We start from the raw sequence: 72,089 nt of genomic DNA on the forward strand, positions 1-72,089 counted from the left end.
TCCTTTAATACATAAGCATGATCAAACCTTTAAGCCTTTGACACAACAAGATTCACAGAAACGAAGGAAAAAGGGAAAAGGAAAGAAAGACTCAACTAGCAAATGAAATAAATCCCTAAAATGTAATGCTGGTGTAAAGACAATATGATACCTTTACAAACAAGGTTGTATGGAAAACAATTTAGATTTCTACTCAATTTCTAAAGGGAAGCCTTTTCAAAAGATTGACTCAAATCCCTTACTAACTAATCTTTAGGCAGAGACCTTCTCATGAGTGCACACAAGATTCAAGCTAGCCTGGGTGGTTTTATCCTCCCTCCCTTTCACCTAGTCATGTTTTGATACTGGAGTAGACAAGACTTGAAGAGCAGCGTCACCCTAATAAACTAATGGGTCATTATTGGTCTAACCCCCTTTTCTCTAACAGCTTTGATTCAGCTCTTTTCTAAACTCATTCCTATTATGGTTCTGTCCTTGATTGATGTTCAAACACTTAACTTAATAATAGTTAGTTATTAAGGCTAGGCTTACTTAATATTTCTTAATTTTAAAGTTTGGTTGTTGGCAACAAGCCAGCTGCCTTCTTTAGTCAAACCCAGTTGAAAGGTCATAGTCAAATAAGAACTTTAAGCATTATGGTCTCCCAACAAAGCATACACAATCTACAAGTCTTATTTTAGCTTGACTTGTTTTAAATATAAGGTAATAAGCTAGACTGAGCTATGAACAGAACATAAGACTCTTATAGAAAGAAAATGCTATATTCTTAATCTGCTTATGTCTTTGATCCTTTTTTTTTTCACCATGTCTACCAAAGTCAAACAGCTATTGCACCCTATAAAGTTTAACAAGCTAATAGGAAATAGGAGCAAATCACAGAGAAGGTCAAGTTATGGTACTTGTACAACAATGCAAAGATCAGTCATGGAGGGCATTAGGAGTGAACATAGCATATTTGCATAAAAGATTCTTTAGACATAGATTTAAGGTGATTTTCACTCAGGAATATTAGGATGGGAGCATGGCAGTATCACTTTTAGAAGAAGAACACTACAGATATTACAGATCAGACTGAAGAGAGTTATAGACATATTCAAAGTTCAAAACAAAGGTCATTATACAACACTTAGAGATATGTTTAAGTCACTAATCCTTTTGAGATAGGTATTGTGACATTAATAGACATGTAATCAAGTAGTGACCCTCTAAACATGTCATGTAGACTTTTAGAACAAAGCAGCCTCATCAATAGATCATACGATCTAAATTACTATTCAAACAGTCCTATAATGCCCTATGTCTTCCCTAATTAAACTAAACAAACCCCTTATTTCAATACATTACTGATAGTGCACTGTTGACCCTTATCAAACCTCAAAACCATTTCAACATAGACCATTTCAAATTTCTAGCAGTCTAAAACATTTTTGTAAAGGATTAGCACTAGTCTAGACCATTAATTTAAACAAATAGCTAAATACTAGACTCGGCACATAACATAAGAGGAATATCATGTTTAGGAGGGATTCATTCCAAGTCCATTTAAACAGTGCCAAGGCAAAATCATACTATAAGACTTTCAATCAGAAACACTTAACCATACAAACCAAATATCATACATTGACAAAAATAACAAAATAGATAAAAGGGTTGAAGTATTACCTTTTTTAAATGCAGCCTTTGGTCATGAAAGGGACTCGAAAGCTCCTTGTGCTTCCAACTCTCGAACTCAACCACAAGAGAAGAACAAAGATAGATAAAAAATTTAACTGAGGGACTCAAACTCGACAGGGGGAGGGGGGGTTTAAGTTTAAAATTATACTTTAAGCTTAAATTTCAAGTTGGACTTAAATTCTAGCTTTTTTAGGCTCTCCCAAAACTTGTTCTTGTGATGAAGGTTGGGGTTCTATTTATAGAACCCTAAAATTGTGAAGGAACCTTAAAATACCGATGTGGGACTAACACATTTTCATTCAATGGCCTCTGTAACCAAGATCTATGGTTGAGATTTTCTAAAATCAAGAATGCATGGCCAGATTCGAGTATCGTTCCACTCGATCTGGCCCATTTGTACTCGACCAATGAAATTCGAGTGAATACAACATAACACAACAATAATCTCTCAAAGAATCGCAGATTTGACTCAAAATCTAAAAGAAAAAGGGTATTACCGTGTTGGGATTAGTTAGAATAGTGTTGAAACATTAATTGTTTCTTGATTTTGGTTGTGCAAAAGCTGCAAAATCCCTGCTAGGGTTAGCCGATAAGGGAAAGGGGGAAGAAGAGAGAGGGGTTAGGGGGCGTTTGGTATTAAAATGGGAATGAAAAAGGGGTGTTACCCCCTTATTCAGATAGGCCTTGGGCCTGGTCAGCCCTATTGGGCTGGACTCGGTCCAACCGAATTTAAATAAAATAAAAAATAAAAGCCTTTTCTCATGTATACACCAAGTGTATACACATATATTTCATATACATATGTGTGTGTGTGTATACTTGGTGTGTATGCTGAGTATATTTAAGTCCTAGCCATTAATAATTAAAAATTAGAGAGAATTTAAATAATGGGGAAAATTGGGCTGCTAAGTATTTTTATAAAAAAAAAAAAAATTTAAAGGTCGGCTAAGTCGTTGATGGGCCTGAAAAGATGGCTTTAATTAACTGACCCAACGTATTTATTTTAATTATGCCCTTTTCATCAAATTTTGAAAATTAGGTTAAACCTATTATTTTAAATTAAATACCAACAGGCCAATTTTGTAAAGTAAACTAATTTCGTTAAATGGAGACTAATTAAATTAATTGTGACCAAGGCAATATCAACAAGGAAAATATATCTATATAAAAGGGCTCAGTTTTGCAATAATTATTGCTTAATTAATTAACTAGCCTAATCAAAACATTAAAGGGCAATTATGCTTATTTTATTAAAAAAATCTGGGTTAAAAAGGTTAAGCAATTTACGTAAATTATTTAGATTATCCAAATTTTCAGAGGTAAAAAAAAAAAAAAAAAAAAGGAAAACAAATGTTTGAAAATAATTTTAAATGATTAAATAATAATTATTCCTCTTTCTCTCTTTTCTCTTTTAAATTTAAGTTTAACAAAATCTCATAAGATATCTTGAAAATATTTATTATTCACTAAATAAAAACATGATGCCTGATTTATTTATTTTTGCTAATTTGAAGGGACGGAATATTGATTTGGGCATTTTATAAAGATCATTTAAGGCTATTAAAAATGCTCAGCTTATTCACTTATTACCTGGGGACTCCGAATGACTAAAATAAATTACGGGAGGTCAAAAATTAGGTGTCAACATTAGGTATGATGAGTTTCGAGACAGATCGGGCAAGAAGTCTCGCAGCTCAGGCAGCTTTGGAGGCACCTCATCTGGAGGTAGTGGTTATAAGGGGAGGGGTTGTCTCCCCCAATTTAGCAGGTCAGTTCAGGCAGTGATTCAGCCTTCTACCGGTGGTTCTTCGGGTCGCAGTGATTATTGTTTTGTGCAGGGTTCCCAAGGTACATATTCCCGACCCGAAGGTCGAGGTGGTTATTCAGGCCCTTCTAGCTGCCCTCAGTAGCCTATGTCCCATCGTGGATGTTCTAAGAGTGTCGATATCGGACATTTCGCCAGAGAGTGTCCCAGGCTTGGATTGGGTGGTTCGCACTCTGGTCCACAGACTTCTGCACCCAGATCAGTAGCTAAAGGCGGTACACAAAGTGGTAGAGGCGGTTCCCAGTCCGGTAGGGGTGGTACTCAAGAAGGCCATGGTGGTGATCACGGAGGTTCTTAGGACGAGGGTGGCCGTGCTCAATTCTATGCTTTCCCAGGTAGACCAGAGGCAGAGGCTTCTTATGCTGTCATTACAAGTACTATTTCGGCTTGTCATAGGCCGGCTATAGCCTTATTTTATCCCAGTTCTACATATTATTATGTTTCTACTTATGTTTCTACAAGTCTGGATATGATGTGTGAGTCACTTGATGTATTCGTTAGAGTTTCTACTCCTGTTGGAGATTCTGTAGTGGCGGATCGGGTGTACCCATCCTGTGTTGTGACCTTGATGGGGTATGACACTTGGGTTGATTTGATGATCCTAGACATAGTAGACGTTGATGTGATCCTAGGTATGAGTCGGTTGTCCCCTTATCATGCAATCTTAGATTGTCATTCCAAGGCTGTTACGTTAGCTATGGCAGGAATTTCTAGGTTGGAATGGAAGGGTACGGTTAGTTCAGCACCAAAAAGTGTAGTATCCTATCTCAAGGCTCGACGCATGGTTGAGAACGGGTGTTCAGCTTATTTAGCCTAGGTTTGAGACACTAGAGCGGATACTCCTTCACTTAAGTTGGTACAGGTGATTAGAGAGTTTCCAGAGGTGTTCCCTAATGATTTACTAGGTGTTCCTCCAGATCGTGATATTGATTTTTGCATTGACTTGGAACCAGGCACTAAGACCATTTCCATTCCTCCTAATCGGATTCCGCCCGATGAGTTGAAAGAATTAAAGGAGCAGTTACAGGACTTACGGAGCAAGGAATTCATTAGACCTAGTGCTTGCTCTGGTGTTGTTTGTGAAGAAAAAAGATGGGTCTATGAGGATGTGTATTATAATGACCCGTTTGACCGTTACTGTGATTTTTTGCGAGTTTTGCGCCCCAAGGCGTCTTTTGATCAGTTTTGCTTAGTCACGCAGAGAAATTATCCTATTAAATTGACCCAGAACCATATGGGAAAGATTTAAAATCATAAAGGACCACTGGGGCCCAGTAAGGTGCCACAGCGGCTAGAAAATAGCCATGGCGCTACCGCCACTGCTGCCTTCCAAACCACTTTAGCGGTACGTCAATTTTTGTATAGGATCGCCACAGCGACCTATGGATCTGCCATAGCGTGACCGCTACGGCGGTCATGCATTACGCTATGGCGGATATTGGAGATTTCTCCTAGTATTTAAACCCCATTTCAGGATTTGACCCCATTTTTCTAAAACCCTAAATTTCAGCCGCCACCTGGAGCATTTGAAAAGCAAATCTCATGCTTTCAAGGAATAGGTAATCTCTCTATCTCATTTACTCCATCTCTCTTCCATTTTAATGTTCTATTTCACTAAGAGTTCATCTTTCAAGCCAATAAAAATGGAGGTTCTCTACTTTCAAGTCTAAGATGAAAAAAAAATGGAATCTCTAAGCTTAAAATATGACATTCTTGAGAGAATCCTTCAATTTCTTAAATTAGGAGGATTGACCCGCCTCTAATTTTTGAGTTTTCCTCTCTTTTTCTGAAGGGGTTTCGACTATATTCTCTAGATTGGAGTTTTATGAAGTAAATGATATATTTTATGACTTAGGTCACTTATTTAGCAATAAAACCAAATTTATTAACCCATGAGAACCTAGAAAATCCTGTTGAGAATAAATTCCAATCGTTCCTTTGCAAACCCAAAATTCGAATAACATTCCTATATTATTGACTCTTGTTCTTTCGAGCTTCCATGACAGTCCAAGGCCTTCCATTGCAGGTCACAGAGCGAAAATGCAAGGTTGAAAATCAGCAGGATGTTTATGGCATCTGTTCGACCTCGAGGTAGGCTACGATTTTTCCTTTCTGGTAGGCTTCGATTAGAGTTCTATATATGTATGTTAGATGAAATGGAGAATGCATGCCTAGGTCCTTTCAAACGGATATCGGTATGGTTATATTAGGTTGGTATTGTTGTATCGAGTTGTCTACTGAAATATTTGTTGTTACGGTAGTATTGATATGGTACCTTTCGGTTAGACTTTGGTTAGCGGATTATAGGTGTAGTTAGTGATTGTTGGAGAAAACATGTAAATCTTCGGGTATGAAGTTGGGATGGAAGATTTAAGTTGGTAGTGTTGTGATTTATGGCTTGTTGCCTTATTGGGTTCCATTGAGTTTTTGGCTCGCTGACAAGTGATTGCTTTTAGATAGAGTTGATGCATAGTAATTACTTGTGTCTCGGAAAACATATTTATCATGAATGAGGTTGTTGGACAGGAAGTAAGGATTATGACTTTTTTATTGCGAGTGAGAATTGTGTCCATATGTGGCACCATTGATTATATATTTTTTTGGCTGGAATTGTTATTATGCATTCACTTATTCACATATATATATATTGGGATCGAGTTGAGCGCCACAACACTTACTGGGATCAGGTTGCACATACCGCAACTCTGACTGGGATCGGGTTGCACGTTTCGCAACACTGACTATTGGATGGAGCTGTGCGATTCACAGTAGGTTCATGGAGTTAGCGGTCCACCATGGTTCATGACTGTCAAGGCAACGCGATATTTAGACCGAAGCGTTTATGTATCATTTCATATGCATTGCACTCATACTATATAAATTTTGCATTGTGTCTTATTATTTCTCATGCCTGATTATGATAAGGATTTGTGACTGAATTTCTCTGAGCCATGGAACAATTGGGTTTAGTTGCTATAACCATAGGCGGTGATTAGTGGTTGATTAATTATTTTACTAGATTGTCCATGATATGCGGTAATGACCTAGTGGGCGTGACAGCGTTCGAGCATTTGAATGGTGAGAAGGTCTGTCATTCCATGTTAGCCCAAATCTACTGAATAGTATGTTGAATTATGAGTGGTTAGCGTATAAGCGTCCTTGAGGGCATTAGCAAAGGGTGTGGGAATTGGGAAGGGTCATCCTTATGGCATACTTGTTGAATGTGGGAAAACACTCAATGATAGGTGTTAGGGAAACTAAATACCTTTGAGCGACTCGTTTCCATTGTGGATCTAATTGAGTTAGTTCGAGATTGTTTGATATACATAGAGTTTGACTTAGCACCTACTACCATGTTTAGTTGTGATATTTAATTGTCGTTATTTTATTCTAACCATTGTTGTCTTATGATGCTTACCAAAGACAAGCATTGTACTGATATTACTCTTGCTACATCCCACTTGAGGTGTAGAGTCTTACAGGTTGATAGCTTGATTTGAGAGTTTCCGGAAGATGCGCTGTGCTATTCTTGAAGACCTCCATCATCTTCATCCCTAGATGGAGGTTGAGTTCTATTTATTTATTTTTGAGTATTGTACCTTAAAATCTTAGTCTCTCTTGTACTAGTCTAGACTAGTTTTTGGGAAGGTTGTTTTGTTTAAGCCACTTTTGTAATTAATTCCGCTTATTTATAAAAGAGTTATTTCTGCTTTCGATTATGTTTATGTCTTAATATTGAATGAATTCTATTTTATGATTGGAAATGACTAATGATTATGGTAAGAGTTTGCCTATCGAGATGTGAATGGTAGGTGCCCGCGCGACCCTAAAATGGGTCGTGACAAGTTGGTATCAGAGTCGTAGGTTACCAGTCTCACAAGTACAAGAGCAGTGTCTAGTAGAGTCTCGTGGAATGGTACGTAGACGTCCGTATCCATAAACGGGAGGCTATGAGGCATTTAGGAAACTTCCCTTCGTTTGTTTTATCATGGCACGTCAGAAGTTTGAATCCCTAAGATGTGTCCATTTTGGTATCTCGATTTCTTATGTTATGAGGTAAGGTCTGTTTGTATACGAGAAGCGATTCGATAAATTTGCAGTGTTGTACAATTTTGCGGGCGTAAGAAAATGCCATTGCTACGGTTTGTAGACGCAGCGAATCAGTTATCCGCCATAGCGGTCTCGTGAGCACCGTAGCGGTCCCATAGTTTAAGGATTAACTGCCATGACTTATGGCACCTTTGCTATAGCGGGTCCGCCATAGTCGCTTCGTGTCCGCTACAATGCTCCTCATAGACTATTTGATGCCACCGTGGCGTACGCCCAATCGCCGTGGCGACGGTACAACCATATCGGATATGTGCCCGCCATGGCGCACTCTCAGATATAGTCCCTATCTGCCACAGCGCACGATGATCAGCCATAGCCCGCTATAATGGTAATTTCATCCGCTGCAGCGGTAACAACACCAGTGAGCCAGTGTACCTGCTATCATTTTACGCCAGTCAAAACTCAACAAAAATTTCAGAAAAATATATTTCAAACACAACCATCTGATAAACATAAAGCCTAACATGGGTAAAAATCATCAGAATATCCAAACCACCAAAAACAAACCAGAAAAAGGAAGAAACCCAAATGTCTAAACATCCAAGAAAGCCAAAAACCACATGAAAAGATCGTTTGAAACATAGCCCTACAAGGGTAGCATCATCATCAAGAAGGGGAAAGCACACCCCTACTCCTCCATTCGGCTGGTCACCTCATCACCATCATCATCCAAGCCACCACCTCGTCCACTATCAGCGTCATCCTCGAAATCGTCCAGGAAAGGGTAGTGCTCAAGGTCATCTATATCCTCAACCGGAAGCCTCGCACCCGGCTGCATCAACTAGAATAAGCCCTTGAATCCACTCCACACTCTAACCCCCAGCATGCCCCACACCATGCCTCTTTCCTTCTCGTTTTCCAGACGCTACTGAAGCTTAGTAAGGCAATCCCCACGGTCCTTCGCCATAGTAGTGTAAGCAGCCTAAAGAGCCACCACCTGGGTCTTTATCTCCCTCGGGTCTTCAAATACTGCACCATATCCTCCCTGGTGAAATAACTAGAGGTAGAGCCAGAAGGGCCAGCCCCGGAACCGCTAGTCAACAACGCCTTCATCTCATCCACCTTGGCGCCCAACATCTGCAATGGCCCCTAAGTTGGAGGTGTTCTAAAATCATCTCCTTGGCTCTCACTAGCCCCAGCTATGGCTGCGCGGTCCCCTCTTCATGAGCTAAACAAGTGTACCATGTCCCCTCACCAATAGCGGATGAAACGGGATATCTGACTCAATCCACTCATCTACCCTCCCCAGGGGAACATCATCCTTCGTGCACAAATCAGTGACAAGTGAAAGGAACACTAAACTCGAACCTCCTCCAGGCTTAGTCACAAAATCCATCCACTCCGCAAAAATATGGTGACCCACGCGCACCGGGACCCTATCCAGAATACCGGCTGTCGTGAGCGCCCATACACATATGACAGCAGAAGTGTTGCCTGAGGGGCACACTCGTCAGGCTATCAGGTTCAGCCACCTCCTAGCCTCAGCAATGGAATAATGGTTAGTGAGTCCAGTTTTCTTATTGATCGTATTCACCTTGCTTATCTTATCCTCTGGCACAAGCTTGGAAACCAACCAAGCCTCATTCCCTACCACATCCCTCGCCTCCATTTCCTCTGCCGGGTGATTATCTAACTCGTACTGAGTATTGATGACTTCGAGCCCAATCTTCACTACTACTCCCATAATCATAATCTCCGAATAATGGGAAGAAAAATCAACCGTATTCAGCATGGCATAGAACTCCCGCACCAGAGTCTCATTCGCCTTCCCAAGATCTTCTACTAGCTTATCCCACCTCATAGCCATCAATCGATTATTGAATTCCGGAGCATGGACATCCACCTTATCCATGTCAAAGCCTCTCTCAGGCAATAAACTCTTAGGAATTTGCTCCAGATAATGCTAATAGCTTCCTTTCGCTGTGAAACAAACACTGTCCGAGACTTGAGAAAATTGATCCACGCTTTAAAAAAGGGATTCATAAAACAAGGACAAATTTTGTCACAAACTCGTCAAGGACAGTCTACAAATTGTTTCATACGAACCAAAGAACCTAGCAAAAAGGATCCCGTATTCCTCTGCGTAAGATCCTACCTAAAATTTAAAATCTAGTCTGGGTTGTGCTGCAGCGGTAGCAGTGAGCACCGCAACGGAACCGCCATAGCGGACGAGCCCGCCATTGCTGAGGACCAGTGCTATAGCGAGCATGCCACAGCGGATAAAGGATCCACCATGGAGCCATGTGCCCTATTCCCCTCCCAGCGCACCCGAGGTGTGCCATGGCGTAATCTCCCCAGCGGTCGCGATGACCACCATAGTGGTTTGTCTTCCCAAAAGGAAAACTCAAAAAAAAAATTGAAATTTCTCTCCAAGATTCTGACCCAAAACCCACCCATTGCTCACAGATCGAGTCTTATATATGCCTGAAAGGCATCTAAACACCACCAAGAATGATTTCTAACAACAAACAACCCCATAATAGTCAACTATCAAAAATCCCAAAAATAGAGAAAACCCACTTCGTATTTTCATGGATACGGTCTCAAAACTCCATTTCATCTAATATATTATGCATTTACAACACCATTTCGATGTTACACAAGTTTAAATTTTAAGTCCTACCCTGTTCACCACCCAACCCGCGCCCTAACCCCCACAAAAGATGAATTTTTTTCACTTAAATTTTTCCAGCTTAGGGCATTTCAACCTAGAAATTTTAGAGATTTACTGTTCTAAGCGTGATTTAGGAGTGATTGCATACCTTGGAATAAAGTTTGGGATAGATTGCACTTTGAATGAAGCGTCCTTGCCAAAGAAAAAAAAATTCCTTACTTGTGTTTGAGTGGTGTTGAAAGTTGTTGTGGGTAAGTTAGTATGCGGGAGAATTGAAGTTTTGAGTAAGTGGGGGAGTGGGAGACATTATTAGAAGAGGAAGCAGAATGTATTTTCGAGTAAGAGGAATAAAAGTGGGAATGGGAAAGGTGGAAAGCCACCTCAATTCTTTTGACTGCCCGACGACTGCCTAGGCGGTAACCTTCGCCACGCGGGCGTGAGCGCTGCGGCTATTTTCTAGCCACCGTGGCGTACTACCCTTCTACACTCCTGACCGCCATAGCACTAACATTGGCCGCGTCGGCACATGCACGGCAGCATACACCCTTACCACCACGAGGGCACTCCCTGATTTCTTACTAAATTATTTTATTTTATTTTACTCATTTTTGGTAAATCACTTTGTTATATCTCGCATTTTGGTACGTCGGAATATTTCAAGTGGTTGCGACGAGTTAAGAACAAGGCTACTTTTTTTCCAACTTTGTGTTAAGGTAGGAGTCACTTATGATTTTATGGGATGGAAATATTAAGGAAGATTTGGGGTGAAAAGTGGAATTATGGAAATTCATGTTTCATGAAATATGGGACTAAAAATGAATTATGGAAGGTTGAACACTTCATGAAAACTTGGGGCCAAAAGTGAAGATTTGGAGACTTAAAAATTCAAAAAAAAAAAAAAAAAAAAAAAAAAGAAAATAGAGGGAGGTGGCCGGCCACATGGTGATGTGGGCCATGGCCATATGTTGTAAATATTTAAGAGGCTAAGATGATGATAAAAATCATTTTCATCACTTGCCTCCTAGAAACTTCAAGAAAGAGAAAGAGATGGAGAAAAAAAAAAGAATGGAGAGAAGCGACCATAAGGGGGCCGAACCAAAATTTATGGTTTTGATCATGGAAAAAAATTGTTCTTCTAGTTTTCATGTCAATTAAAGGGTCCTCTATATCATGGAGTAATTGTTGGGACATGTAAAACATTCTTTCTTGCAAAATGAAAGCTAGCCGAGTGAAGGGAATTGGGAGAAGAAGGTATGCTTTAATCTTCTCTTTATTATGTTATGCATGGTTCATGTATGTTGTTAAGTATGGAAATGAATGAAAATTATGGAAATATGGATGTTAAAGTTGAGCCATGAAAGCTAAGGTTTGGCCGTGTATTGTGTGTTGGGTGGAGATGGTGAATTAATTGTGTTTAGCACGTCTTTGTGTTGTCGTAAAGTGTAGAAAGTGAACGAAATTCATGAAGTTGTGCATGAAGATAAGTTGGCCGTATGGTGGCTGTTTTATGTAGAGGAGAAGGATAAATTTTATTTAATATAATTTGATTGTTGTATTGTAAATTCTATGACGTAAAATGAAGGTTTAACGATTCATGTTGAGATTGTAGTGTTGCGGGCTGTTTTGGAAGATTTCTATGATTTTAATATAGTTCTTGAAATTATGGAAAATGAAGTTGTTAGCATATGTAATTGTTGATAGAGTTTGTGAATTTGAAAGAAAGAATTAAGTTGTTATTGTTCTTGTTAAGTTGGAAGGTTTCGGGAAGATTGGATGTTGGTTGAACATCTTGAATTGCTTATCGATATTGTTATTATGATTGTTGGCATTGTTGTTGATAGATTGGCCGGTTGAATTCCCGATTGTTATTGATTGAAATTGGCTAAGTTGAATTTTGGGGATGGTGTATGTACAAGGGAAGTCTTTAAAATTTCGGTAGACAAGTCGTACCTTAAGATTCAATCTCTAAATGCACTAATTACATTTGGTAAATGTGACCAAAATGTAGATTTTGGCGAATCTGGAGCGTGAATTTGGAGAAGTGCGAGAAGCGGAAAAGGTATGTAAGGCTTTACTCTTCCTTCTTTGCCATGTCCTAGACATAATAGGTATGAACACGAGCCTCGGGGACCACTCAATCTCTAGAAACCTAAGTTGGAACTCGATCACTATTCATTCAATAGAATTGAATTAAACTTGCCATGTTTCATTGGAAAGGTCGCTTGAATATATGCAACTTTCACCGACGGCATCGGAATGTCCTAAAACTTTGCTAGATAACTTTATTAAGCCTAGGATTCTAAGACAAGTATTCCTTCCGGAGAGATTCGTAAATGTTCTCCGGGAGGTCCATGTGTTGCAAAGACCAAAGTCTAAGAGGTCGAAAGCCTTTATCCCTGAAACGATGAATATGGCTTAAAATGGTAACAATGACGTTAAATGTGGAGAAACGCCTATGACGAATATGTCCACGATACGTTTCTACCACGATTGTAATTACGTGAGATGTGCTAAACGTTTCCATAACGATTTTATTTTCAAAAGCTAGAAATAATGGTTTTAACACATGATTTCTTTCAAGAAAAAAAAAAAAAAAGGGTTTGCAAATGTTTTCCAAAATATTCATTTTTCTCCAAAAACCAAATTTGAGGATTTCAAAAGCTTTTATGACTAAAACGATGAACATGATTCTATGATGACAAGGATATGTATATGAACATGGGATGGGGGGTAGGGATACATGGAAAAATGGGAAGGGAACTATGATTCATTGCCACCTGGTCAGCTGGCTTATCATCCCGGACGCGGGATATATGGGCGAGCCGAGGTATTTCGGCACTATGTGGGCGAGCCGACGTTGTTCGGTGCTATGACATGACATGATATGATATGCTATGATATGCTATGCTATGACATGATATGCTATACTATGACATGATATGCTATGCTATGACATGATATGCTATGAGATGACACGAAACGCCATGACACGACACGATACGCTATGCTATGACATGACACGCTATGCTATGCCATGACACGCCATGCTATGACATGACACGCTATGCTATGCCATGACACGCCATGCTATGACATGACACGCTATGCTATGCCATGACACGCCATGCTATGACATGACACGCTATGCTATGCCGTGACACGCTATGCTACGACATGATACGCTACGGTATGACATGATACGCTATGACAGGATTTGATATGCTACGACATGATACGATACGCTACGATATGACGTGATAAGATATGATGTGACATGATGCCACATAAGTTCTACTTTCGACTCCTATGAAAAGAGACTTTTTAAAACAAAAAGGAACAGGTTATTTACTTACCTCATTATCCGTTCTATGATCCCATGATGTTTATATTCATGTTTTATGCTGCTTTCTGTACCTTACATACTCAGTACATATTCCGTACTGACCCCCTTTCTTCGGGGGCTGCGTTCATGCCACGCAGGTACCCAGGTGAGCTGAAGACATTAGCAGAGGGTGTTCCAGCAAGAGTGGCGAGCTCCATTTTCTCCGGAGTGCTGCTGAGTCAGTGTATACATATGCTATGGTATCTGATTATGTTAGAGACTTTGCGCACGAGTCGTGTGTATAAGACGTCGATTGTGAGCGGCTCTACAAGCCGTCGTATTGTATACATGATATTACAGATTTTGTACAGTCGCAAGTTATGTTGATTTGAAAGGTACACTGTATATATTGTTTTAACAAAAAAAAAATTTCATTACGCACTTATGGCCGGTTAGGGGCCCATTATGACTACGAGTGCTATGACAGTCAGCGGGTTCGCTCGGTCCTAAATAAGGGCCGGGTGCCCATCACACCCTATCAGAAATTGGGGTGTGACAAAGTGGTATCAGAGCAGGTCGGTCCAAGGGTTGTCTGCAAAGTCGTGTCCGGTAGAGTCCTGTTTATGGTGTGAAGCGCGCCACACTTATAAACCGGAGGCTACGGGGCATCTAGGATGGTTACTCTTCTTTGGTATCTTAGATCGTGCTGTAGAGCCAAGCTATAGGAAATGAGATCCTTTGTACTAATCTTTGATTTCGGCAGAGGAATGACATTGACAGGCGGAAGCGATCAGCGGTATGGAAGGTTATAAAGCACGCAGGTAAGCAAGAAAATGTGGTATGTGTAGTCGTGCTGAGTATATGAGGTAAATTTAATATTTTCGGACCTTTGTGAATATTGAGAGCCCTGTGTGGCTATGATACGATACAATATGATATGATATGTATATACGATAATGGCCCTGTGAGGCACTGTTGGTATTTCCTGCGTGCAGGTTTTGGAATAGTAAGAAATACAGAGGAAACTCTGCCGAAATTTTTCTAGAAATAATATGAGAATGGGATGCAGGTTGGAAAATATTTTGAAAAAGCCGGGATAATTGTAGCGATGGAAGTTGACTGAGCTGTAAAGTACGGCTGCCCTCCAGGAATAAGTTAGCCGTGGAATGAGTAGTGAAACAGTCAATAAGACGGCGGTGGAAATATGGTAGTAAGGAGATTTGGAAGGACTTGTGCTACCAGGAGATGATTTAGAAAGGACTGGCAGGTCTGGATAAAGTGGTATGATCAAGATAAGCGTACGAGGAAAAAGAATCGTGACGAATAGGGATGTATCGATCAGATAGCGGGTAAAATGTGCTGTGAGGGCGTTTCGAAATCTGGTAAGGCTCCGACGTACTCTAAAATATGTAATGAAGGATGTACGGTGAGGTGGACGCGATCGTGCCGCATTAACGCACCCGATTTCATTAAAGCCTCAAGGTTAAGCGTCTTTGAAGTGAGGGCAATTTCAGGATGGGTGACCCCCCTGGGAAGTTTTTTTGAAAATCCCACAAATTCCGATGTAAGGAGCGAATAAGAAATCGGAGTAGTCTAAGAGGGGTTAGAGTATGCGGAGCGGCCAGAAACCTCAAAGAGACACGTAAGACGGTGTGAATCAGGTCGGCGAAGAGAAGGAGTTTGCGGAAAGAAAGGAACAAAAAGGAAGCGAGACAATAGTGAAGTAATAGGTTATGATGTATAACTGAGGGCACGAGTATCATAAGTGGCAGGATTGTGAAAGGCTAAGTTATAGAAAGACAGGAAACAAGGCAGAATGAATGCTAGGAAATGATTGGGATGATACGGGTAAAACGTGAGCGAACAGAATATGTTTTGAAAATGAGAAAAGGACTATGTACGAGTAGTGTGTTCCGAACGACACAGAGGTAGCATAAGATTTCTCGCGTGCGGGAAAAGAGGTAGGTATGAATGGATAATGGTATAAGCATACCCCTAAAGGGGGGAAGCGAGAGAGAGATGCAACAATGAGATAGAAACAGTATGATTGATATGGATGCTTGGGCTACAAATGAAACCCCCTCCATGGAAACGAGTTAGTAAGATCGGAAAACCAGTAACAAGCGGATGAGAATCAGAATGGTATTTAAGGCAGTGTGAGGAGTCTTGCAAAAACTTCGAATGACAGGACACAAAAAATGGACGTGTATGAAGAAAAAGAGTATGACAAAAAATAGTATCGGACAGCTTAAGAGATAGTATGAAGGATGGTTATAGCTATGAAAGGGAGCTCCCCCGAGGTGCTTATGAGACCTCGTACGACTAGTTGAACATTCGAGGACGAATGTTCTAAAGGGGGGAAAGATGTTATATCTCGCATTTTGGTACGTCGGAATATTTCAAGTGGTTGCGACGAGTTAAGAACAAGGCTACCTTTTTTTTCCAACTTTGTGTTAAGGTAGGAGTCACTTATGATTTTATGGGATGGAAATATTAAGGAAGATTTGGGGTGAAAAGTGGAATTATGGAAATTCATGTTTCATGAAATATGGGACTAAAAATGAATTATGGAAGGTTGAACACTTCATGAAAACTTGGGGCCAAAAGTGAAGATTTGGAGACTTAAAAATTCAAAAAAAAAAAAAAAAAAAAAATAGAAAATAGAGGTGGCCGGCCACATGGTGATGTGGGCCATGGCCATATGTTGTAAATATTTAAGAGGCTAAGATGATGATAAAAATCATTTTCATCACTTGCCTCCTAGAAACTTCAAGAAAGAGAAAGAGATGGAGAAAAAAAGAATGGAGAGAAGCGAAGGGGGCATGGCCGGCCGAACCAGCCCCATGGTTTTGATCATGGAAAAAAATTGTTCTTCTAGTTTTCATGTCAATTAAAGGGTCCTCTATATCATGGAGTAATTGTTGGGACATGTAAAACATTCTTTCTTGCAAAATGAAAGCTAGCCGAGTGAAGGAATTGGGAGAAGAAGGTATGCTTTAATCTTCTTTTTATTATGTTATGCATGGTTCATGTATGTTGTTAAGTATGGAAATGAATGAAAATTATGGAAATATGGATGTTAAAGTTGAGCCATGAAAGCTAAGGTTTGGCCGTGTATTGTGTGTTGGGTGGAGATGGTGAATTAATTGTGTTTAGCACGTCTTTGTGTTGTCGTAAAGTGTAGAAAGTGAACGAAATTCATGAAGTTGTGCATGAAGATAAGTTGGCCGTATGGTGGCTGTTTTATGTAGAGGAGAAGGATAAATTTTATTTAATATAATTTGATTGTTGTATTGTAAATTCTATGACGTAAAATGAAGGTTTAACGATTCATGTTGAGATTGTAGTGTTGCGGGCTGTTTTGGACGATTTCTATGATTTTAATATAGTTCTTGAAATTATGGAAAATGAAGTTGTTAGCATATGTAATTGTTGATAGAGTTTGTGAATTTGAAAGAAAGAATTAAGTTGTTATTGTTCTTGTTAAGTTGGAAGGTTTCGGGAAGATTGGATGTTGGTTGAACATCTTGAATTGCTTATCGATATTGTTATTATGATTGTTGGCATTGTTGTTGATAGATTGGCCGGGTTGAATTCCCGGATTGTTATTGATTGAAATTGGCTAAGTTGAATTTTGGGGATGGTGTATGTACAAGGGAAGTCTTTAAAAATTTCGGTAGACAAGTCGTACCTTAAGATTCAATCTCTAAATGCACTAATTACTGTTTGGTAAATGTGACCAAAATGTAGATTTTGGCGAATTTGGAGCGTGAATTTGGAGAAGTGCGAGAAGCGGAAAAGGTATGTAAGGCTTTACTCTTCCTTCTTTGCCATGTCCTAGACATAATAGGTATGAACACGAGCCTCGGGGACCACTCAATCTCTAGAAACCTAAGTTGGAACTCGATCACTATTCATTCAATAGAATTGAATTAAACTTGCCATGTTTCATTGGAAAGGTCGCTTGAATATATGCAACTTTCACCGACGGCATCGGAATGTCCTAAAACTTTGCTAGATAACTTTATTAAGCCTAGGATTCTAAGACAAGTATTCCTTCCAGAGATTCGTAAATGTTCTCCAGGAGGTCCATGTGTTGCAAAGACCAAAGTCTAAGAGGTCGAAAGCCTTTATCCCTGAAACGATGAATATGGCTTAAAATGGTAACAATGACGTTAAATGTGGAGAAACGCCTATGACGAATATGTCCACGATACGTTTCTACCACGATTGTAATTACGTGAGATGTGCTAAACGTTTCCATAACGATTTTATTTTCAAAAGCTAGAAATAATGGTTTTAACACATGATTTCTTTCAAGAAAAAAAAAAAAAAAGGGTTTGCAAATGTTTTCCAAAATATTCATTTTTCTCCAAAACCAAATTTGAGGATTTCAAAAGCTTTTATGACTAAAACGATGAACATGATTCTATGATGACAAGGATATGTATATGAACATGGGATGGGGGGTAGGGATACATGGAAAAATGGGAAGGGAACTATGATTCATTGCCACCGGTCACCGGCTTATCATCCCGACGCGGGATGCCCGGACGCGGACATATGGGCGAGCCGAGGTATTTCGGCGCTATGTGGGCGAGCCGACGTTGTTCGGTGCTATGACATGACATGATATGATATGCTATCATATGCTATGCTATGACATGATATGCTATACTATGACATGATATGCTATGCTATGACATGATATGCTATGATATGACACGAAACGCCATGACACGACACGATACGCTATGCTATGACATGACACGCTATGCTATGCCATGACACGCCATGCTATGACATGACACGCTATGCTATGCCATGACACGCCATGCTATGACATGACACGCTATGCTATGCCATGACACGCCATGCTATGACATGACACGCTATGCTATGCCGTGACACGCTATGCTACGACATGATACGCTACGGTATGACATGATACGCTATGACAGATTTGATATGCTACGACATGATACGATACGCTACGATATGACGTGATAAGATATGATGTGACATGATGCCACATAAGTTCTACTTTCGACTCCTATGAAAAGAGACTTTTTAAAACAAAAAGGAACAGGTTATTTACTTACCTCATTATCCGTTCTATGATCCCATGATGTTTATATTCATGTTTTATGCCGCTTTCGTACCTTACATACTCGACATATTCCGTACCGACCCCCTTTCTTCGGGGTCGCGTTCATGCCACGCAGTACCCGTGTGAGTCAAGACATTAGCAAGAGGGTGTTCCAAAAGAGTGGCGAGCTCCATTTTCTCCGGAGTGCCGCGAGTCGGTGTATACATATGCTATGGTATCCGATTATGTTAGAGACTTTGCGTACGCAGTCGTGTATATAAGACGTCAGTTGTGAGCGGCTCTACAAGCCGTCGTATTGTATACATGATATTACAGATTTTGTACAGTTGCAAGTTATGTTGATTTGAAAGGTACACTGTATATTGTTTTAACAAAAAAAAAAATTTCATTACGCACTTATGGCCGGTTAGGGGCCCATTATGACTACGAGTGCTATGACAGTCAGCGGGTTCGCTCGGTCCTAAATAAGGGCCGGGTGCCCATCACACCCTATCAGAAATTGGGGTGTGACACACTTAAGGCATTATCCAGTTAAATTAGAACACTTCGTTACTCGAACTCTCGTAGGGGACCTATAAAGTGCATTGTGCACGAACATTCCGACTCGTAGACTCTGACAGTTCAAATGTGGGAAAGGACTTGACACGTTTGTTGGGTATTGTGGTGTAATGTTGACCATGGCCAATCCTCGTTCCGTGTTAAAATAAATTTCGTTAAATTCCCCTTCTTCCTCTGCCATTTGAGACAAACGGTTGTTTAATATGTATCTGATATAATGACCCGTTTGAACGTTACTGTGATTTTCCTTGAGTTTCGCGTCCCAAGGCATATTTTGATTGGTGTTGCTTAGTCACGCAGAGAAATTATCCTATTAAATTGGCCCGAAATCATGTGGGAAAGATTTAAAATCATAAAGGACCACTGGGGCCGAATAAGGCGCCACAGCGACCAGAAGACAGCCATGGCACTACTACCACAGCTGCCTTCCAAACCGCCATAGCGGCACGTAGATTTTTGTATAGGACTGCCACAGCAGCCTATCGATCCGCCATAGCGTGACAGCTTCGGAGGTCATGCATTCCGCTACGACCGATATCATAGATTTCTCCTAGTATTTAAACCCCATTTCGGGATTTGACCCCATATTTCTAAAACCCTATATCTCAGCTGCTATCTAGCAAATTTGAAAGGAAAATCTCATGGTTTCAAGGAATAGGTAACCTGTCTATCTCATTTACTCCATCTCTTTTCCATTTTAATGTTCTGTTTCACTAATACTTCATCTTCTAAGACAATAAAAATGGAGGTTCTCTACTTTTCAAGTCTATGATGACCAAAATGGAATGTCTAAGCTTAAAATCTTACATTCTTGGTAGAATCCATCAAGTTCTTAAATTAGGAGGATTCGCGCACCTCTAATTTCTGAGTTTTCCTCTATTTTTGTAAATGGGTTTCGGCTATATTCTCTAGATTGGAGTTTTATGAAGGAAAGAATATATTTTATGACTGAGGTGACTTATTTAGTAATAAAAATCAATTTATTAACTCATGAAAATCTAGAAAATCCTGTTAAGAATAAATTCCAATCTTTCCTTTGCAAACCCAAAATCCGAATAACATTCCTAGATTATTGACTCTAGTTCTTTTAGGCTTCCATGACATTCCAAGGCCCTTCATTGAGGGTCACAGAGCAAAAATGCAATATTGAAGATCAGCAGAATGTTCGTGGCACCTGCTCAGCCTTGAGGTAGGTTACGATTTTTCCTTTCTGGTAGACTTCGATTAGAGTTCCATATATGTACGTTAGATGAAACGTAGAATGCATGCCTAGGTCCTTGGACACGGATGTCGAGATGGTTATATTAAGTTGGTATGGTTGTATCGAATTGTCACTTGCAATACTTGTTGGTACGGTAGTACCGATGTGTTACCTTTCGGTTAGCGGATTATAGGTGTAGTTAGTGGTTGTTGGAGAAAGCATGTAAACCTTTGGGTATGAAGTTGGGACGGAAGACTTAGGTTCCTAGTGTTGTGATTTATGGCTTGTTGCCTTATGGTGTTCCATTGTGTTGTCGCGTATTGTAAGTTTTTGGCTCGCTGCCACGTGATTGATTTTAGAGAGAGTTGATGCTTAGTAATTACTTGTGTGTCAGAAAGCATATTTATCATGAATGAGGTTGTTGGAAAGGAAGTAAGGATTATGAATTTGTTATTGCGAGTGAGATTTGTGTCTATGTGTGGTACCATTGATTATGTATATATATATATTTGTCATTGTTATCATGCACTCACTCATTCACATATATATGTTGGGATCAGGTTACGCGCCGCAACACTAACTGAGATCGGGTTTCACCTACCGCAACACTGACTGGGATCGGGTTGCACGTTCTGCAACACTGACTATTGGATGTGGCTGTAAGTTCCGCAGTAGGTACATGTACTTAGCTGTCCCCCATGGGTCATGACTGTCGAGGCGATGAGATATTTTGTCCCTAAGCGTGTGTATATCATTTCATATGCATTGCAGTCATACCTTATACATTTTTTATTGTATCTTATTATTACTCATGCTTGATTATGATAAGGATTTGTGATTGTATTTCTCTGAAACTTGGAACGATTGAGTTTAGTTGCTATAACCATAGGCGGTGATTTGTGATTGATTAAGTATTTTACTAGATTGTCCATGATATGCGGAAATGAACTAGTGGGCAAAATTGTGTTCAAGCATCTGAATGTTGAGAAGGTATGTCGTTCCATGTTAGCCCAAATCGACAAAATAGTATGTTGAATTGTGAGTGGTTAGCGTATGAGCTTCCTTGAGGGAATTAGCAAGTGGTATGGGAATTTGGAAGGGTCATCCTTGTGGCATACTTGATGAATATGGGAAAACACTCAATGAAAGGTGTTAGGTAAACAAAATACCTTTGAGATACTCATTTTCATTTTGGATCTAATTGAGTTAGTTTGAGATTCTTTGATATACATAGAGTTTGACTTAGAACCCACCTACCGTGTTTATTTGTGATATCTAATTGTCGTTATGTTATTCTAACCATTGTCGGCCTATGATGCTTACTAGTACTTATGTTGTACTGATGCTACTCTTGCTACATCCCACTCGGGGTGTAGAATCTTACAGGTTCATAGCTTGATTTGAGAGTTTCCGGAAGATGCGCAGTGTTATTCTTGAAGACCTCGGTCATCTTCATCTCTAGATGAAGGTTGAGTTCTATTTATTTATTTTTAATATTGTACCTTCAAATCTTAGTCACACTTGTACTAGTCTAGACAAGGTTTTGGCAAGGTTGTTATGTTTAAGCCACTTTGGTAATTAGTTCCGCTTATTTATAAAAGTGTTATTTCCGCTTTTGATTGTGTTTATGACTTAATATTGAATGAATTTCGTTTTATGATTGGAAATGAGTAACGATTGTGTTTAAGGGTTCGCCTACCAAGGTGGGAATGGTAAGTACCCACGTGATCCTAAAATAGGTCGTGACATGTATCGATTATCAGCAATTGAACAAAGTCACAATCAACAACAAGTATCCCATTTCTCGGATTGATGATTTATTTGACCAGCTTCAGGGTGCAACGATATTCTCTAAGATAAATTTGAGATCCAGTTATCACCAATTGAATATTTTGATAGAAGATATTCTAAGACAGCTTCCAGGACTCTCTATGGTCATTATGTGTTTCTGATCATGTCTTTTAGGCTGACTAACTCCTCGGATGCTTTTATGGATTTGATGAGCGGTGTCTTCAGACTGTATTTGGATTCTTTTGTGATTGTATTCATCGATGATATCTTGATATACTCTCGTAGTAGAGTAGAGCCCGAGCAAAGACTCGAGGATTGTGTTTGAGATCGTGAAGGATAAGAAATTGTATGCCAAGTTTTCGAAGTGTGAGTTTTGGCTCAGTTTTGTAGCATTCCTTGGGACTGTGGTGACCAAAGATGGCAGTATGGTGGACCTCAGAATATTGAGGCGGTTCGTGATTAGGTTAGACCTACTTCGGTTATAGAGACTCAAAATTTTGTAGGTCTCGCCGCCATTACTATCGATGTTTCGTAGAGGGATTTTTAGCTATACCATCTCCTTTGACCAGATTGACCCAAAAGAATGTACCTTTTCAGTGGTCGGATGAGTGCAAGCCGAGCTTTCAAAATCTCAAGACTTTGTTGACTATGGCTCGGATTTTGACTCTTCATGTGGATGGAGAGGGCTTTATAGTATATTGTGATGCTTCACGGATTGATTGTCATGACCAAAATCGGATGGCTACGACCAGCCCCTGGTGCCTTACTCAACCGAGCAACAACGTACTTTACTATCCACTTATCGTTAGACTTGTCATAGGTCGTAAGGCAACATTAATATGCATCCATAAAAGGGAGTGAAAGCTTATCTTATGACAAGCAGTCCAAAAGGATATATACATATATACGGGCCAATAAGGTCATCATGATAAACTAACAACATCATAAGGCATACAAGGCCGACGTAACCATAACTATACATAGGACACTGTCTGCAAAGCCTCTAAAGGAAACATGATTATCGTCCATAAGCCGGGATAGGGCCCCCGATATACCCATAATACAAAATGACATATGCATAACCCTGACCCGGTAATGCTCCGGGAGGAAATGGTGCTCAGTAAAAAAAGCTTATATTTGAAGACAACCTACAGTGGAGGGTCCTCTCGTTGTCTACCCGAACCTGCGTGGCATGAAACACAGTGTCCCCGGGCAAAGGGACATCAATACGAATAATGTACCGAATATGTGTCACAATCTAACCCGCCATGATTGGCACCCACACTAACTTCTAGTGGCGAACCAATACGTAAGCTAGCGACTCATTCAAGTCCATTTTTATATTAACTAATTCAATTAGCTATTAACCATTCATGCACAAGATAAATCAAAATTTAGTCATGCCATAAAATAATGAAGTAAATGCGAAAGTCCTAACTATTACAACCCCAAAATCCGAAAGTCACCGTACAAGGACTCTAATCCAAAACATGTCTAAGGAATGTAAGCTGTCTAAATAAATAACCAACAATGTCTGGAATAGAAATAGACATCATAAAAGAAGATCTTCGGGTGGCTTGGCATGGATAGAAGCTCACCCTAAATCTGTCAGCAAATGTCCTCAACATTAGATATGGGGTCGGGTAGAAGTCTCTAGATCACAATCTGCACTCAAAAGAATGCAGCAAGGTAGTATCAACACAAACATTATGTACCCGCAGATATCATAGGCTGACTAATATTAGTATCATGCATACATCACAAAATTAATAAAATAGACATGCCAGTCAACAACACATAACTAAATAACACAACAACAAGTCAATCAAGGATATTCACAGTCAAGTCACCCCATGATATCGAGAGTCAGATCAATGGAAATAAACAATGAAATAAGTCTACCAACAATAACCACGTACACGCTGTACACACATGCTAACTAATATCATTGCTCAGTAGTCATGACTTGCAGGGGACCCATGGTGTCCATGTACCACTCGTTTCAGATTCACTCTTGGACCCGAGCTCACAACTAGGCCACATTCTCACCCCCGGTCAAATGTGACTGTTCATATATATATATATATTCGTATCTATTGTCACCTTATTTTCAATAATCGAATTATCATTTTGTATCTCACTTTAATTAAGAAGATCATATTAACTTCTCACGACAACATCCTCGACCTGTAGGTTCCAACAGAATTAATAATGGCACGAAGCCCACATAATTACTCAATCAATAGCATATAGGATGTTCAACCACACACAATCATGTTTGAAGACTAGACATGCTTTCTCCTATCAATTTCACAACACATAAATCAACTAATCAAAGTCTAACTTAAGTAGATCATAACCTACATTAAATGTAGAGCAGGAACAATGCAGATTAGTCCGCTATCGCCTTTCCCTTCCGTAAAGCCACAGAACGCTCAAAGTCTAGCAATTAAGATGCTAAATAAGTCATAATTGCTCTAGTAACAAAATCAATTCAAGAACACCCTTCCTTTTAGCCCTATTACAATGGGTGAATGATTTCTAGGTGTAAATCAACCTAACACTAGCCTTAGCAACCACCAATTATCATTTTATAAGGCTATTTAATCAAAACATCTATTGCAAGCTGTTTCCATGGTCAAGCTACCATTTTTATTGTTACACCCCATACTTACGGAAAAGCACTTATCAAATTTGAGCGTAAGTGTGTTGAACTATGGCTAAGTAAAATAACTTTAGAGTGTAAGGGACGAAGCATTATTAAGAACATTTTATGAGTAAAGGATGCAAATGAGAAATTCCGGAAGGTCCTGTAAGGAATCGAGTGGAAGGAGTTGAGTTAGTATGACTTTGGGAAAAGATGAGCATTACTTTGAGTAACAAAGTATGAGCCAACTTGGGAAAAGAATATCTTTTACAATATCAAGAGTTTTGAAGTAAAGCAAATGCCTAAATTGAAGTTCGTGAAGTCTAGTTTCCAACGCAATAAACCACTCGTTGATACGATGTCGGAGTAGAGAATTATAGATGTTACAAGTCAGGTTGGCAGAGTAGAAATGCACAGCTAGAGTGCGCGACATGCGCGCTACAGTATCTGAAAATTCTAGGTCAGTGCCAACCGACCCTAGAACACTATACAAGGGGTTTTACCCCTTATTTTTTTCATCCAAACACCTAAAACCTTCCCTAATCCCCAAAACATTCTCCCAACTTCCTCCATAGAATTTTAGTCCAAATCAAGTGAAACCCCGGGATTTAGGCTCGGGAAGCATATGAGGTCTTCTATTTCTTGTTCTAAACAATGAATCTCGACGAATCAAAGGAGGCCGCCAAATATAAATAATATTTCAAGCCCTACCAACCTTGATTGAGGTAAGGATATTCTTTACTATGGGTATTATGAATTGTACCATGGAAATTTAGTTGTTAAAGCTTCGTAAAGTCTAGTGACTGGTTGAGAAATTGGGGAAACATCGTGTGGGATGTTTTATTGAGCATATTGATGTTCATGATGGTGTTCTTGATATTGGTGTTGCTATTGTTATTGTTTTGTTGGTATTGTGATTTCGAGCTAGGGATAAAAACAGGGAGAGATGCAGCCTGAATTCCAACAGATTCTAAGAGGATTTAATTTCAAGGCTTAAGATAAGCATATGACGATAAGACTAACAATAGTATGAATTCTCTTAAATGTAGATTTATAAGCTCGGAAGGATAAGCATTTAGTAGTTAAGGAAACCCAAAAGGGATGCAAAGGCTGTTCCTTTTTTTCTTGGTAGGATTCCATATATGGTAGGAGCGTAAATAACCTAATGACTAGAGATTTGTCAAAGTAGAGCTTGTCATATTATTGCTTAGTTTCCGAGTGTTATGTTGTTCTCTTCGAGGGGCCATATCCCCTCTCTGTGTCCTTGAGTTTATAGAGAGACAGAAGAGGCATGTTAAAGTATCAGTATTTTTCAGCATATGCATGATATACATATATTTTTCTTTAGCCTGGCCACTTGGTCAGTGAGAAATTTTCTTTAGCCTGGCCACTTGGTCAGTGAGACAAATTTCCTGGCCTACGGGTCAGTGAGACAGATTGCCTGGCCTACGGGTCAGTGAGACATATTACCTGGCCGACAGATCGGTGAGATTTTTTAGTTTCCTGGCCACTTGGACAATGAGATATATAATAGCAATATATTGCATTTCATATGAGACAGGTCAGGTGAGATATTCAAGGCATTCTTTGGCCTCCAGATTCTATTGTTTTTAGTTCAGTTTCAGTTATTGTTTGCCTAACATACTCTGTACATTATTTCGTACTGACATCTCTTTTGCTGGGGGGCGCTGCATTCAAGCTCGCAGGTTTAGGTATCCAGACAGGCGATCCAGCTTAGTAGGTCTTCCACGCTGCTGCAGACAGTGCGCTCCACTTGGTTCGGAGCTGCAGTCCCTTTTGGTAGGCTATTTGACATGTAGACATGGGTATGACGGGGCCTTGTCCTGTCCTTTCTACAGCTTGTGTTGCATAGAGGTTTGTAGACAGTGTTATGTAGTTGGGATGTTATGTAGCCTTGTCAGCTCTCATTTTTGTGGTACAGCATATGTAGTGGCCTAGTCTACTTGCACTATTTTCCTTAGCATGTATGTAAATATATATCCGCTGCTTGTGAGTTTTTTATGCAGAGTCCATTGTGTTAATCTTACAGGAGATAGTATAGCTTAGTGATAAGTTATTTATGGGTCACCGTGTTGCTCAGTGAGATTCAGGTACGGATTTAGGGGTGCCTGGTTAGTAGAGGTCGGGCACTCGTTACGACTCATCGGATTGGGTCATGACAAAAGTGGTATCAGAGCAGTTCTGTCCTAGGGATGTCTACAAACCGTGTCTAGTAGAGTCTTGTTTATGGGTGTGAAGCACGCGACACTTATAAACTGGAGGTTGCGGGGCATTTAGGAATCATTGAACTTCCTTTCTATCTTAGATCGTGCAATTGAACCAAAGTCTGGGAAAGATCGTTCCTGACCCTCTTTTTCTGTAGGTAAGTGCAGATTGATATAGATGAAGAGGTCGGCTTCTGATAGTGGGGGTGCAAGATAGGCCCCTAGGGTGGACTGCGGACCACGGGAACCAAGACAGATTAAGAGAAGTCTTAGTTACTCCATTGAGACAGATCCTTCTGAGGATATTGAGATGATTCACCCACAGCCTGTAACTTCTATGGAGGAGGATCCGTCAGAGAATAGCTATGAGACGGACCCGTCTGAGGGTTCGTATGAGATACTAGTTGAGCAAGAGCCTCCTGAGGCTACACCAGATTTGGCCCCTCTAGTTTCCCATATGATTGAGCATTACGTCAAAGCAGCCATAAGTATAAGTGTTATGGAGTATTCTAGCCCTCAGTCTTGGCCTTCAGTTAATTAGGAGCTACTAGAGTATTCATATCCTTCGGATTATGATGGGGGAGATGAGGACGCTCAGACGAGTGGAAGGTAGGAGGATGATGAAAGGGATATTTCACTTCACAGTTCCCAAGACCAGGACCAGGACAGGCCGGTTACAGGTATATGGGTCTTCTTATTGAAACTCTTTATGATATGTGCGATCATTATGGGATATCACCTAAGGGTTGACAAATGGGGATTTTAAAGAAACCGATAACCGACATATTTACGGGTAAGTATGACTAAGACATTTTTGCTACCATTAGGAACCCTAGGGCTAGGAAGGAAAAGCAGTCGCGTGAGTTGGCTTGTGGTTATGAAAATTTTCTAGATATTGGAAGTTTCAAAGGTTGTGATAGTATTTATCCAACCAGGAAAGTAAGGGACTTTTCCAACTTTGGGGGAAATACATTACAGAGCCTCATTTGGATTTCCCAGTAGGACTTCAAATTCAAGGATATTTCATGAGGAATCCAATGGTTCCATCCAATCATAATTTTGAGGTCATATTGGCACAAAAATCGAGGGAAAACAGAGACTATGTCTGATTTAGTCCTCATTAGGATACCTTTTCTCTTGGAAGCTTGAGGATGAATGGATTCTTGGTTATTTCTCAAGATTGTTCATATGGGTAAGTTTTAAATCTCATGCTTAATAGTTTTCATTAATTAATTCATTATTTTGGTTTTGTAAAACCCTTCCTCTTCAAAAAATCTATATGTAAAACCTAGGGTTCTTCAACCCAAAATTGGGGTTTTCCATGAAAGAGTCCTAAAAATGAATTGGCTTCCTAGATTGTGAATAAATGATGTTAATGTTGCTATTTATGCTAGATAAAAACATATCTAGGCATGTTAACCAATAATCTTCCATTCTAGAGTTGAAATTCTTAAATCAAAGTTAGGGTTCTTAGACCCAAATTTGGGGGGTTTTCTTAACAATGATGATTTTAAGAATTAATTGAGTATTCCTATGATTAATGTAATGGGTTTTGCCCTTTTGGTATTGAATTTGATATTTTGACCCGAATAGAAAGTAGCACCTGTTTGGCTCCCAGGTAGGTTATGTCTTTCCTTTCTGTAGACTCCGGTTAGTTTCATATATTCGTGTTTTAAAAGGAACGGAGAATGCATGCATAGGAATTAGAGATTTGAGATGGAATCTTAGGATGGTATTGTTGTGTGATTTGTGTGTTCGGGCTTGTGGCCTGTAGATTCCTTAGGCTGTTTGATGTGGTTTTCATTAATATCGGAGGATATATGTGACTTGGAAGTAGCGGGTGAAGCCTATTGTTGTGTCTAATGATGAGAAATTCCCATAATATGTGATTTTTGTGTTATGCCATTACTGCTGAACCTAGTTGATAGATGGGAAGCTAAAATACACCAACGATTGTGATTGAATTCTAAAAGCAGTTGTGACGAATGATTGTGAGTGTAAGGTGAGATTACTTATTCTAAGCTAATACGGTGATTTAAGGAAGTGGTAATAATGTAAATTGACCTTTGTGTGTGGTACTAGCCACCCCGTTATGTGTGTTTGTTTGTTCAATTATGTTGGCTTGATGCCATGTGTAGTTGCTAGATATCGAATTCTACATGTTGTCCTGATTCAGATAGGATTGACAGACCTGTTGTTGGCATTTGTACTTGGATATACTGTTGGTGTACCCACTGTTGGTACTTGGGTTATTGATATATGTTGGCATACATATGCATTTGTGACGCATTCTCTCGTATTTATCATGCATGGTCGATACCCGGTGATGATCCGGTATCGTTGATTGAGCGAAACTGGTAATTGATAAACTCTTTTTACTTGAGTGATTGTGAAAAGGCTGATGTCCAAAAATCCATTCCGGAATCGTTGTTTCTATGAAACTGATACTTGATAAACTCTTTTACTTGAGTGATTGTGAGGAGGCCGATGTCCGAGGTTCAATTCCGGAATCGTTGATTTGTGAAACTGATATTTGACAGACTCTTTTGAGTGATTGTGAGGAGGCCGATGTCCGATGGTATATTTGGGCATCATTGTTGCATGGCCGATTCCGATGTTATCCCGAAGTCATTGTTAGTGCATGGACTCCACGGGTCCCCCAGGGTGGTGTCGGTGAGACTCCCCCTTTGAGCAATTAGCCAGGGTTCCGTCTGTCTCTTTGGCACAGATCCGGGATGGGTGGCACTTAGATTTCGTGAGTCACGCTGGGTTGTGCTACCAAGACGTCGATATTTCCATCCGGAGTACATGTGTACACATCATTTGCATGGCATGGCATAGCATCCATACATCTTGCATTGCATTGCATTGATGCATCTTGCATTGGATGTTATGTATGGCTTGTTTGAGATGATTTGGTGTTTACTTGTGAGGATTGGATCCAGATTGACTTATTCAAACTTGGCACATTCGGGATTAGATGCTTTACTTTGGCAATGACGTGTACTTGGATCTGGGTTTTTTGATTGAACTTGTTGAGGTATCCTATAGACCGTCCGTAAGATTAGTATATGTTTGGTCTCTATGTGATGTAGGATAACGAGTGTCTTAATGATGAGTTGACTACTAGACTGAAACGATCGATTTAATGTTATGTGAGTTCTGATATCGTTGCGAGCTTGAATGGTGATTAGGGTGAAATTAATGCTTAAGGGTATTGATATACCATGTGTGGTAGATAGCTGTATGACTTGATTGGGTCGTTATCATGTTTATCTGTGAATCCTTTTACTGATATGTGTTACTAACCATTGTCGGCCTATGATACTTACTCAGTACGTGTGGTTTGTACTGATATTGCACTTGCTACACCCTTTGTGAGGCGTAGATTTGTTTCGATCGAAGCATATGTGGAAATACACGGTGCTTATCTGGAAGACCTCCTCCCATTTCATTTCGGGTCGGAGATTGAGTCTTAGAATGTAGTGGTAATCTGAAATCATTAGTCGCTCTTGTACTAGTGTAGACCAGGTCATGGGAAGTAGATAGAGTCTGTAGGTGTTACATTATTCTAATTTTATTAATTCTTGAGTTTATTGAATATATTATGAAGTTTTCGCTTAATTTCTAAGTATCTATTGATTTAAATGAATCGCCATTACTTAATTGATGTGAAATTAATAAGAGGGTTCGCCTACCGAGGTGGGAAAGGTAGGTGCTTGCGCGTCCCCGAATTGGGTCGTGACAAGTTGGTATAAGAGCCTAGGTTACCGATCTACTCAGTAGTCTCGCGGAATGGTACGGAGACGTCTGTATCCATCCACGAGAGGCTATGAGGCATATTAGGAAAACTCGCTTCATTCTTTCTATTCATGCTAGTTTGGTCGAATTGGTATCTCAGTAGGGTCCAATTGCTATCTAGGAGATTTCAATTGGTATCTATGAATTCTTGTTGTATTCTCCCTTGAATGGCAGAAACCCGTTCTAAATTCTGTGCTGTCGATTTCGTATGTCAGGTTGCGATACGATATCAAAAGTGCTGTCTTAATTCGGACGCTTGACCAAGTTCTGTTTTAGTTATTGTGTGAGTTTCCATTGTGGGAATTTGGTTAAGATGTTTCATTATTGGTTCTTTGAGAGATGTGGAGTTGGTAATAAGAGCCGAAGGATATCTATGATCCTAGTGGTCGGTTGCTCGAAAATGGTCAATGCATGTGGGCTTAGTAAGAGCGATCTGTTGAGGATAGGATTGGATTTGGGAAAAAAAGGGTTTTGACTCCGAATGCAAGGACGTGTGTGAGTTCGCTAGGGATTACCAGATTCGACGAGTATAGTGATTGCGTATGGTAGATAAGATGAGTTGAGAGTAAGTACTAACAGGTCAATAGTGTGAGGGAGCATAGAGAATTCGAATTCTTAAGGGGATTGGTATTGGTACTTGTTGTGTACATGGAATTGAGTCGAGATAAAGAGGATTTGGATAGAAAATTCTTGAGCACTAAGAAGGAAATAATTGGTATCTGGCATGATTATGAGAATGTGTTTGTGACTATTACGAGAGTAAGATTCTAGTAACCAAGAAACTGTTAGGAGTTATGTCCAGTATCAGATTGAGGCCGAGAGCCGTTGTGCATATTTTGTGGCTTCAGGGAGTTTTATTATTTATCGGTGTTGTTATCCGGTTGAAGTTGATGGTATAGTCGCTTGAATGGTTAGGTGTGCTTATGTTTGACAATTGAGACATTCTAATTCAGTGAATCAGAGATGAGGCTTAAACCTTTTCAAGTTATATGGATCATTTTGGAATTCAAAATAAGGAATGGAATAAGGGAACCTTAGTGGAGGAAAGTGGGTCATTGTGGACCAAGTATGTGCTTCGTTGGATTTAGAGTTTAGTCGGTTTAGACTCTGATATTGAAAGGTAACTCTAATGTGTAAAATGTGTGCTGTGATTCTATCTTCAAGGTTAGTTCGGTAGTGTGCAAGACTTACGATTTGCGGTAATTGATTTAGTATCTTCGAGAATTGGTTGGTGTTAGTCGAGAGTGGCAAGAATTAGGTGCGCCCTTGGGAGTACTTGAATTTATTTGAATGATGGTATTGTAGTCTAGTATAGAATAGACGAAGTTGTGATTGTTGTGTGATTGAGAACATAAGATTACGGAATGGGTAAGTGATAAGAAGTGGTGACCAGTGAATGAGTTAGTGTGTGTTTAAGAGAAAGGATTTGTAGAAATTCTTAGTATGTTATGGCTATCAGTGTTTCTGAGATGGGATCGTGTTGTGCTAAGTGTTTTATGTTATGAACAACATTGACGGAATGACTTCAGATATTATGGGCCCGAAGTGATTATGCTTGTTAGAGCCAGAGATGGTGAGATTTTGATGCTTTCAGAAGTATTATGGGTTATTGAGGTATTGCAATGGAAAGTTTGATATTTAAAAGATTGATTTATGAGTACCTATGTCCTTAGTGTCAGAAAAATTTGGGTTGTACAGGAATGCGTATTGGGTAATGTTAAGGAATTTGAGGCCACATTCGCAAGATTTAGTGATTCGGTACCTTTAGAACAATTTGGGTGAGTTTCAGCTTTTAGAGCCAAGAGTGGTAACTTATGGTTTGCTATGAACCGTAAGAGTTTGATGGGTTTTGGATCTCGAAATCAGTTTGTACGATTATTTTTATATTCTGAAATGGTGCGTTCACTGTGGGTTATTATTATTTGAATGGAAATGGTTAGATCGAGTTTGTAACTCCAAGGGAACTTATGGGTTCCAAGCAAATCAGTTTAAATGGATGTGATAAGGAACGCCTGATTTTTGAGGTTTGTTATTAGTAGTCCTTATGGTATCTCACTAGAGTCAGCCTTTCGATTAGTACAATGGGTTACAATGATAATGGTTGTGCTTCGGAGAGATTCTAGGATTGTGATAAGGCTCCGTTCTGATCATTGGATGTTGGCAGATCTTGCTCTATGCAATACTCGATGGTAAGTTCCTAGATTAGTGATTTGAAGAGCTAAAGAGACTTAAGACCGACCAAGTTGGCTATGAGAAAGACAAGTTTCGATGAAATAGCTTAGAGTTTTCTGGAAGATTTAGGATTCTCTTTTGGAAAGAGTAAGTCATGGTTTCGGTTTGTATTGTGTACTTCTAAGAAATTGTGATTCAAGGAGCGACTAGCTCAGAATATCTTACCAGTTCTGAATGTTTTATGATTAGTTATGTCTAAAGGTTCGTGCTATTTGATTTATCTATGAGAGATCCGTTGTGTGTTTTAGAGACATGGTAATTGGGTCTTTTGGCTAAGTGCGAACGAATTGTGGTTTAGGTTTGCTTCTTGTTGTAAGAGCTTCGTGTTGGTTGTGATATGATTTCCTTGGTTACCGTAAGATTCTCTTACTCTCATTCTTTGCTCGAGGATGAGCGACTGTTTAATTGGTATCTGATGTAATGACCCGTTTTGTCATTATCGTGATTCTTCCATTTTTTGCCCTTGTTGACCCGTTCCTAAGTCTCGTTAGAACTATTTTGACCCGCGAAGATAGTTGGCATGACTTCCTAGGCATCGTTTTGGGCTTTGGAATGTTTTCTACTAAAATTTGGCTTTAAGCGAAAAGAGTTTGACCAGGAGTTGACTTTTAAGTGAACGGATTTCATTCGGAGATCCATCAATTTCGAGAGGTTCATAGACTGATTTATGACGCATTGGTGGGATTGGTTGGGCCCCAATGCACTCGGGTGCATTTTGGGACTTGGTTTAGGAATGGTTATTAAGGTTTGGGAGTTGACTTAGTCAACGGTATCTCCGTTGGGAAATCCAAGGTCACGGGTGCGTTCGTAGCGTGTTTTTACATGTAGATGCATATTTCGTTTGTTGAAATCAGACCTCGGATGATTATCAAATATCGGGTTGGAAAGTTGGTTTTTGGCCGCTCAGGAGTTCACTTAGTCAACGGTATATCCGTTGGAAATTTCGAGTGCGCGAATGAGTTCGTAGCGCGTTTTTACCTATATCTACATATTTTGTTTGTCAAAATCGGGTTCCGGATGAGCTTTCGGAGTTCCGAGGAGAAAAATTGAAAAACCAGGGCATCTGGTGTCTGGAGACCGCTACAGCGGACCCTTTACCACTAGGGCGGCACCGCTATAGCGCCCTTAGGACCTCATTTAGGATTCTTTCTCTCTTGGAAGCTTGGGGATGAATGGATTCTTGGTTATTTCTCAAGATTGTTCCTATGGGTAAGGTCTAAATCTCATGCTTAATAGTTTCCATTAATTAATCCATCATTTGGTTTTGTAAAACCCTTCTTCCTCTTCCAAAAATGTCTATGCAAAACCTAGGGTTCTTCTACCCAAAATTGGGGGTTTTCATGAAAGAGTTCTAAAAACGAATTGGCTTCCTAGATTGTGAATAAATGATGTCAATGTTGCTATTTATGCTACATAATGATATATCTAGGCTTGTTAACCAATAATCTTCCATTCTAGAGTTGAAATTCTTGAATCAAAGTTAGGGTTCTTAGACCCAAATTTGGGGGATTTCTTAACAATGGTGATTTTAAGAATTAATTGAGTATTCCAATGATTAAAGTAATGGGTTTTTCCCTTTTGGTATTGAATTTGATATTTTTGTCATAAATTTCCGTTTTGCCCTTAAGACCCGTTTTTCCTAAATTAAGGGTTAAAATTTGACCCGACTAGAAATTAGCCAATATGGTCATCATTATTCATGGTTTTTTACATAATTCATATGTAATAGAGTTTGGTTATTTGGAGACGCTTCGAAAGACAAGGCAACGTGTGAGTCCGCGCACCGTTCGTGGCTACACGTGTGAGGTCATGGCTTACCTTTCGGAGAGACTCCGTTAGTTTCATATATTCGTGTATTAGAAGGAACGGAGAATGCATGTATTGGAATTGGAGATTTGGGATTGAATCTTAGGATGGTATTATTGTGTGATTTGTGTGTTCGAGCTTGTGGCCGGCAGATTCCTTAGGTTGTTTGATGTGGTTTTTTTTTAATATCGGTGGATATATGTGACTTGGAAGTAGCGGGTTAAACCTATTGTTGTGTCTAATGGTGAGAAATTCCTGTACTATGTGATTTTTGTATTATGTCGTTACTAGTGAACCTAGTTGATAGATGGGAGGCTAAAATACACCAACGATTGTGATTGAGTTCTAAAAGGAGTTGTGACGAATGATTGTGAGTGTAAGGTGAGACTACTTGTTCTAAGATAATAGGCTGATTTAAGCAAGTGGGAATAATGTAAATTGACCTTTGTATGTGGGACTAGCCACCTCGTTATGTGTGTTTGATTATTCAATTGTGTTGGCTTCATGCCATGTGTAGTTGGTAGATATAGAATTCTTCTTGTTGTCCTGATTCGGATAGGATTGACTTACTCGTTGTTGGCATTTGTACTTGGATATACTGTTTTTGTACCCACTGTAGGTACTTGGGTTATTGATATATGTTGGCATACACACTGTTAGTATTGTGATGTGATACGTTGTTGGCATACCGTTGTGGTATTTGTAATATTGAACTTGACTGTTGGTGATAGACATATGCATTGCACGCATTCTCTCATATTTATCAAGCATGGCCGATACCCAGTGATGATCCGGTATCGTTGATTGAGCGAAACTGATATTTGATAAACTCTTTTACTTGAGTGATTGTGAAAAGGCTGATGTCCAAAAATCCATTTCGGAATCGTTGTTTCTATGAAACTGATACTTGATAAACTCTTTTACTTGAGTGATTGTGAGGAGGCCGATGTCCGAGGTTCAATTCCAGAATCGTTGATTTGTGAAACTGATATTTCACAGACTCTTTTGGGTGATTGTGAGGAGGCCGATGTCCGATGGTATATTCGGGCATTATTGTTGCATGGCCGATTCCGATGTTATCCCGAAATCGTTGTTAGTGCATGGACTCCGCAGGTTCCCCAGGGTGGTGCCGGTGAGATCTCACTCCCCCTTTGAGCAATTAGCCAGGGTCCCGTCTGTCTGTTTGGCAAAGATCTGGGATGGGTGGCACTTAGATTTCGTGAGTCACGCTGGGTTGTGCTACCAAGACGTCGATATTTCCGTCCGGAGTACATGTGTACACATCATTTGCATGGCATGGCATAGCATCCATACATCTTGCATTGCATTGCATTGATGCATCTTGCATTGGATGTTATGTATGGCTTGTTTGAGATGAATTGGTGTTTACTTGTGAGGATTAGATCCAGATTGACTTATTCAAACTTGGCACATTCGGGATTAGATGCTTTACTTTGGCAATGACGTGTAATTGGATCTGGATTTATTGATTGAACTTGTTGAGGTATCCTATAGACCGTCCGTAAGATTAGTATATGTTTGGTCTCTATGTGATGTAGGATAACGAATGTCTTAATGATGAGTTGACTACTAGACTGAAATGATCGATTTAATGTTATGTGAGTTCCGATATCGTTGCGAGCTTGACCGGTGAATTATTAGGGTGAAATTAATGCTTAAGGGTATTGATATACCATGTGTGGTAGATAGCCGTATGACTTGTTTGGGTTGTTATCATGTTTATCTGTGAATCCTTTTACTGATATGTGTTACTAACCATTGTCGGCCTATGATATTACTCAGTACGTGTGGTTTATACTGATATTGCACTTGCTACACCCTTTGTGGGGTGTATATTTGTTTTGATCGAAGCATATGTGGAAATACGCGGTGCTTATCTGGAAGACCTCCTCCCATTTCATTTCGGGACGGAGATTGAGTCTTAGAATGTAGTGGTAATCTGAAATCATTAGTCGCTCTTGTACTAGTGTAGACCAGGTCATGGGAAGTAGATCGAGTCTGTAGGTGTTACATTATTCTAATTTTATTGATTCTTGAGTTTATTGAATATATTATGAAGTTTCCGCTTAATTTCTAAGTATCTATTGATTTAAATGAATCGCATTTACTTAATTATGTGAAATCAATGAGAGGGTTTGCCTACCGAGGTGGGAAAGGTAGGTGCCCGCGCGACCCCGAATTGGGTCGTGACATGGAATAGGCCTATGTCCCTGCCGGGACAAGTAGTGAAAACGTGGCAGAAATGGTCGCCAAAATCATGAAGGAACTCCAAATTTCCTTAACTGAAAAAAAAAAAAAACTGCCAAAGGATGGCACGAATCATAACAAGGCACTGTACATCATTATTATGTGCCGCAATAAGGTGGTCACTCGGGTTCTAGTGGACAATGGGGATGGGATCAATAGTTGCCCCGAATCCTCAGAGGTGTAACAACATACGGGCATTTGACGGAGGTCGGTGTAAAGCCGCTGGAGAAGTTCACCTCAACACTCAAATAGGGCCGGCAGAATTCGTCACTGAATTCCAAGTCATGAAAATACGAGCAAACTATAGCTTATTACTGGGAAGACGATGGATCCACATGGTAGGAGATGTGCCATCTTCACTCCATCCATTCTCTAAAGTATGTGTGGGATGGCCACGAGGTGGTGATCTACGGAGAAAGTAGTATTCACAACTACCCAAAGAATTCAGTACATTTCATCAATACAGTACCAAAAGGAAACCATTTCCGTGTAATGCAATTGGTGGGGGCTGCCCACACAATAGACTCCATAGAGGCACCTATGCCCGCAGTTTATAAAATGATTGCATCAACTATGCTCCAGAGCAGGTTCGAGCCCGGGAAGGATTTGGGAAGGAAGTTACATGGCATCACAAAGCCAATTCCCATTCCCCAGGATAATTTTTGCTTCGGGCTTAGGTATGTCCCAACTAATGATGAGGTCTCAGTGCTACCAAGAAAAAGAAAGGTGCTGCAAAACTCTGCAAGCCTATTCCGAATTTGTACCAGTCATTCCCGAACAGATTGTCTATGCCAAATGATGCAGACATAGAAGAAGGGATAGGGATTCTATTCAAAGAAAAAGATTGCTCAGTGGTACTGGAAGAATGTACAAGAGCGCTCACTATCCGAGATGTTGATCCGGGCAATCAACTGTCCAACTAGACCTCTACCCTCTTTTGGATCTTCGATAGAGAAATAATGAATTTATTTTAAAAACGGTGAGAATAGGTCGAGATCCGATTACTCACCTTTTGCACTTTATTTACCTCGTAATGTTTTCAAAAAAGGAAATGGCTCGATGTTGATCTGAGCTAGGACAAAGTCTCTACTTTTATTATAATCAAATTAATGAAGCTTCAAATTATTAGAAAATGAATGTTTATTTACAGCATGCATGTGTTTTATACTAACCTCACTTTGCCTTGGTTTTTCAGTAATAAAAACAATAAGATAACCCTAAATGTCATGACATGTTGCGAAGCGAGTGAGTCAAATGGTATAGAAGACGAAGAGTATGAGGAATATGACGAGGAAATTATGCTACCTGAGGGTCTTGTAGAAGAGGTAGAACAATTGGAAAATGAACAAAAGCCGAATATGGATGAAACAGAAGCAACCAACCTAGGTGATGAAGAGAACATCAAAGAAACTAGGATAAGTGCTCACCTAGAGGCACCTCAAAAGGAAGAACTGATAAGTCTACTAAAGGAGTATGTGGACATTTTCGCATGGTGATACGCTGACATGCCAGGATTAAGCACTAGTGTGGTGTCCTACAAGTTTCCCATCAATACGGGTTTTACCCCCGTGAAACAGAAAATCCGACAGTTCAAGCCGGATCTCAGCATCCGTATTAAGAATGAAGTAGAAAAACAAATCAAGTCAGGGGTAGTAGAAGTAACCCCGTACCCTATATGATTGGCTAATATTATGCCGGTACCCAAGAAGGATGTGAAAATACGAATATGTGTGGATTACCGGGACCTCAAGAGAGCCAGTCCCAAAGATTACTTCCCACTCCCGAACATCCACATACTCATACACAATTGTGCCAAGCATGAACTACAGTTGTTTGTGGATTATTTCGCTGGGTATCACCAAATCCTAATGGACAAGGAGTATCCGGAAAAGACAACTTTCATCACTCCATGGGGAGTTTATCACTATAGGGAAATGCTATTTAATCTCAAAAATGCTAGCGCAACTTACATGAGAGCTATGACTACCATCTTCCATGACATGATTCGTAGGGAAATTGAAGCATATATGGATGATGTCATCATTAAGTCAAGGGAGAGTTTGGAACATACCACATATGTGAGGAAATTCTTTGACAGACTCTGAAAGTTTAATTTGAAACTGAATCCAGCCAAGTGCGCATTTGGAGTACCTGCCGAAAAATTACTTGGATTCGTAGTCAGCCGAAAGGGCATAGAACTAGATCCAGCCAAGATCATAGCAATACAAGGGTTGCCTCCGCCCAAGACCAAAAAAGAGGTCTTGAGTTTCCTGGGAAGACTGAATTACATTGGACAGTTCATAGCCCAGTCCACCATCATTGTGGAGCCCATATTAAGTTGTTAAAGAAAGAGGCACCCACCAAATGGACAGAGGAGTACCAGGAAGCTTTTGACACCATTAAGAGGTATATGTCCAATCCACCAGTTCTAGTACCTCCCATGCCTAGGAGCCCCACTTTTGCTGTACTTGTCACTGTCGAAAAACGCCTTCGGATGCATGTTAGGACAACACGATGAGACCGGCAAAAAAAAGCGTGCCATCTACTACTTGAATAAGAAATTCACCTCTTGTGAGGCGAGATATACACTGGTGGAAAAGACTTGTTGCACCTTAACATGGGTGTCCCAGAAGTTGAGGAATTACCTATCATCATATACAACCCACCACATATCCAAGATTGAGGTATATCTTTCGCCAGCCTATGCCTATTGGCAAGTTGTCCAACTGGCAGATGCTGCTAAGTGAGTTCGACATTGTGTACATAGCACAAAAGCACGCCAAAGGACAAGCTTTGGCCTACGTGTTGGCTGAAGGCTCGTGGATGAGGATCTAGAACCCCTTTGAACTCATTTCCGGAATGAAGGGGTATTGGTCGCAGAAGAAGAAATGGTAGAGCCCTACACGGGATGGAGATTGTTCTTTAATGGGGCCGTCAACTACAAAGGTTCCAGAATCCGAGCGATTTTGATATCAGATACCGGACAACATTACATGATAGCCCCAAAGCTCAAATTCCACTATACCAACAACATGGCAGAATATGAAGCCTGCATCTAGGCCTCAGGATGGCATTTGATATGGATATGAACGAACTATTGGTCATATGAGACTTCGATCTCCTGATCCATAAAGTACAGGGCGAGTGGGCCACCAAGAATGAAAAGATCTTGCCATACATAAACCTGGAATAAAGGTAGTGTAAAAAGTTCAAAAAGATTGAATTTTGGCATACCCCAAAGGCTCAGAATGAGTTTGCTGATGCTTTGGCCACCATAGCATCAATGATTCAGCATCCCGAAAGCAGTCACATTGACCCGCTGGAAATAGGCCTGAAAGAAAAGCACTTCTATTGTTCCCACGTGGAAGCAAAGCCGGATGGCAACCCATGGTACAACGACATCAAGCTATATTTGGAGAAGCGGGAGTATCCTGAAGGTATCACTAGTAGCCAAAAGAAAACCATTCAAAGAATGGCCAACGGATTCTTCCGGAACAAGGAAGTACGTTACAAGAGGACACCAGATCTAGGTTTGTTTCGATGTGTGCGTTCCATTGAAGCCACAAAACTCGTAGAAGAAGTACATGCTGGGACCTGTGGGCCCTATATGAATGGTTTCATGCTGGCTAAGAAAATTCTCCGAGCAGGATATTACTGGATACAATGGAAAGTGATTGCTGCAAGTTTGTACATAAATTCCATCAATGCCAGATCCACAGAGATCTAATCAAAGTCCCGCCAAGCGAGCTCAACGCCATGAGTTTACCCTGGCCATTCATTGCTTGGAGTATGGATGTCATTTGACCTATCGAGCCTGCCGCTTCAAATGGACATTGGTTCATTTTGGTTGACATTGACTACTTTGCCAAATGGTGGAAGCAACATCTCATAAATCAATGACAAATAAGGTAGTAGCCGACTTTTTGCGAGACAACACCACATGCCGCTTCGGCATACCCGAATCCATCATAACGGATAACGGGGCAAATCTAAACTATCACCTGATGAAGGATATCTGTGAGCAGTTCAATTTTATTCACCGGAACCCAATTGCTTACCAGCCACAAATAAATGGAGCTGTAAAAGCTGCCAACAAAAACATCAAAAGGATATTGAGGAAGATGACAGACAATTACAAGGATTGGCACAAACAATTTCCATGCACCTTATTAGGATACCGTACAACAGCCCGAGCATCAACAGGGACAACTCCGTACCTGATTGTTTATGGCACTGAAGTGGTCATACCTGCAGAGGTTGAGATACCCTCGTTAATAATCATTCAAGAACCTGAATTGGACAATGCAGAATGAGTCCGAGCATACCCTCGTTAATAATCATTCAAGAACCTGAATTGGACAATGCAGAATGAGTCCGAGCTCAATAGAAGCAACTAGCTTTAATAGATGAGAAAATGATGGTTGCCATATGTCACGATCAACTATACCGACAAAGGATGGCACGAGCCTTCAACAAAAAAGTCAGGGCTCGAGTTTTTCAAATAGGACAAATGGTACTCAAGAGAATATTCCCACACCAAGACTGTCAAGGCCCCTATGTGGTTCGAAAAGTACTCTCCGGAGGAGCGGTAGTGCTAGCAAAAATAGACGGGCAAGAGTGGCCCAAGCTAATCAACTCAGATGCAATCAAGTGGTACTACGCATGAGGACACACCTTTTCAGTTGTAATAGTTACTTATTTACTTATAATAATTATTTCCTTGCTTGTAATTGCTTGTAATAGGTAGAAAAAACCAAATGATTTTCTTGTAATATGAACTACGCAATGACCTGACTTCCCCATAGTGGGATACGCAGGCACTCCGTTTGGGACTCAGTCGCATTATTAGGAAAAACAAAACTTATTACTTTTATTTTGAACTACGTTCGACCTGATTCCTGCTCCGACAGGATACATAGGCACTCTTTGAGCTCGATCGTAACAAAAGAAAAAACCCAAGGAACCCCTAGGAAGCCTCGGAGATAGGACTTCAAGGAGGATTCATATTTGGCACGAACAGATTGCCACACGCGCCCAATTGGGGCAGAATTTTTGAGAGGATATAAAAAATTCCCTATAAAGAAACGGGTACCCCCGCTATCAAAGCAGTAAAGAAAGGAATATTTCTCATCCGAAAGCGCATGTCATGACAATTAACCTAAATGATTTTAGAAAAAGATGCATTTGTTTTCATAAGTAATTAATTGTTACAACAAAATGATTTTCTTGCATAATTAAAATAAATTCATCTTTCAAGTACCTAATCCAAGGGGATTTGAATCCAAGAGAGCTACCGAAGCCAAAGACGCAGCCAAACAAAACAATACGAGTCATTTTTAATAGGAAACTAACCCCTTGCTGATGAAGATCTCCACGTCGTTAGCAGGACGACCCATTTTTCTAATTTTGTTTCATGGGCACGTAAAGATAGTTCACCAGACAAGGTCGAAGCCGCCACTGAAGAAAAGGTTCGTAGCAACCAAGGCCGCAAGGGCTATAAAAGGATAAAAATGCCATAAGGGAAAATATTAGCCATGAGTGCCACAAAGAGCAAAATGCCATAAGGGCAAATATCTAGCCATGAGGGCTATAAAGGATCAGAATTCCATAAGGGCAAGTATCTAGCCACGAGGGCTATAAAAGGATCTAAAACGCCATACGGTCGAACATGTGGCCACAAGGGCTATAGAATGACCAAAATGCCACAAGGGCAAATATTCGGCCGAAAGGGTCACAACATAGCAAAATGGAACATCTGACCAAAAGGGTCACAACCTACATAAAGGACGAAAGAAAGACGATTTAGTCGAAGGGGACATATCTGTCATTTGCATGTCGTGAGGGCCATTCATGCATTCATTGCCAAGATGTCCTTTCATACAAACATTACCATGAGGGCCATTCGTACAAACATTTCCATGAGGGCCATTCATGCATACATTTCCGAGAGGGCCATTCATGCATTCATTGCCAAGAGGGCCATTCATCCAAGCATTGCCATGAGGGCCATTCATGCATTGATTACTGTGAGGGCCATTCATTCATACATTGTCGAGAGGGCCATTCATACAAACATGCCAAGAGGGCCATTCATAAAAACATTGACAAGGGGGCCATTCAAGAAAACATTTCCATGAGGGTCATTCATGCATACATTGCCGAGAGGGCCATTCATTCCTTCATTGCCGAAAGGGCCATCCATTCAGACATTGCCGAGAAGGCCATTCATGCATTCATTTGCAAGAGAGACATTCATACAAATATTGCCATGAGGTCCATTCATGCATTAATCTCCGAGAGGGCTATTCATTCATACATTACCGAGAGGGCCATTCATGTATTCATTGCCGAGAGGGTCATTTATACAAACATCGCCAAGAGGGCCATTCATATAAATATGCCGAGTGGGCCATTCATTCAAACATCGATGTAAAGGCCATTTATTCATAAAAATTTCCAGACATGATAAAAGGGGTTAAAGCGATACAAATTCGGTCAGATGACTGCAGTTTTCGCTCCACAAGTCGAAACAATGTAAATCCGGCTAGACGGCCACATTCTGCATTTTCCTAAATCAATCACAGTGTTACCCAACATATATCAATGTATATGTATGAAACAGGCTGATCAAGTCAAATCCAGCCGTATGCTAAGCAAACATGAAATTTTTTCTTACGCAGCCGGTCGAGATAGGGTGCTCATGAGAGTCAAGCTCTCTGGTTAGAACTTGAAAGATCGAGCCACCTCACGCTCAGCCACACAAAATTGCTTTACTTGTTTTCCTTTTAAATTTTTCCACAACTAGTCGGGCACACACAAAGGCACTCCCGCATAAAGGATACCCTTTTCCTCCTATCAAGTCGAACTACAAGTGACTTGATTCCCTAAAACTAGGGATATGTAGGCGGACTCAATACCAGAGAGTCAGTCACACTCCAACCAATCACTCCGGGTCTCCCTTTTTTTTTTTTTATAGCCGAGAGACTCGAAATTTGCTAAATTTGCATTTAGAAGTCTAATTGAGTCGAACTACAAGTGGCCTCAATTCCCATATAAACCTGAGATATGTGGGAAACCCAGAAATCAGGGTCCGACCATATATTTGAAAATTGCATTAAAAATGAGAGGTAGTTTGGAGTGGGTCAGTAAAAAATCAGGGTTAGTCAAATTTTGTTGCTCAAGGATGGTCCTGCCATCCCCGAACACCGAAGGGGCAGTTGTTGACACCTAAATTTTGACCTGCCATAATTTATTTTAATTACCTAGAGTCCTTGGATATCAAATGGAGTGAAATGTGTATTTTTCAACAAGCCAAAGTAATTTTATAAAATTGTTTTGACAATATTTTGCCATTTCATTTGGAAAAATAACTTAAAAAATAGTATAAATCATTTAAAAATCAATTTAAATATTTTTATAATTAATAGAGAGCATTTGCTAAATTTAACCAAAGGATAATTTAAAACAATTTTTTATTTAATTGTTAAAATTTGCAAGCTTCTTACCCCGTTTAATTCAAGAATGGATTAGTTAAATGAATTAATCATCATACCCCTCAAATCTTAATTTTTCATACTCATATGCATTTTTAAATTTTTTAGAGTTAATCATAATTAATCAAGCGTTTAATTGTGGTTAATTTCAAAAATTCCTCACTATATGTTTAACTGGGGTTACATTTGAAATAATCAATTGTTGGTTAATTCTGACCTTAATTGAAATATCCAATTTCCATGATTTCAGATTAGTTGAGGTCATTATTGCAAACTTAGCCTTTAATTGTCTGATTAGTTTAATTCTGGCCTTGATCTAATTAGCCAAATTCATGGTTTAAGTCATTTAACGTCATCGCTGCAAATTTAGCATTTAATTGTTTGATTTAACTAAATATGGATATAATTGGAATAATTAAATTCATGATTTTAAATTCGATTAAAGGTCATAATTGCTAAAGGATTTTGTTGCACAAACTAGCCATGCCGTCATTTTGGCCAATTGGTTAATTAAATACAATTAGTTAAGAGGTTTAAATCAATTAGTCCCCTTAATTGTGGCTATTTACTTAAACAAGTGTAAATGCCCTTCCCATCTATATATACACACGTATACATATGTACACATGTGTACCATGTATACGCCAACATATATGTGTATATGTTCCCCTCCCTTTTCTTTTATTTAAAGTAGAGCCTAGTACATCAGAACCATAACCCGGCCCATTCTCACACACGCAGAGATACACAGGCCAAATGAACCCCAAGTCTTTCATTTTGAAAGACCAGGGTTTGAGAACAAACACTAAATTGTCGCCTTCGATCAATTTTCTCTCTCATCGCGTCATATGCCGGAAACGCCCAGATCAGCGGGCCCGCGATGCTCCATGTAGACCTGGTATGGTTGAAAATGGAAAAAGCATTTATTGCTCAGCCATTTTCCAACCAAAGTCACAGTATAACAGCCAAAACATGGTATAGTCTCACCCTTTTCTTTACCTTTTCTACATTACGACGGTCATATGGCTGAAAAACTTTAATTATTTTCTTTTGCCTTTGGTTTGAATACTGGATTTCTATTGGTTCATGATGAACCCGGAGGATTGACCCATTATTGGGTTGAATCTGGTCGTTTATAAGTTTCCATGGTTGAATCTCAGCCTTTGAACGTTATGGGAGGAAGCAATCCTAAAAGATTTGCAGTTTTCCAACATCGGCTCTAGTTAGGGCTTGGAGATTTTTTGGGGGCTATAAGTAGAACCCCCAAATCATATTGTTTGAGCAGAGAAGAAAAAAATATCATATATATATTCAAAAACACTCTAATTACTTAGGGTTTAGCAAGTCTGCTGAAACCTTTACTTATTAGAGTGAGTCAAGTTTTCAATATTTTTTTTTCTATTTTTGTGTGGATGAGGGTTTGAGATTTTGGAGCAAGAAGGTCTTCTGACTCCATTCTTGCTCAAAGGCTGCGCCTGAAAAAGGTATTTTTTTTTTCCTTTAAGTATTTTGATTCCTATTTCTTTGCTTTAGTTGTCTTGTTAATTGTTTAGCAGTCATGGTAGTTTAGTATAATTTGTGCTTTAGTAGCTGTTTCAGTTAATTGTTTGCTAATAGTAGTTAGTATAGTCTAAGTATGCCCTTTATATGATGTTTAGTGCTATTATTAGAATTTTAGTATGTTATGTGCTTCATATACTATTTAAAGCATGTTGTTAGTAGATGTGTAGACTAGTATAGCATGATGATTAAATCCTGTTGTTAGTTTCGCAAGTTCAGTTTTTTAGAGTAGCATGTTTTTCATATTAGATTAGTTGTGTTTGGTTAAGTATCACATCCAGCTGCTAACAAATTTAATATCAACCTGCCATCTGATATGTTTAGCTCATTGCTCTAGTTTAATCTAAATCTTGTTCTAAGATTGGTTGTTGGGTGTTTTAATTAGCTCACATCACTGTTTGGTTTAGTTTAGACTTATCCTTGATTGTTTAGGCTGTCTATTTTCAAATTCTTGTTTAGTTGGTCTGAATATGGTCTAATATGACCTAATCAATGCCGTATGCATCAATAGTAAAACCATATGTTTAAGGCATAACAAACTTGTTCATTTATCCTGTGAGCTGGTTAAATTCATAACCCTAAAAGAGATGGATACACACTTATGAAAGATTTAATAGTGAAGATTGTTATACCTTTTCATAGGGATCTAGGTGATCTCCCTAAGATAAATCTATGCAACCTCTTAATGAGTAGAATGTGTTATTCATTAGGAATAGGATCAACACAAATCTGATAGGAACTGGGAATGTTTTGTTGTAAACTCTGAGCCTGCCTAAGTCTATTTTATGTTCATCCTGCACCAACTCTGAGTGACTTTAACTAAAACATAACTTCATCATGTTTTAAATCTCTTATTTTTTTGGAAACTATGCATTCACATATGTGAGAGTTTAAATGGTTTTCTGGCATCCCTTAGGCTATTTGTTTGAATGAATAAGATGTATATGGTCTACCTAAGATAATAACGTGTACCTGAATGAGTATGTATGTTTGTTGTGGGATTCTGTGTTGGCTGTATAAGATCAAATGCCCCTCCTTTGTATGTTAAACCCAATTTCCCCGTTTTTGTGCATGTTTCTTCATTGTATGTTGTCTTAAATACACTATCTAAACTTGTAAGGACCCTATCCTCTTTAAAGTTATCCAAAATCTGGTAAACATCACATACTGTTTGTCTATTAGGCCATTATTTGAGAACCATGCCTACTTGTGTCCTTTCATGACCAGCCAAGGCTGTAACGCCACGTTTGGCCGTTACGGTACTTTTGACCTTGTTGACTATCTATTCAAGCTTCTAAGCTTATATTAGACTTGCGAGAGTGGGTAGCATGATTTCCGAGGTCATCGGAAGAAAATTAGATTGGTTTTTGTGATAATAAGCCTTAAAGCAAAAAATGTTACACCCAAAGTTGACTTTTGGGTAAACGGACCTTTTTCATAAATTTGTCGATTAGAGAGGTCCAGATGATCATTTGTAACTTGGCGGTATGTTCGGTTCACTTCCAAATGAATTAGACTGCGTTTGGGATTTAGGTAGGAAAGTTGGTTTTGGGGTATTGGGGGTTGACTTGGTTAACGAGACCCCCGTTGGGAAATCCGAGGCCATGAAAGAGTTCGTAGCGCTATTTTATGTGTGAATACATGTTTGTTTTCGTATATGTGGGGCTCGAGTGATAGTCGAATTTTGGGTTGAGACTTGTGAACTTGAATAACTTTCTGGTGTCTGGTGCATCGCCATGGCGACACCAGGACCGCGGTAGCGTTATCGCTACAATGATAGCCCTGCCGCTATAGCGGTGTAGCGAGATAGTGAGTGACCACTATGGCGGTCATGTCTCTGCTACAGCGGTTCAGCTGTAGCGGAGTGCAGGCCGCCGTAACGGTCGCCGGGAGCTTAAATGACTTCAAATCTTTTTCAAACCCTATCACTCCTCATTCATTACCCTCGGTTCCAGAGCAATCTTGGGAGCAAAACAAGACATTCTAAGACAATTATTCATTGGGGTAAGTTCATCTAATCCTATTCTTCATTTAAGATTCATAATCCACCTTCAAAACTCCCTAATTCGTGCTAAAGTTTTCCCATAACATAAGGATTAAAGAGTGTTCTTGGGGTTTCTTTCTCAAATGAACTTTTGGTTATCAAACCTTGATTTGTTGATGGAATAAGCTCTTACTAGTATGGAATTGATGGGTAATAGCTTTATTAACATGATTCCTTCATTATTAGTAACCATTTTGTGAATTTGAGAATTAGGGTTCATACCCAAAATTGGGGCTTTCTCTTTAAATATGATTTTAGCTTAATATTTTGTTGTTTTAGAAATTGATTGGTGGGTTTTGATCACTTAGACTTGAATTACATGTTTCACTTTCAATTTTTTTGTTTTGCCCTTGTGGGCCCGTTTCCCCAAATTCCATAGGCTTAAGTTGACCAAATTAGAAGCTTGGCAATATGGGTACTGTTATTCATGATTTCTAATCTAGATTATGTTATAAATATACCACGAGTATTTGGAGGCATTGAGGAAGCTCAAGGCACTCGCGTGATTTGTTGGGATTCCAGTTCGGCACTCTGGTAGGTTATGGCTTACCTTGTTTGTTATACTTCAGTTAGCGAATCATATGTAGTACTAGGGAATTGTTGGAGACATCATGTGAACATTCGAGTATGAAGTTTGGGATGAAATTCTTAGTTTTGTAATGTTGTGTGACTTGTGTGTTTGGGCACATGGCCTGTTGAATCCCTAGGTTATGCTTGACTTTTCTTATTTAAATTGGTGGTTTCTATGTATTATGGACGACTGGTTGGAAGGAACAGATTCATTTAATACTTTTACTATGGTGGCTGTACGTATAAGAATTACCTTGAATCCATATGCTAGGATATTCTCATTTCATGACATACTTTCTCATATCCATAGTATACGTGTCTTGGTCTTGTTATTGGAAGATAGTGATGATGGAGTTAAGTATGATACATGCGACATTGTTATATTTGTGTATCCATCTCTATGTTGTGTGATACGGAGTGGTTAGCAACGATTTGGATGGAGAAGTCATTCTAGGGTGTGTGATACGGAATGATGGTACAAGAACTTAGCGGTTCCCCATGGGTCATGACTGTCGAGAGGTGGGCATCATCCCCCCAGAGCATGTGTTTATCATTGCATTGCATTCCATATGCATTCATAGTATATGTTCTTGCTGTTTTTACGGATTGATATTGATCTTCGCTGATATTTGAGTTATTGGGTGATTATTTTGTTATGTTTGGACTTGTGAGATATTGAGACATTGTTTGGCGATTTATTGTATTACTTGGCTTATTGATATGCATTTGTCTGTGAGCCTGATTATCTTTCCGTTTCCATGTTACATGCGTGATCTAACTGTTGTTATCCTATGATGTTTACTCAGTACCGTGTTTTGCACTGATGCTACCTTATTGTACTCTTTTTATGAGTACAGAGTTCGCTGTTGGGGAGACTTCCACACCTCGCAATTTATCCCGAGGCGACGCTCCTAGACTTTTGAGGGTGAGCTACTGAGGATCCATGCAGCCCGAGATTCTATCTTATTTAGTGTCCCATTTCTATTTCGAGACAATAAGTGTTTCAGATGATGTTTTGACTATGCAGACTTATAGTAGTATTTAGTAGCTCTTCTATTGATCAGACCACGATTTGGGATTTGTTTATATTTTTTGTATTTAAATATTATGTCAGATTTATAGTATTATTCTTGGGTTTTTCATTCTTTTATTCATGATTTATTTACTGATGATTGGTTGCATAAGAGACGGGTTAGCCTACTGAGGTGAAAATAGTAGGTGCCTGCACGTTCCCCGAGTTGGGGCGTGAAAAGTTGGTATCAGAGCCCTAGGTTGCTGTCACGACCCAACCCCGTAAGCCATGACTAGTGCCCGAGCTGGACACTCGTATACACTTGTTATCTATAGTCATACACTACTAGCATGAACAGTGATATAAGTATAAGGGCAAAACATATGCAAGTCGAAGCTACCTATCTCTCCGAAGAGTTATACCTTTAACAGTATCATATTGCGCAAAAGCCGGCAAAGTGTCATATATACATATATAGGGAACGTCCCAACAAAACACAAGCCGAGAAGGCTACCTTCATACACAAAATGCCATGGTAAACATATATAGCTACGCAAGACGACAAGGTCGCCACTACAAATGGGTACGCCCCGAACATAAGTCATAACCATATAACAAAACAACAACCACACATAGACCCACACACTTGTGACCACGTACCTCTAAGAGTGACAACGACATCATATGACGGGACAGTGGCCCGTCGTACCTCGAACGATAACATATGTACATATCAAAAGGTTATACCACGAAACTATGCTCCGGAATAAAAAGAGCACTCTCTTCAAATAGGCCGGGGTAGATATCCTAGGTGGCGGATCTCGAAGCGTGTGTCCGTACTGCGGGCATGAAACGCAGCCCCCGAAGAAAGGGTCCGCACGAAATATGTACCGAGTAGGTAAAGCATGAAACATAGTAAATAGAATCATATCCGAGACAAGGTGAACAGATTCAATACAACAAACGAGTTTCATAAAACTTGCCCTTGAACATATTTCATCTGTATCGTTCTCATATCAATGTCACTATAGTATTTCATAATCAAAGGTGCATAATCGTTCTGTATATAACATATATAACGTGTCCCGGCCCTCTAGTGAGGAACTCGGTAATTATAATCATAACATCATAAACATAAGCATATACGTGTCCCGGCCCTTCAGTAAGGGACTCGGTAATAAGGAATGTATGCCCTCCTGGCCTCCATCTCCAAATCATCATATCATCATATCATCATCCTCATCATATATATACATATAACGTGTCCCGGCCCTCTAGTGAGGGACTCGGTGAATAGTATAATGGATCGGCGCACGAGAACGTACCCTGGCCCGGGACTCAGTGAAGGATATAGCGGTAGCACGAGCAGAGTAATAAGCAACCACATATATATATAAAACATTTTTGAGACTCAATGAATAGTAAACCAAATCAGCTTTCGGACATTAGCATGTTACATTTTATAAAAATCAAGCATACTTATGCAATTCCTTTTAAGAATGAGAACTCCTATACATCACATACTAGTCTATCATGTAATAAATAACGAGATCATAATTCCACTATACCAACATTTTCAACATTACGGACGAATAACAATCACATGTCATACTAGAAGTTAGAGAGTGGAGTCACCCCGAGGCTCAGATTATATCTTACTTACGTCTAGGACATGCCAAAAAGAAGGAAGGAATAGGCTTTGCGTACCTTTAGCGTTTAGTCGTATAATAACTTGTACTTGCTGCCCAACAACACTTATCCTATATCAAGATATCAAGAGCTACAGTTAGTCTACAAAGGATTTTAATACGCACTCTAACGCTCACAATCCCTTTCAAACAGTTAGACGACGTTTCGTTCGCATTCAAGCCAACTAGTGCTACAAGCTAACATTGCTAGTCATTCCTTTCTTATATCATTCCAAACTTGTTTAACATGACTTAGGGAACTTTGGACAACTTGTATATCATACAATTCAGTCCCACTCGCAACAAAACAGCCCATACAACAATACCATTTCACTTTTACTACATGTTCATAATAGCATTCAATCATTCAACAACATTACTTCACTTCTAATCTTAAAACAGTCCACGGTTTGGACTGCTTCTACATCTCAACATGATTTGTTTCATTAACACCTTAATTCACCTATTCAACATACATACAATGTACCACAATGTTCACAACAACAATCAATCAAAACTTGGCACAAAACAGTCCATAAACTCCCCTAAAACAGTCCCCTTGCACGGCTTCAATGCCATTCCTACACTTCATGATTTTCACCCATTTATTCATACTACAACACTTTCAATCCACTTCCAATACATGTATAAGAAGACTAAACATGATTCCATGAAAGTCTACAACACACGGCTCATTCAAACTTTAAGAAAATAGCCCAATTCTAACATGCACATCATAACCCAACTTCTAAAATCTTTATTCAATTACATATGTTGACATACATTTATTTACCAACAATGCATGCAAAATGGAACCAACCATGGCTTCACTAAGCTCACGGCTCAACCTCAAGTTCAACCACAACAACAATCCAACAACAACATGCATGAATTATACATTCAAATCTTCATACAACACAAGAACAATGACCATTCTTACCTTGCAACTTGCCCTTCAACCTTGGCCGAATCTTCAACCTTATGGAATGCTACACCTCCTTGTCTCTTCCCAACAACTACTACACGTCCTTATACACTTGATGAGGAGTTAATTTGCTTGAAAAAATGGATTTTTTTGGATCAAATGGAGGAGGGTGTTCTCGGCCAGCTTGTAGCCGAGAGCCTCTCTCTCTATCACTTAATTTCTTTTGGCTTGTAAAGATGAAATGACTTAGTAGTTGAATTGTGAATCTGCCCTTTAGTATATATATGCAGTTCATGGGTTGGACATGTGTCCCACCCAAGTTCTTAGCCAATAAGAGTTGGCCAAATCACAAGTGGGGCCCACACGGCCACTTAAGCTTACTAATGATGTAATTAAGTTCTTAATCTCACTTAGTCATCCACTCTTGGTCAATTAATCCTTATTCTCCAATATTGTTCTTATACCAAACGAAATTCATAGGCTATTTGATGCATCGAAACGAAATCGGGAGATGAAAACCCTTTACCGGGAACCCTAAAACCGCTTTGTCTTTAACTTGTCGCACTTAGCTTTATAATGTCCCTATGCAAAGATACGGGACATAACAGTTGCCTAGTCTATAAGTACAAGACCAAGTCTAGTAGAGTCTTACGGATCGGTACGAAGAGCTCCGTACTTATCTACGAGAGACTATAGGACTTTAGGAAATTTCTCTTCTTTTAATCCTTCGTGCTACTTTATTCTAATAGGTATCTAGAACTTTAAAATTAGTATCAGATTCAAATTCTGTTCAATCACATATGGTGAGGACTCAAGCCACGATAGCGAGGAATGAGGCGCCAGAGCCCACTCCTGGGGCAGACACTAGAGGGAGAGGAGCAACGACAGGCCGCGGCCGAGCCAAAAGCCGTGGAGCCACAAAAGCTAGGATTTGAGCCCCTGTAGCCGGACAGAGGTGAGCACGCTTAGCCTCTCTAGAGCAAGCAATGAGGCATACCGACAATTGGTGCGGCAAAATTTCCGGACTCACACCAACACTGTGTCTGATGTCATGTTTAAGGTTTTCATGTCCTGGGTACTTCTTTATTTGGACGGTCAGCATGCTATAGGGGGTGCCACTACTCCAGGTGGCGATTCTCAGACTCGATTAGGGGTACGGACTCCCGAGCAGGGACAGACGGCGAGTAAGCATCCTGTTGCAGCCATGACCCATCGTATTGGTGCTGTTCAGAATCCTGAGGTTGCTACTAGGCCTGTTGCTGCGCAGACTATGACTGTTGATGATTAGGATCTAATTGGGAGGTTTCTGAAGATGAAATCGCCCAAGTTCTATGGTTTACATACCGAGGATGCTTATGAGTTCCTTGTGGAGATGCATGAGCGTCTTTTCAAGATGGGTATAGTTGAGACTCATGGTTTAGACTACACATCATTCCAATTTCGCGGTGACTTGAAGACTTGGTGGAGAGCATTTATTGATAGCAGGCCAGTAGGAGCACCCCTTCTTCCTTGGACTCAGTTTCATCAGGCCTTCTTACAGAAATACATATTGCGTACTTTGAGGGATTGTGCAGTGATGAGTTTCTCCATTTGTGACAGCATGGGTTGTTTGTTTCTAAGTATGAGGCCAGATTTTTATTCTTGGCTCGATTTACTGCCCAGATGATTCCCTCAGAGAAGGAGAGAGTCCGCACATTTGTGAATAGACTTGTGTACCCGATTCATATTGCTTGTCTTCAGTTGATGACCATAGGGTCTTCTTTCCAAGATATTGTTGATCATGCCATTGATATCGAGTCTCCTAAGGCTCGATATTTGGGAGAGGGTAGTGAGAAGAAGCCACTTCATTATGGTGGTTTCAATGGATCCCGTTACAGGGGTAGGGGAAAGTCATCCAGGCCCTATCAGTCAGCCCTCAGCCGTCCTGTCTAGTCAGCACTTTAGGCTTCATCAAGTGGCCCTACTAGACCTAGTGGATATGGAGCTAGGCAGTCTTATCGTGGATCTTACTCCCGTACAGTGGATAGTGTCGGTCCCTCCAGTTCATCAGCTTCAGTGCATCGACCTCCAGCTCCTAGATCATGCTATGTGCGTGATGACCCCGATCACCTTATGATAGAGTGGGTCCCACCAGGGTTTTAGGTTCAAGACTCCGAGGCCCAATGTACCTTCTAGTGGCATAGGTGGCTCATCAGTTAGACATGGTGCTCAGTCAGGCCGCGGTAGCTCTTATCTGACCAGAGGTGGACACCGATCAGGTATAGGTGGTCCGCAGGTTTCTATGGGTGGATGTGGTGGCGATCTTTGCTATTCCTTCCTAGTTAGGCTTGAGGCAGAGGCCTCTGATTCTGTGATCTCAGTTAATATTTCTGTTCGACATCGACCTGCTTCGATATTATTTGATCTGAGGTCTACTTATTCCTATGTGTCTATCTACCATTGTCACGCCCAAACTAGAGGGCCATGATGGGTACCCGGAGCTGGCTACCGAGCACCACTCATCATGCTAACTATCATACCCAACCTGAACGTATATGTGTAATTTCTCAAATGAAGACTTACCATGAATAATCACTACATACTTCCCGAAAACATACATATAAACATAGGCCCATAAGGCTACAAAAATGATGTACAAGACAAACACTAAGGAGGTCACATAACACCTATTACCCACACATAAGTATCTATAAGCCTCTAACTGGAATACTAAAATCACAAGGGCGGGACAGGACCCCGCCGTGCCCCAATATGTACACAAAAGAATATACCAATAGGCTGCAGTACCTTCGGAGGGTGGGGCCCAAATCTGTTGAGTAAGCTCACAAAGTGTCCGCACCGTCTTCACTGCACCAGGGGCATGAACACAGTGTCCATAAAAGAAAAGGACGTCAGTACGAACAATGTACTCAGTATGTAAGGCATGTATATCAACATAATAAAGAAGTTAGAGAACATGAGATTAAGAGATAACCTGTAACTGATAGCCTCTTAAGGTGGAATCATGCATGCTAAATTTTATAATAAACAACATCATATCATGTATACATATATAAACTTCCCGTCCATATAGGTACGGTGTGATCATCATTAGCCCGCGTCCGGGGTAAACATCTCAAGCCGCCCATTAGTGTTGTCTGCGCGGCCATATAGGCACGATTTAATCATCATAATAGGTGCCCACTATGCCCATCGTAGTGGTGACTGCCCGGCCATATAGGCGTGGTGTAATCTTGCATATACATAATATGAGGCATGCATGAGAGCTCAAGTAAAAGCTGTAACTCTATCGGAGTGACGTAAGGTCGGGAACCTCCGATTACGTTATGGAATAATCCTCATCACTATGTCTCACCTTGAAAGAACTAATATTATGAGGTGAGATACCAACAAGAAGTAACATCAATGAAATCATAAAGATAAGATTATCAAGCTCATCATAGAATCATTATCATCATCATTAGCATGGAACATATCTCATTTCTATCTCATAAGAAGCTCTTGAGAATCTTTAACTTTTATCTTTTGGGATGTAAGAGGGTCATGGATATATAGAAAAGAAATCATAGCATAGGAGTCATGCCTTTGAAAGAAGGGGACTGGCCTTACATACCTTTACAAGTCTTTAACGACTAGGCGTTCTCCTTCCAAGCTCATAACTCTACATTTAAGAGAATTCGTACTACATTAGATCATTAGGAACATGCTTAAGCTAAGCTAAGGCGACTAAGGGCTAACGAAAATTAGGCAGCATTTCCTTAGTTTTGATAAATTTCTCCTTATAATATAACAACTACCAAACATCAATAGCGACACTCATAATATCTTAATCAATAGATTTCTCAAGTTAAATATTGTTCACTTCTCAAATTCACTTTCAACCCATCCATAACTATGAGCACAATACAACACCATTTCGTTCTTCATATAATACTTCCTCAACGTTACTAACATCATTCATAATGATATTATACTCATCTTATACTAAGAATCATAACTCAAATTAATTTACTACTCAAAGTGCCATTATTTCCGTATTTGAGTTCATATTCTATAGTCTTCTCCAATCCAAGTCTTTTCACCACTCAATACCTTTAATAACATGAAATAAGTGTAAAAATCACCTTTGATTATATAGTAATGACCTTTGGATAAAGATACTCCACTTGAGAAACTCCAACATCAACACAAAAAGGAATCCTTGAGTTTTACAAACCCTAGTAATCTTCTCTACACTTGATTCTCTTGGTTCTTGATGATAAATCTTTGATTTCTCTTGAATTTATGTTAATAAGTTGTATGGAATATTCTAGAGGTCTCGTGAAATGAGAAATAAGAACTTGGGATCCTCTTTTTATAAAATTTAAAAGTTTCCCATCGGCTATTTATACGGACACTTATACTATCCGTATAGCTTATAAGGCCCGTATAAGTGACCGTATAATACTTCCAAAAGAGAGAACCCTTCTTTGGACAGGTTATATGGACCGTATAAGTTATACGGACTGTATAAGTGGCCGTATAACTCATTTTTTTCGAAATTATGCTCATTTACTCATTTGACTTCCAATCCTTGTGAGACCGTTTTGACACTTGTATAATACATCATCAATCATCTAAGGAGCCTTATAACCTCTCCTCGAGACATTACTAAATAATCCTTAACTCGATAGTTTGCGAAACCTTTCCAAAACACAACTTATACTCCACTTCCTTCAACGAACTTTCTTCTCTTGCCTCAAATGTCTTTGGAATCTTAATTAGAATCATTTAGTATCCCTTTTACTTGTAGGGACATCGTGCACACCTTAACTTTCATTAGTCTATTCGTCGCATAACAACCCGAAATTTCGAGGTGTAACAACTACGATGTTGATTGGGACTTGTGTTGCGATCATATTGGTGTGCCTATATGTGTATCTAGTCCGATCAAAAATTCTATTATTTTTGATCGAGTCTTTCAATCTTATTTAGTTACTTTCTTGGGCTATGATATGTGGGTAGACTTGATGGTATTTGACATGGTAGACTTTGATATTATCTTGGGTATGACCTGGTTATCTCTGTATCATGCAATATTGGACTGTCACTCCAAGAAAGCCACATTACCCATGCCTGGGATTCCTAGATTAGAGTGGAGGGGTACTCCGAGTTTCACTCAGAAGAATATCATTTCCTATGTCCGTGCGAAGAAGTTAGTGTCCAAGGGGTGTTTGGCTAATTTAGCCCATGTTCGCGATACTAGTATTGATTCTCTGCCCCTTGAGTCTGTACCTATTGTGAGTGATTTTGCCGAGGTCTTCCCTTCTGATTTGTCGATTATGCCGCCCGACCAAGACATTGATTTTCACGTATCGAATTAGATCCTAGCACGCGTCCTATTTCTATTCCTCCTTAGAGTATGGCGCCTGCGGAGTTGAAGGAGTTAAAGGAGCAGTTGCAAGATCTGTTGAGTAAGGGGTTTTGTTAGACCGAGTGTTTCTCCTTGGGGTTCTCCAATTTTATTTGTGAAGAAGAAGGACGATACTATGAGGATGTGCTTTGATTATCGTCAATTTAACAAGGTCACCATTCATAACAAGTATCCCATTCCTTGTATTGATGACCTGTTCGACTAGATTTAGGGTGCTTCGATATTTTTTAAGATTGATTTGAGGTCAGGCTATCATCAGCAGAAGATTAGGGCGGAGGATGTTCCCAAGACAGCTATCCAGACTTGTTATGGCCACTACGTGTTTCTTGTAATGTCTTTTGGGTTTACAAATGCCCTAGCTGCATTTATGAATTTGATGAATGGCATTTTCAAGCCATATCTTGATTCCTTTGTGATTGTATTCATTGATGATATCTTGGTTTATTCTAAGAGTAGAGAGGGACATGAGAGCCATTTGAAGATTGTCCTTGGGTTGTTGAGGGAGAGGATTGTCCTTGGGTTATTGAGGGGGAAGAGGCTTTACGCTAAATTTTTGAGGTGCGAGTTCTAGCTTGAGTCGGTGGAAATCTTAGGACATGTTGTGTCTATGGAAGGGATCATGGTTGATCCCAAGAATATTGATGTTGTTAGAGATTGGGTGAGGCTCACTAATATGACCGAGATCTGTAGCTTCGTGGGATTAGCCAGCTATTACCGTCGATTTGTGAAGGATTTCACTTCTATTGCTTCCTCGTTGACCAGATTGACTCAGAAGGATGTTCTTTTCCAGTGGTCTGATGATTGGGAGGAGAGCTTCCAAAAGCTCAAGACCCTTTTGACTTCAGCCCTAATTCTAGCATTACCCGTGGAGGGTAAGGATTTCTCAGTATATTGTGATGCATCACATGTGGGTTTGGGTGCATTCTTGATGTAGAAGGGTAGTGTCATAGCCTATGCTTCCCGTCATTTGAAGATCCATGAGAGGAATTACCCTACCCATGATTTGGAGTTGCTAGCTGTGGTCTTTGCTTTGAAGATCTAAAGGCATCCATTGTAAGGTTTTCACTGACCACTGTAGCCTTCAACACGTGTTTACCCAGAGAGATCTTAATTCCAGGCAACGCCGAGGATGGAGCTCCTGAAGGACTGTGACATCTCTAATCTTTGTCATCCTGGGAAAGCCAATGTTGTTGCTGATGCCTTGAGTCACAAGGCCACGAGTATTCGCAGTTTAGCCCATTTGGTCATTTTCGAGCGTCCGTTGGCCATGAAGCTTCAGACTCTAGCCAACAGTTTTGTTCTTCTTGATATTTCAGTTATAGGCAAAGTCTTAGCTTGTGTTGAGGCTAGACTGGCCCTATTAGAGCATATCAAGACTCATCAGTTAGAGGATGCTCAGTTGTGTACTATTCGAGATAAGGTTCTGAGGGGTGAGGCCAAGGAGTCCATTCTTGATAGTGAGAGGATTCTGAGGACCAAGAGATGCATGTGCATTCCTCGTGTTGGTGACTTGATTCATTTGATCTTGAATGAGGCCCATAATTCAAGGTACTCCATTAATCAGGGTGTCACGAAGATGTATCGTGCTACTGGTGGGGGAGGATGAAGAGAGATATTTTAGATTTTTTATCTAAGTGTGGGAATTGTCAGCAAGTGAAGTATGAGCACCAGAGACCTAGTGAGGTGCTCCAGAGGATGCCTATTCCCGATTGGAAGTGGGAGAAGATTGCCATGGATTTCGTTGTGGGTCTTCCGAAGACCCTGGGCAAGTTTGACTCTGTGTGGGTTATTGTTGATCGGTTGAACAAGTCCGCTCATTTTTATTCTAGTTCAGGTCACTTGGACTACGGAGTGGTTAGCCAGGATCTATGTTTGTGATATTGTACGATTGCACGGGGTCCCAATATCCATTATTTCGAATCGAAGCCCCCAGTTTACTTTAAATTTTTGGAAGGCTTTTCAGATAAAATTAGGTACTCAGTTGGACCTGAGTACAACCTTTCATCCCCAGATCAATAGTAAGTTCGAGAGGACTATTCAGGTGCTCGAGGATACGTTGAGATCATGTGTCATTGATTTTTATGGTCATTGGAACTAGTTCTTACCCCTAGTAGAGTTTGCGTACAACAATATCTACCATTCGAGTGCTGATATTTTAATATCCCGTATTTTATACATTGGGACATTCCGAGCTAGTTGTGATAAGTTAAGGACAAGACTGTTCCGGGATACGAGGTAGAGACTTTTGACCTCCGACTTTGTTTTAAGGCATAAGTTGCTTATGATTTTATTGGTATGGAATATTAAGGAAAATTTGGGGTTAAAAGTGAATTATGGAAAGATTATTTATTTCATGAAAAGGGACCAAGTTGGCCGTGTGGCTTATGGGTGGTTCCCACCCATGGCTTGGCAAATTTTAATTCATCCAAGCCATGAGTGGGCCATGGTACACATGGATGAATTATATATGGGTATACTAGATGACTAGCAAGTCATATTCATCATTTTACAACTCTAGAAACTTGGAGAAATATGGAGGAAAGGAGAGGACCATATTCGGCCATGGCTGGCCGAATTTGACTCCTTCAAATTGATCAAGAAAAAAATATTTTCTTCAAGCATTTCAACTCCTTAGAAGGTGTATAACAACATGGAGTATTTGTTGGAGCAAGTAAACCATTCATTCTTGCAAGGCACAACCCTAGCCAAGTTGAAGAACTAAGTGGAAAAGGTAAGGTTCAATCTCCTTTTACATGTGTTATGGATGATTTGTGCATGTTGTAGTGTGTGGAAATGGATGAAATTCATGAAATTTTGTATGTTGATGTTGAGCCGTGTAGTGGGCTGTTTTGTAGGACATGGAGAACAAAATTTTACTTAGTATTTTGGTTGTTGTTGTTGTGAATTCTATGATGTAAAATGAAGGTTTAATGATCCAAGTTGAAGTTATAATCGTGTGGGCTGATTTGGAAGTTAATGTAATTTTAATATAGTTTCTTGAATTTATGAGAATGATGTTGTTAAAGTGTGGTTTATTGGTGTAGTTCGTGAATTTGGAAGAAAGAAATGTGTTATTGTAGTTCCTATTGGAATGGGAAGGTTTCGGGTGGCATTGTATATTGGTTGGGTTGTTTTGAATATTGTGCGGATTGTTTGAAGTGTTCTTGAATCTTGTTTGAATGATCTCGGATTAGTACTTGAATGTGTGACCATTGGTGTTGGTTTGAGTGTATGCGGTTGATTTGAATGTAAATGAAATGCCGTCGAGTTATATGGAAAAGAATTACTAATGTTAGAATGCGTTTTGAATTACTCGTTGATGTTGCTAGTATGGTTATTGGTATTGTTGTTGACGATTTGGCCAAGTTGAATTCTCGGGGTTTGTTGAATTTATAGGGGAAATGCTGCCCAAATTTTTGTAAATAAAGTGATGGCTTGGGATTGAATTCCTAAGTGCCTATGGCTAATGTTGGTATCTAACAGACGTTGTTGTAGATCTTGAGTAGCGAGACTTAAGTTCGGATTAGCTTAGGAAGCGGACAAGGTATGTAAAGCGTACCCTTTCTTTCTTTTGGCATGTCTTAGTTGTAAGTAAGCTATGATACGAGCCTCGGGGTAACTCTATTCTTAAGATCCGAGCATGTCTACAATTCTTATTCACCTCTTACTGTTGGCATTCTTAATATAGTCGAACTATGGTCTTTATGTCTTTTGCATGATTGGATTTCAAATGTTGCATAAAGAGTTTTGTTCCTAAAGGATTCTATGTTAAAAAAGGGTCCCTAACTTTCATAGACGGGCTCGGATCGCTTCGATACGTTCGTAGAGGATTCTATAGCGTATAATGTCTCTAACTTTCATAGACGGGCTCGGATCGCTTCGATACGTTCGTAGAGGATTCTATAGCGTATAATGTCTCTAACTTTCACAGGCGGGCTCGGATTGGTTTGATACTTGTCCGTGGTCCCCGAGACTTTCCTATGTATATTTCTAACGACTTTCGAAAGAACTTAATATGGCTATCACCCCGACCCCCGAGTGTTGATTACTTACTTATCCATTGAGTCTGTAATGATGATTTTTATGCATTTGGTTGCTCACGACTCTGCTCGTGCATACTGTTGTTACATCATTCGCCGAGTCCAGGGTCGGTTATGTCATCGTGCACACTATGCTATATTCCGGAGTATGATGTGTTACGGTGCACCGAGCCCCTCGCTAGAGGGCCGGGTACCGCTTATATTCTGATATTATGATGTGTTATAGCGTTATGCTGTGTTATGGAGATATGTTGGGTTACAGAGATATGAAATCTTCTGGAGTATGATGTGTTATGGCGCCAATGACGGGAGGGCGACCATATTCCTGAGCCTCATGCATGATTTCTGTTTTAATAAGTAAGCATTTTGGTATTAAAGGATATTGCATTTACTTTCTACGTGCTTCCCGTTCCGATTATGATCCTCCACATCGTATTTCATGCTTTGCACATCTACATATTTCGTACTGACCCCTTTTCTTCGGGGGCTGCGTTTCATGCCCGCAGGTACAAATACTCGTTTCGGTGATCCGCCAGCTTAGGATTTCCATTCAGCTATTTTGGAGTGCTCCCTTGTTCCGGAGCCTATATTTTGGGTACAGACACTTTTGCTACATATGTGTATGTATATGTCTATTCAGGGGTACGGCGGGGCCCTGTCCCGTCATATGATTACGTTATTACTCTTAGAGGGTACGTAGACACATATGTGTGGGTTATGGGTAGTTATTGTTCGGTTGTGTACGTGTGATTTGTTTTTTGGACGTCCCCATTTATGACAACCGCGCGCTTATGTGCGATAGCATCTCGCCGAAAGTTGTGAGCGCGGATCCGTATATGTATATATGTGACGGCTTTGGGGCGACGTTTCACGGTTCTATATGTATAAGCTATTTGTATGCTGTTTCTGGTTAATGGGTATGTACGAGTGTCCAGTTCGGGCACCAGTCACGGCTTACGGGGTTGGGTCGTGACAGATATAGCGCAGTTCAAGGCTTTGTATGGTAGGAGGTGTCGTTCTCCTATTGGGTGGTTTGGTGCATTTGAGGTTCACCTGTCGGGCACAGATTTGTTGAGAGAGTCTGTGGACAGGGTGAAGCTTATTCAGGAAAAGCTTCTAGTAGCTCAGAGTTGACAGAAGATGTATGCGGATCGGAAGGTTCGGGAATTAAAGTTTGTGACGGGTGAGCAGCTGCTTCTGAAGATCATACCCATGAAGGATGTCCTGCGATTTGGGAAAAGGAGTCAGTTGAGTCCTATGTATCTTGGCCCATTTGAGGTTCTCCGTAGGGTTGGAGATATTGCTTATGAGTTGGCCTTGCCACCAAGCCTGTCCGGTGTTCATCCGGTCTTTCATGTGTCTATGTTGACGAAATACCATTCTGATGGTTCTGTTCGTTAGGATTCATTATTTCTCGATGCGAATCTGACATATGAGGAGGAGCCGATAGCGATCTTGGATAGGCACGTTCGGAAGTTGAGGTCCAAGGAGATTGTTTCTGTGAAGGTTCAATGGAAGCATCGTCTTGTTGAGGAGGCTACCTGGTAGACCGAGTCTGATATGCTCATGAGATATTCCTAATTGTTCGCTGATTCAAGTACTTTTCCCCATTCCATTTCCTTACGCTCGAGGATGAACGATTGTTTAATTGGTATCTGATGTAACGATTCGTTAGGCCGTTACCGTACTTTTGACCTTATTGACTATCTATCTAAGCTTCTTAGCTTATATTACACTTGTGAGAGCGGGTAGTATGATTTCCGAGGTGATTGGATGAAAATTAGATTAGTTTTTGTGATAATAAGCCTTAAAGCGAAAAATGTTTGACCCAAAGTTGACCTTTGGGTAAACGGATATTTTCTAGAAATTCGTCAATTTTGAGTGGTCCGGATGGTCATTTGTGATATGTCGGTATGTGCGGTTCACTTCCCCATGAATTAGAGTGCGTTTGGGATTTCGGTTGGAAAGTTAGTTTTGTGGTATTGGGGGTTGACTTGGTCAACGAGACCCCCGTTGGGAAATTTGAGGACACGGGTGAGTTCGTAGCGTGATTTTATGTGTGAAAACATGTTTGATTTGTATCTGTGGAGCCTTGGGTGATAGTCGAATTTCGGGTTGAGACTTGTGAATTTGAGTAACTTTATGGTGTCTAGTGCATCGCCATGGTGACACAAGGATTGCAGTAGCGGTATCTCTGCGGTGATGGCATTGATGCTATAGTGGCGTAGCATGATTGTGAGTGATCGCTGGGGTGGTCATGTCACCACTGCAATGTTTCCGTTGTAGCGAACTGCAAACTGTTGTTGCGTCGACGGGAGCTTAAATGACTTAAATTCTTTTTCAAACCCTATCACTCCTCATTCATTACCCTTGATTCTAGAGCTACCTGGAAGCATAACAAGAGACTCTAAGAGAATTCTTCATTGGGGTAAGTTCATCTAACCCTATTCTTCATTTATGATTTCATAATCCACCTTAGAAACTCCCTAATTCATGCTAATGTTTTCCCATAACATAAGGATTAAAGAGGGTTCTTAGGGTTTCTTACTTAATGCAATTTTAGTTATTAAACCTTGATTTGTTGATGGAATAAGCTTATACTAGTATGGAATTGATGGGTAATATCTTTATTGCCTTGATTCCTTCATTATTAGTAACCAATTTGTGAATTTGAGAATTAGGGTTCATACCCAAAATTGAGGGTTTCTTTTTAAATATGATTTTAGCTTAATATTGAGTTGTTTTGGAAATTGATTGGTGGGTTTTAATCACTTAGACCTGAATTGCATGTTTCACTTTCAAAATATCCGTTTTGTTGTTGTGGGCCTATTTTGCTACATTCTATAAGCTTAAGTTGACGAAATTAGAAGCCTAGCAATATGGGTACTGTTCTTCATGACTTATAATCCGGATTACGTTATAAATAGACCCCGAGTACCTGGAGGCTTTGAGGAAGGGCAAGGCGCTCGCATGACTTGTTGGGATTCCTATTCGGCACTCAGGTAGGTTATGGCTTACCTTGTTGGTTAGACTTTGGTTAGCGGCTCGTATGTGGTACTAGGGAATTGTTGGAGACATCATGTGAACCTTCGGATATTAAGTTTGGGATGAAATTTTTAGGTTGGTACCGTTGTGTGACTTGTGTGTTCGGGCACATGCCCTGTAGAATCCCTAGTTATGCTTGACTTTTCTTATGTAAATTGGCGGTTTCTATGTATTATGGAGGACTGGTTGGAAGGAGAGGATTCATGTAATACTTGTACTATGGTCGTTGTACTTATAAGAATTGACTGGAATCCATATGCTATTTAGGATATTCTCATTGCATGACATACTTTCTCATATCCATAATATATTGTCTTGGTCTTGATATTGGAAGATGGTGATGACGGAGGTAAGTATGATTCATGCGACATTGTTATATTTGCGTAGGCATCTATGTGATGTGTGATATGGAGTAGTTAGCAATGATTTGGATGGAGAAGTCATCTAGGGTATGTGATACGGAATGACTTTACATGGACTTAGCAGTCCCACATGGGTCATGACTGTCGAGAGGTGGACATCATCCCCCCGGAGCATGTGTGCATCATTGCATTGTATTCCATATGCATTCATAGTATATGTTCTTACTGTCATTCGGTGATATTTGAGTTATTGGGTGATTATTTGGTTATGTTTAGAGTTGTGAAATATTGAGACATTATTTGCCGATAGATTGTACTAATTAGCTTGTTGATATGTATCTGTTTGTGGGCATGATTATCTCTCCGTTTCCTTATTGCATACGTGATCTAACTTTTGTCGGCTTATGATGCTTACTCAGTACCGCGTTTTGTACTGATGCTACCTTGCTGCACTCTTTTTTATAAGTGCAGAGTTCGCTGTTGGGGATACTTCCACACCTCGTGATAGATCACGAAGCGACGCTCCTAGAGTTCTGAGGGTGAGCTACTGAGGATACATGCAGCCCGAGACTCTATCTTCTTTATTGTCTCATTTCTATTTCGAGACGATATGTATTTTAGATGATGTTTTGACTATTCAGACTTGTAGTCGTATTTAGTAGCTCTTGTACTGATAAGACCACGATTTGGATTTGCTTATCTTCCGCACTTGGTATTTGTATATTATGTCAGACTTATAGTATTATTTTTGGGTTTTTCATTCTTTTATTCATGATTTACTTACTAATGATTGGTTGCATAAGGGACGGGTTCACCTACTGAGGTGGGAAATAGTAGGTGCCCGCACGGTCCCCGTGTTGGGGAGTGACAAAGACTTTTGTTAAGACTAAGCTATTTAGTTTGTATGACCATTTGTTGAAAGGACTTAAAATCTTGCCCTATCTTGCTGCATGTCTACATTAGTGACCTTACCAAATGCTTATGTCCTATGGTTGAACACTTTTGCTTCTCTTCTTCAATTTGGTACTAGCTGGTGTTTGTCTAACCTGTTGACCATGATTATATATTTTTTTTAATTAAAACAACTAGCACAAGGCATAGTTGTAAATTTTATTAAAAAAAAGTTCTTTACATAATTGTAAACAAAGCAAAAAAATGCAAAAGCAAAAAGGTTACAAGGCCAAAAGTGCCTAGAAATCAAAGGTAAAACAACCTAAGTAGCTATATCTAGCCTAATGAATGCATGACCATTTCAAGCCTTGACTTGATTCCATTTCAGTCACCTCAAGCTCTCACCAGGTGCTATGTAATCAAATGCCAAAAGAAGTATCCTTCCAACTTGCAATTGTGCAACATCAGGCCTTTTATGCTAGCCAAAGCTGTCTATAATCTGAGTCTCCTGAACTTGAATATGAAAATATTTGAATATGATAGTTTATCTGTACGTATCCTCTATCACTAAGGATATTCTTCCAACAGACTGAACATGATGTTAATACCACACATTGGATAGAATTTGCTTAGGAACAGACTCAAGAACAGATAAACTTGATCTTGAAATACCTCTACCTTGATATTCTTGTCAACAATGATCTGCAGCTTTCAGTGTTGCTACATTAGAACTTATGAATAGCATGTTTTAATCTGGCTCCCTTGGAATTACTGTCTTAAATCTGAAGCTTGGCAGATGCATTTTATCCATGTTTACAAGTCTCTTAACTGCAGTTGGTAAATCAGTAAATAGCTGAAAGTTAAGAGTACCTGCAAAATCAAAAACATAGTTAGTTAGAAAATCAGCAAGCTGGTTGCCCTCTCTCAGCACATGTCTAACTTGTATCAGTCCCTTCTTCCTCCATTCTCTAATCTTCTGCACCTCCATACTAATACTCCATGGAACTTCCCTGTTATATCCGGCATTTTTGCGTATTTGGAAAATTTGGGGATAACCTTGACTTGTAAGGAATAAGGTCATGTTTGGATTTTACTTAATGTGTGTATGCCGGTTATGGAAGTATGGGTGCGGAGATATTGAGTAAGGTTAAGGACAAGATTGGAATTTTGGAAATTAGTTTCGGGAATTACAAAACAAGATTTTAATCCATTGGGCTCAAAAGAATAAATGAAAATTGAAGCCCAAAGAGAGGAGGTGGCCGGCCATTAATAGGCCCAAGTCCACCAAAATAATAAATATTTTCCATGTGCCAAATTAATTATTAAAGGATCATTTATTCATTAGAACCTTCAAGAGAAATAAGTGAAGGAGAAAATCAAGAACAAGAGGAGCAATAAAGAGGCCATTCGGCCAAGACTAGAGAAAAATCACCCCTCCAAATCTTGATCCAAAAATAATTATCTTGTGATAATCCTACTAAATTAAAGGTCCTCTACAACTTGGTGCAATTGTTTTGGAAGGAAGAGTACTTGTTTCTTCAAGTTGGCAACTTGGTTAAGTAAAGAAGATTGTGGAAAAAGGTAAGAATTAATTCCTTTTTATTATGTTATGAAGGTTCGCCTATGTTCTAGTATGTAGAAATAAGAAGAAAGTATGGAAATATGGAAGTTTGCAAAGTAGGTATGTAAGATGGCATGTGGCCGTGTGTATATATATGTTGTATATCTATGGTGAGTTGAATTTATGTTGTATTCTAGTTGTGAGTAGGGTGGAATTCATATTGAGAATGAAAATTGAATGAATTTGGTTGAAGTTGGAAATATAGGTATTGGCCGTGTGGTATATGGAAATTGGAATGGGAACGAATCAATTTTGTTTAATGTATTGGTTGTGTGTTGTGATCCTCGCAATGTAAATGAAGGTAAAATGACGTTAGTTGGCATTGAAATGGAAGGTAGAGGCTTATGTCGTTTTAGTATGATTTTATGGCCTTATGGAAATTAAGTTGCTAGAGTGAAAATTATGATGATTGTTAATGGAATTAAAAGATGGAAACATGTTATGAATAAGTATGCCAAAAATTAGAAGTGTTGGATGAATTATGGCTTTGGTGGGAAGTTGGTATATTTCATATATCTTGAGAACATATTGTAGAAATGCTATGAAATGCTTCCGAATTATATTGTAATGATCTTGATTAGTAATGAATGAGAGCATGTTGGTATTGATTTGAAAATGTGGAGTCGAAATGAAAATCATTGTATTATGTCGAAAAGTAGACTAGTTGTGTTATATTGTGATTTGTAGCGATTGTTGTTGTTGTTGGTGTTGTTGTTGGGTTGTTGTTGATGGTTCTGGCCGAGTTAAATTCTCGGGATGCCACATGTATAGGGGAGATGCTGCCCAAATTTTTGTAGAAAAGTATAAGATAAGATTTAAGTTCTAAAGGCTTGAAATCGCTAATGGGTAAATATGACCATTTGTAGGTTCTGGGCGAAACAGGAATTGAATTTGGGCAAGCGTAAGGCGCAGCTAAGGTATGTAAAGCATTGCCCTTCATTATTTGGAATGTTCTAAACGTAATAGACTCGAACGCGGGTCTTAGATACACCCCTGTTCCTAGAAATCCAAGATTGGAAATTGGCTCCATTTCATTCAACGAGATTGAATTGGTCTCTTAATATTTCGTCGGCAAAACAACCTATATGTATGCAACTTTCACCAATGAAGTTAGAATGCTCTAAAACTTTCTTGGATGACTCCATAAGATCTATGATTCGTAATTTACGTACGCCACCTCGGTTCGGCCCAAGGTGGGCCCACAAAATTCTGATACTTCCTGTATAGCTTTAACTAACCCATTTCTGTCCGAAATTCACAGGTAACTTTGGTTATCATTCTGTTTACTATGTGACAAGGGTTATGACTATATTTATGAGTCTTATAATACGTTTTGGCATCTGTAACGCTTCTGGACACTCTGTTCTGACATAATCTGTCGTGCCATCCCAAATGACACGTATGCGTATCTATTATGACTACTGTCCGATAATTCTGATTTGACCTATCTTGGACTATTCCAATTTCATTAAGCTTTGTATGTCGGTCCGTATGCATATGGTTTCTCATTAATACTGCTCGTGGATGCCTCAATGCTTCCTTCACTGCGCCGGGCCGAGGTTCGTAATTCGTGCACTTCCACTGCATTGTTCACCGCGTCCCTCGGATGTGCGGGCGGGATACCGTTTATATCCGATTATGATTTGATTATGTGATATTATGGGGACGGCGGCCGGGATGGCATTTGATTTGATACGTACGTCCACCGCGTCCGTACTAAGAGGGCGGGATTACGTACAAGGTCCCTTATTAAGGGCGGGATACGATATATGATATGTATGTATATGCTTATGACTGCGCATGCATGATCGAGACTCGATTTGGATAAGGATACGTACGTCACATTTACGCACGTCCGATTCGGACTCGATTCGTCCGTCATACTTCGAGTTCGGTTCGTTTGAGAGTCCGTACGTTACATCTCCGTATCTCGGACTGCGTTTACGATTTATAATCACACTCGTGCATCGATTTGCATTGTGCTTTCGTCGACCACATTTTGTACCTCTGGTCCGTATTGAAACTCCGACAGCCACACTCCCTAAATCTGACATATTATGATTCTGTCTGTACACTCTGTAAGTCTGACCCCGCTACGGATACGATTCTATCTGTTATGATTTTATATATTTGACTCTGATTATGATTATATTATGTATGTTATATTTTCGCTTTACATACTCGGTACACCTTCGTACTGAACCCCCCCCCCCGTTCTTCGGGGTCGTTACATGCCCGCGTGTGCGTACGCACCTCGAGATACGTCACCGGCTTAGGGTACCTCCCATTGTCATTGGAGAGTGCTCCTTTTGATCGGAGTCGATATTTTTGGTATATATCTTGTTGTTTGTCTGCTTTGTACGTATGGTCATTTGGGTACGGCGGGGCCCGTCCGTCTTCGATTCGTTTCGTATGTTAGAGGCACATAGACATGTTTGTGGGTTGTGGGTTGTCAACGTTTCGGTGGGGTAAGTAAGTACGAGTCTGCGAATTGAGTAATTTCGGTTATTATATACAGGTTTAAGTGTGTATATATATATATATATATATATATATATATTTTCGTGAGATGTATTTTATATCTGTATGAATTCACATATGTCTAAACGGAATTAGCTGGTTAGTACGCCAACTCTGTCAGGCAGGTACGTATGGGTGTCCAAATAGGACACCAGTCGCGGCCCACGGGGTTTGGGTCGTGACATTCCCATTCCCCTTCTACTATCTTCATTAAACCAAGTGAATCAGTCTCCAAAATCAATGGTAAATGCTGCTGTGTTACACAAAATATAATGCCATCATGCATTGCTTTTGCCTCTGCACATACACAAGTTATATCTGCAATCCTGCTAGCAGTAGCATGAATGAAGGAGATCATGATTATATTAAACTTGACTACGCATGAGACCTTGTGTTAATATGTATGTTATTTGAAATAAGGAGGACAAGTGGTTGCCACTTAGTGTGAGTGAAGGCCAAGGAAGTGAGTTACCGAGGGCCAGGGTTTGAGTGTATCCACTCAGTCAAGGACAACCAATCCTAGGTTGCTGGAATTCCTCCTCACGTCTTCACAACATTATGCGGTCCTCTAAACTCCTTCAAGAACTAAAATAGGAAAGATCATGGGTGAAATGCATGCTAGGGTATCCTGAAGTTTATATACACATCAGATAAGCATTTCTGTATATTTGATCATATTATGCATTTTAAAAATTATGAAATCCTTCTTTAGCATATGCATACTGTCTAAAAATGGATGCATGTCTTATCCATGGTAAAAGTTCTGATAATACTGGGGTTAGTCTCAAAAGGATGCTTTTGTTGGATATTTGATCACCTCTGAATATGTGAGTGTCAAGGTTGCCTTGCCTACCCTGTTGTGTTTTTTCTTTCAAATGATTGATGTCTAGGAATATAATGACATAACACATTTGTATTTTCGAATAACAAAATAGTTCTGTGTTACTCTTAATGGTGGCAGAGCATGTTAAGTGGCTCAGTATAAAATATGGATATCAGAGTCTGAATACAACAATGTGTAGCATCTTGTAAAATTGAACTTTGACTTTTTCTGTCTTGATTAGGCTTCTATACGTAGGATATATATATCTTGGTATACTGCATATATACAGTCTTTGTATACTCTTGGCATATATGGGCTTGTATATCAAGTATACTATGGGTATATCATTCATCTGAACTTGGATGTTTCTTCTTGTGTATTATGTGATAGTGGTTTGGGCCTGTTTTTCATTCATTATCCCTATTGGGCCTTCTCTGTGTGATCGTCATTATTTGTGTGCATTTGGGTTTTCCCTTATGAACTATCTCTTTTCTGATTTGGGCCTGCATTTTGTCTTAACTTTGCCTTAGCGTGGGTTTGCTTTTGTCTTCACTAGTTTTTTTTGTATGAACTTTAAACTGTATATAATGAGTGTATATATAGCATATGTTATATCTTTTAAATTTCTTATTATATCAGTGGTTAAGTATAGATACCTTCTAACCGGCTTTTCCCCTTTTCCCTTTCTTTATTGCATGGAATTTCATCACGGGCTACTTGGGCCATCCTCTTCGGCATAAAACCTGTTGGGCCTAAGGCCCAACCTCTTTTCTTGATCAAGTCCGAAGAGAAATAAGGGAAGCTAACATATTGAAAGACAAGCCATGGGTGAAAATGGCCAACTGGTGGGCTTAGGTAGGCCCACCAGCCTAACCCTTTCTTTATTTTCATGAATATA

Source organism: Lycium ferocissimum, chromosome 3, assembly GCF_029784015.1.
Source record: "Lycium ferocissimum isolate CSIRO_LF1 chromosome 3, AGI_CSIRO_Lferr_CH_V1, whole genome shotgun sequence".
NCBI classification, from domain to species: Eukaryota; Viridiplantae; Streptophyta; class Magnoliopsida; order Solanales; family Solanaceae; genus Lycium; species Lycium ferocissimum.